General features: G+C 47.5%; 1 long non-coding RNA gene across 1 annotated transcript; it reads left to right on the top strand.

Annotated features, from left to right (window-relative positions):
• Positions 1-36405: 36405 nt before the first annotated feature.
• On the top strand, positions 36406-53411 carry LOC135902786 (uncharacterized). The gene is made up of 4 exons (XR_010564596.2): positions 36406-36711; positions 42521-42582; positions 48391-48494; positions 52639-53411. It is a non-coding gene; the product is annotated as an uncharacterized lncRNA (long non-coding RNA).
• The last annotated feature ends 18678 nt before the right edge of the window (positions 53412-72089 follow it).

The following is a 72089-nucleotide window of genomic DNA, read 5'->3' as shown; positions in this document are numbered from 1 at the left end:
GTATGCGCGACAGAAGATGGGTCCATGTGCTCAGAAAGGAAGTGGAACCTCCTCATGCACCTGCTGGTTGACACGTAGACCACGTGGAATCAAAGGCAAATACTTGTAATGTCTTACACAGACACAAACAGGAGGGAGCTACTGAACAGTTGCTTTTGAATGCGGTCGCGAATACATACCTCCACATAGAGCCGACGCAGGACGAGCATTATCCGCAGATCGAGTGCGCGACGGTGAAGGATATGTTCCTATGGCTGGGCAGCGCAACCCGGACGAAGGACGAGAGGAAGTACACCAATCGCCAACTCACCCAGCTTGCCGTCTTAAAACGGTGAAGGAGCTGGACGCGCTTTTCACAGAATCGGATATCAGGGGGTGCTCTACAATTTAAACAACAGATCGGCTTCGGGTGCGGATACGGTTTCAAACAGGCTATTACGAAACCTGGACTATAAGGCAGTGGAACTATTTACCAAGGAGGTCAACAGGGTATGGGAGACAGGATAGGCGCCCTACGGGTGGAGGGTGGCTACGGTGATAATCATCCCTAAACCTGGAAAACCCCTTATTTGGAGAACGTGAGAACAACATAACTAACCTAGTGTATAGGCAAGGCAGCGTAGCACGTGATTTGGAACAGGGTTTCCGGGTACACCGAGCGCTGGGATCTCTTCTCACATAATATGGCTGGTATTCGGCCCGGCCTATCGACGCAGGAGGTTATGCTAATGCTGAAGAAGCAAATCCTTGATAGCGGGGCCCTGGACCTGAAAGGGATTCTCGCCCTTGATCTCACTAAGGCGTTAGACACAGTGTTCAAGCTATACGACCCGCAGGCCAACTCTCGGGATAGGCCTCGGACTCGAATACAAGGCCTTTGTCACTCTTTTCTCATGAATAGGACCACTACTCTTCATGTGGGGCAGATTCGGTAGAGCGTGTACGGATTGGGGGCTCGGCCTTCCCCCCAAGGATCAGTCATCTTACCACTGCTCTTCAATATAGTCATAAAGGGTCCTTCAGACAGGCTGGGCGGCCTCCGGAGTATAGTTCACACACTCCACGCAGATAACATCACGATCTGGTGCCGAGGGGGCTCCCTAGGCGACATGGAGTGAGCACTGCAGGCGGCCTTGGACGAGACTGAGGCTTACCTCGATAACACGGGTCTCAAGCTGCCTACGAGTAAGCCGGAGCTGTTCTTGTACAGATCCGCAAGGCAGGGTTTTAGGGGTCTGACACCCCTCAACCAGCTACCCATGGTAATGTACGCGAATAATGGGTAGAAAATTCCTAGAGTCGACTCAGTTAAGATCTGTAATGCTGTAATGCCAGAACAATTACCCACGTTACAGCCAAGGCGGAGAATATGTTGTGGTTAATCGCTAGGGTGTCCAACTCAAAGAAGTGGTTAGGTAAATACAACCAGCTTCGGATGTACCACGCGTTTCTCATGAGCCATATTAACTATGTGTCTTCAGCTCTAGTATGGACCAAAACGGAAAACACCAAGTGTAATTCCGTCATTCACAAGAGCATCAAGAGAGTGCTAGGCTTGTTCATCGCCACGAGATCCTACAGGCTAGATCAACTCGGGATGCACGATAACACAGGCGAGATCATAGCTGGCTATGTCATCATAGCTGGCTGACCAAGGCTGGCAGGCGAATTCTTGACGAGGTTCGCATGGCTCGTAGGATAATGGAGGACCGGCGCATAACACTGACGCCGAAAACGAAGGCGACCTACCTCGTCAGTTCCTTTCCACGAAACGTACATCCACAGCATAACGAGGGTAGACGTAAAGTCTGTGCACGAGCCATCTTGAAGAAAGTTGGCGGTGACAGTGACTCCGCAGTCTTGTCAATGTGGCGCAGTACGGAAACAGGACAATGTTGGCAGGTGCTTCGTTCCTCTGCGTGGGTAAGAGCGGCCACCTCGAGTATAGCAAAGTAAATTGAGATTGCGCGGGCCTTGCGTGACCCAGAGCGTTCCTACATTTACACCGACTCGAGAGATGCAATCCGAGCTTTGGAATTGGGTAGCCTCGCTCGAGAAGCGACCTCTATTCTAGGGAAAAGGGCTTGCCCCGGTTCTCGTTGTATCACGTGGTTACCCGCACACATGGGGACGACCGTTCTAGAGGGCTTCCCAAACCTCAACGAGCTGGCCCACAACCATGCGCGAGAATTCACGCGCCGCGACGGTGTGGAGGCTCCAGAGGCGCAGCAAGGAACTCAGCAGAAGGATTCACTTCTCACATTTAATGAAATGACTAAACATTACAAACATCACAGCAGAGTTTATCCTTATCCTCACCCGAAGCAGAGTATAGGTGAGTCAGCTACTCTAAGAATGTTGCAGACAGGATCTTTCCTGTCGCGGGGTTCCTCAGTAGGATACAGTCGCATGTGGACCCTAGTTGTCCCGACTGCAGTCAAACCGTTTGGTCTATGGCTCACATACTCTGGTGATGTAACGCGTTGCCCAATGACCTGCACTCCAGCGAAGCCGAACGGAAGGAGGCCATCAGAAGCACGGTACTCCGAAAACAAGCCCAGGCTATCCAGAGCGCCCAGGAAAGGGCGGAGCGTCACGGCATTCTGTCCTCTACGTGGGCGTGGCCAGCGGCTACAAGGGCCTCCCGGTAGGGGTTCCTTACAGTAGCTCCTCAGGATCAAATAAAGTTCGTTGTATGTCTGTCTGGCTTTCCGCTTGACGTTCTTTGTTCCTGTGTCGCTCACCTTACAGGCCGGATACTTGCTGGTAAGCTTCCTAGTTCTTTTGCTCCACTGCGAATCAATGTTTTTCCTGTACAAATACATCACCACTCTCCCGGCCCATTTACTTTCTTCCATATTCCTCAGCCGTTCTTCACAATAAATTTTACTTTGAGCTTCCCTGACTTCAAAACTTGTCCAGCCCATATCAATCCCTGCACAGATTCATTTGCAGTCATCCCGTGAGCGCCCGATGCGAGGCGTCCCACTGTGCCTTCGTTGCCATCGAGTCCTCATCGTACCCCTGATTTCAAGCAAACAGCTGCATTTCCAAAATTAAGTCCTCGAACCATTACACCTTCCCACATACTCCGGAACACCCTCGTACATGTTGTATCCCCATAGCGCTCTCTTTTTCATTATGGCTGCATTTCTCTGCCCCTTTACTGGTATTGTTTCTTCCTCTGTTTCCATATAACTATTGCCTTCGTTTATCCATATACCGAGGTATTTATAGTCTTTTACTTGAGGTATTTCCTGGCCCCTGTAGTGGCACTGTCCGCTCATACTTTTCATTGAATACCATAGCACCTGATTTTCTAACGCCAAATTTCAAACCTATATTCTCGCCTTCTGTCCCCATACATTAGCCAGACATTGTAAATCACTTTGGTTTTTAGCTAACAGCACAATGTCGTCCGGATAAAATAAGCTTGTAAGCTGCTGCTCTACTACTGCACCCGGATGTTTGTATGAGAGATTAAACCCGATATTACTTCCTTCTAGTGCCCTCTCCATCCTCAATATGGACATCATAAACAACAGTGGGGACAAAGGGCACCCTTGCCTTAGTCCCTTGTTGATATCAAGGAACACCGACGTTCGACGCGCCCCCTACAATCGTCCGCTGTGCTATCATTGCGGAGAAGTGGGCCACATCTACCGCCGGTGCCCATACCGCGAAATGGAACTACAAGGGTTGGCTGTGACGGCTCCGCGCCCGCAGCACGGTGAACGCCCTCGCAATATCGCCGACTACCTCGCCGCCACTCAGTGGAGCTCTCGACGAACACCAGGCCACTACCCCTCGCCACAGCAGTGACCACACCCCGGCCCAGACCGGGGCCAGTCCGTCAGCCCTGATCCCCAAAATTAAGGCAGCCACCGATGGAGGAGCGGTTTCTAGACATCAAAATGTCAAAATGCTGAAAACCCTCCGCCGAGGACACTTCAAACTCTAGCTCAACAACGTAGCAACTACACGGCGCCATCCCGACGAAGACTGGAAGAACAGAATGCGCCGACAAAAGTAGACCTAACGACGCAACGTACCAGCCACAAGTCAACGCGACCCAGCCGTAATCCGCCACCAAGATCGAAATCTAATTGCAAAGGATGACGAAGAACCACCGATCTCTAGTTACTTCTCGATGGCCACGAAGTCACCGCACTTGGAGACATTTGAGGCGACACCTCCGTCATCAGTGGATTATTCGCCGCCAAGTTGAAGACAGCGAAAACTGCATGAGACGGCCCTGAAATGCAGACAGGCGGAGGACATCGAATAACGCCGGCTGAAATCAGCACGGCAAATATTAGCGTTCATGAAGAGGCTTACCACGGACCATCCTACATTGTTATCCGACAACAGTGTTCACAGGACGTCTTCTCGGCAAGGACTTCCTGAACCAACATGGCACAATTATCGACGTGAAGTCAAAGTTGATAACGCTATTCGAAGATTAAACGATACCGCCGCAGAGCGCTCGTAGTCATCATAGCCTGAGTGTGCCCGAAGGTCAAGTCAACCTTCGGCCTCGCTCGAGCATTGCCATTTCCGTTATCACCGAGGCACCCGAAGACGTAGAAGCTGTCACAGAGAGTGACCACCGTCTACTGCTCGACGGCGAAAGTTTTTTAGCAAGGGGGATTGCTCGACAGCACGGAGGGACAGCGGAAGTGATGCTGACAAACTACTGCCTGGGGTACAAGCACATCGACAAGGCCACAACGATCGCATACATCGAGGAAATTGTGGAAACCAGCAGTGCGGTTGTCCTCTGGGAATCTGCCGCATCTAGCCGGACGACCATAGTTCTCGAACCAGATTTCGACATAAATCCAAGTCTCCAAGAGTAAGGATGAAAAAGCTCAGAAGGTTTTTCCAACGATACAAAGACTGCTTTTCGACGTCATGAAGGATTCGACAAACACCAGTAGTGCGCTCGACTACTCCGCCAGAGCCCTTACCAAGTTTGGACGCGAGAACGTGAAGATATAACGCAACAAGTGGAGGAAATGCTGCGCGACGACATAATCCTGCCATCAAAAAGTCGGTGCGCGTCTCCTGCAGTCTTGTTGAAGAAAGAGGACGTAACTATATGTTTCTGCGTCGATTATCGTCGACTGAAAAGATCACGAAGAAGGTCGTACACCTCGATCCACGGATAGATGAAGCATTGGGTCTTTTTTGCAACGCCACATACTTCTTGTCGGTGGGTCTGAAGACTGACTACTGGCAAATAGAATTTGACGAAAGGGGACCGGAAAAGACCACCTTCATAACGCCAGACAGCCTCTACGACTTAAATGCAATGCCGCTAGGACTGTGCTCGGGGCCTGCAACGTACCAGCATGTGTTGGAGACGGTGTTAGTAGGAACGAATTGGCATACCTGTTTACTTGGATGACATCGTCGTCTTCACGGCAAATTTGGACAATCACCTTAGGGGGCTTGCGACATTACTAGAGTCCATAAAGTCCTCAGACCTCACAATGAAGCCCGAAAATGCCGATTCCCTTATGACAAGCATCTGCTCCTGAGCCACATCATCAGGAAATATATAGTCTGCCCTGACCCGCAGAAGACAGCTGCCATCAAGAAGTTCAAGCGGTTTTTCATCCACAAGAAGGCCGTGTGTAGATTCCTACTGCACTGTAGATTACTGTAGATTCCTACTGTAGATTCCTAGGCATGTGTGCCTACTACAGCGCTTTGTCAAGGACTTTTCACGCATCGCGGAGCCACTGAGACATCTAAATGTGATGTCCAGTTCAAGTGTGAAACGCCGCAGGCCGACGCCATTCAAGAACTCAAACGACGCCTCCAGTCGCCACCGCTACTTGCGCTCTTAGATGAGGACGCCGACACAGAAATCCACACCGCCACCAGTAACCTAGGGTTCGGTGACGCCCTAGTCCAGAAGAAAGACGGTCTTGAACGGTTATAGATTATGCTAGCCTGTGGCTGTCAAAAGCGGAAGGCAATTATTCAACGACCGAAAAGGAATGCCTCTCCATCAATTGGGCTACAGTGAAATTCCGCCCTTACATATATGGCAGACCGTTTAAAGTTGTCAGTGACCATCACGCGCTGCGTTGGCTTGCGAAATTAAAGGGCCCTTGGACACCTGGCGCGGCGGAGCGTCAGAGGGCAAGAATATGACATCACTGCAATCTGCAAGTTCGGACGAGAAAACTCCGATGCCAACTGCCTGTTTTACGTTCCCGTTGACCACCGCCCCAAAAAGACAAGGACGCTTTTTTAGGTACACTAAGTGCAGACGACTTTGCCGAGTAGCAGCAAGCGGATCCAGAGCTCAGAAGCCTTGCTGAGTACTTGCAAGGCAAGAGTGACTTTGTGCCGAGAGTATTTTTGAGCGAATTGTCTTCGTTTTTCTTACGAAACGACGTCCTGGAGAAGTTTTCGCCAGCCCCCACAAACTACCTTCTCGTTCTGCCCGCAGCAATCCTTCAAAAGTTCCGCACGCCCTGCACGATAAGATAGTCAGGCTACTCGGGCTTTCCTGTATACTCGCAAGAATACAAATACTATTGCCTGCACCTTTCCGCTGACGTCGCCCATTAAGTGCACACACGTCGAGACTGTCAGCAGCGCAAGACACCGCCACAAAGCCGCTGGAACTACTACAGCCGATCGAGTTTCCTTGTGCACCGTTTCAGAAGATAGGGATAGATTTATTGGCACCCTTTCAGACGTCCACATCTGGAAGCAAGCATATGAAAGCAACAAGCACAATTCTAACTGAAATGCCGACGATCTGTCTTGCACATTCCGTGTACGCACGTAAGGACTTGGAAGGTTTCGTCAGTGGCTGGCGTATTTGTGTTCGCTCCTCTTAGCAAAATGGCGCCCGCCGTGGAACCTCGTTTCCAGGGGCAAGTGGTGGAGCACTCTCTTTTTCATGGGCGCTGGCGCAGAAACGTTGGATGGCCGGTCTCATCACTTCCAATTCTGTGCTACCTCACCGCAAAGTATGAGCACCTTGGCAACGCGACTTCGGAACTCAAGTTGGTCCGTATAATGATCCAGACCCTTGTCCCAACTCCGGACAATCCAGGGGTTCACAACTGCTGCATTTAGTAGGCGGAAGAACATTCCCAAATAGCACATCTTGTTCCGAATGTCCTTTTTCTAAATTGCTATCAAGTAATTCATGAGGTGACACCTCCAATGTGTTTGTTGAAAACTTCCACGCAGTATGGCCGGGTGACATCATATACTTTGCCCTCTTTTCTCTTGTATCTTTTGGTTATGCCTTCAGGCTGCCGTCCTGCATAGCTAGAAAAACGTGAACAAGAGAGTTGTCCAGGCACCTTGCCACTGTGATGTTGTCTGATGAGATGCAAGTTGATGTGTGTCCCCTTCCATCCGCTTTGAGCTCCTTCAAGGGTTTTAGCTTTTTATCCACTCGTTGCAGACTGCTTGCACGACATGTCCCGACAAACAATATCCCATCCTGTCTGTTTCCTGACAAGTGCCATGCATTTTAAGAGGTTATTAGCATAAAGTTAATGATTTTTTCCCTTCAATTCCCTCGGACAGCCCGATGACAACGTCACCGGCCATAGCAAATTCGCTTGAAGCATTGGATCGCCTACCAGTTGTCCCTTACTACACCTCAAAGCGATAAATGTAGCCAGACCCTCCTGCTCTCACCCATACTCTGAACCTCCGGCGTTTCGGCTTGCTTGGGAGGGGTGCCCCTTGACTGGAATCATCATCTCGTCCAGGGATTAGTATTCCTCAAAATCAACTGCCCAGCAATATGCTTCGTTGAGTGCATCAATGGCTGGCCTCATTCCATCTACGTGGTCATTCTGGAAGCTCGAAGTGGCGCTGTTATCTTTGAAATTAAGAAATCTTTGAAGCTTCTCAAAATGATTTACAGGCATTGAATCAGCGACAATGTCCATTCTAAGTCCGGACTCTGTCGACCAGTAATTCCTGATTCTTGGATAGTTGATGTGTGTCATCACCAAGCACATGCCAAGAAGGACTTCTACCTCTGGCAGTGTCAACCGTAGGTTCTCTTTGTTTTTTTTTGCACTGCATACAAGTCTGTTTGAAAAACAATGCGCTCCAGTAATGAGTATGAATATATGGCCAGGAAATAGTCAATCGGTAATGTGCCCTGCGCAATGACCCTATGCTCACCATGAAAATCGGCAGACTTTCCTGCATAGTCGTTGCCTCTGTCAGTTATCCATGCTGTGCTGTCCATTCTCGCGGTAGATTTCCTTGAGGGGGCCTTTGCACCAGAGCTTGTTGAAGCGCCGTTGGCAGGCACAGGCTCGCTCTCATAACTCTCTTCTGAGCTGCTCGAAGTGCCAAGGTCGGTGAGTAGCTGCTCCCAATCATCCGCCTCGGAATCATCATCACAGTTAGCAGACAAGTCCAGGAGAGCATCGATCTCTTCCCTGGATGGTCCTCGTTTAGAATACATCTTAGAAAAGTGTCGTTTTTTTCCCCGTTTTGCGGAAGTGAGGGACTTATACACGTCCAAAATGTCCCGCAGAAACCAATTCAACCGACCACGTAAAGCGTGGAAAAATACAAGCGCTTTCAGCCAGGCCTAGTTTTCTGTCGGTAGATTTTTGTTTGGTGGCGCGTCAGGTGAGGCTACACCTTCCATGCATAATGTCCCCACTTAAGGACACCTGCTCTTTTCCTTTTATAGAACCTACTACCGAAAAAAATACGACAACAAAAGAAGCTGATACTATTCACGAGTTGTTCTTTGCGCACGTCTTTTTTGTAGTTGGAAAGCACCATAGCCTGTCGAGCAATTATTTGTTTTTTGGCGAACATTGAGTGACCTCGTCCTTTAGAACCTGGCGCTTCAAGAAAGATGCCCAGCAAGCGTCATCTGTGAAACAAGTTGGGAACATTAGCGTGTCCTCAGTTGAGGACACCATGCGAAAAATCACTCACTGGAAGTAACTGCACCACTTTTCTAGTAGAATAAATATGTGTCCTCATGCTAGGCCCGTATGCATGAGAGGGTTAAGGGTTAATAAATTGTGATGATGATGATGATGGATTGTGTTCTTTCACATTTACTATAACCGACCTCTCAAGAGAAGAGTCGTAAAATATATATCAGTAAGAGCTGAGCACCAGGCCGAATTTCTGTCTTATAACTTGAAATAATTGTTTTTGTTTTCTATTGGCACAACAACAAAACATTAATGAAAAGTAAATATGTACCCAGAAATTATTTTTTCTCTGGCCTTAGGTGGGCTCATTTAATGCGTCTCAAGTTAGCCGGTGCTATAAGACGTTTAAGGTAGAGTTTTGCGGCTGTTAACCAACTGCTTAAAGAATCGAATATACTTTTTCCTTTCTTGCACAGCTGCAGATCGCTTCTTGGTTAATGAATCAGGTAGGAGCCACCTAAAATAAAACGACACTGACATGTCAAACCCCCGTACACGAAAACCTCAGCCACTTTATTTTTATGCAATGCAGCTTCATTTCCTTGTAATTTATTGGCATACATGATTACATGTTATGTTACATGGTTACACGTTACATGATTTTATTTCGTCAATAGATTCATATGATTTATGTAGTATATATAGTTGATTGCGTGTTTGATCGAACGTTTTGCTCACCTCAAAGCAACAGGAGAGCTACGAGAAGCAGCGCACTGGAAGGACTGCACATTACAGTATAGCTGCCCTAATTTACGTTTATATAAGCCTAAGTATGCGAATGCCTTTGCATTTGGGTCTATTGGAGTACGTTTACTTCGGTAGAGAGTTGTTGCGGAAGTTCGGTAGGGACTCGTGCTCAGCACAATGCGGTCTGCACTAAGGTGCGGTAATTAAAGGTATTCAGACTTTTATATTCTTACAAGCACATGCCTTCCTTAAAAAAACTGATTATGAGGTTTTACGTGCCAAAATTACGATCTGATTATGAGGAACGCCGTAGTGCGAGACTCTTAATTAATTTTCACCGCCTGGATTTCTTCAACGTGCACCTAAATCTAAGTGCTTAGGTTTCTTTTTTTTGCATTTCGCCCACATCGTGGCTGGGATGTGACCCGGCGACCTTTTGCTTGGCATCACCTGTCTTCCATCTGCAGAACTTTAGATTGCTTATTACATCACGGCACAACCGGACACCGTTATTAAATCTCACGCTTTCGGGATACCACATTCTAAAAGATTGGCCACGCGTCACCAGACATAGTGGGCTACACATTACTATTCATCGCTTCCTTTTGAACTCAGGACGGAATATCAAATACCGAAATAGTATAAAACTGATGATAGGAAATACTGCTTAGGAAATTTGACCGAAATTCTAGATGTGTATATTTTTAAGTTAACGTGGAAAAACTGTCAACATTGGAACGTATGTTATGTCTCCAAAATTTGGTGCAAAATAAAGTAGTGGTACGTAAGGCGCACTAAATCCATATTGCTTCCCATTTAGCGCTGTAGCCATGTACGCACAAAGAAATTGGAAGGAGACCACCAGTAAGCAGACACACCAAATAATTGACAAGAAAGGCCATTTTGGACCTATAGTTCAAAAGCCATGTTTGGCATTTTTATTTCTTGTGGTATTGCGCGCACAACAAATTTATTTTAATTTCATTACCAAAGTCAGGCCGAGGTGGTGCAAAATATATAAAAGCATAGACGTTTCTTACGTTTGTATGCTCTCTGAAAGTGCGGAACATGTTGCGATTGCGTAAGCCGTAATATGTACATTGTCCCAGACTTGTGCGTAACCAGATACATATATGCGATTAGTGGTAATTATTTGCATTATTTGGAAGTTTTCGTTCATTTTAATTTTACTCGGCAACGCTCACTTTAATTGCATTAATGCTTTCAGTAACTAATTACATGCAACTTGTTGCTTTATTGACGAAGGAAACTCAAGATGCCACGCAGCTTCCACAACTTTAATTTCACGGAAACTACAGTAGAACGCCTGCAGTCATGCGAGGCAGCATCTGCATGGATGCGCATGTCCTTACTGACAAATCCGAGTGCTCTCTTTGCCTCAATACGCTCCAGAGATTGACCGACGAATTAAGCCTGCACTAGTATCTCTTGATAGCGACGCGCCACTTTGAGCGTTAATGCCTCATAATCAGATACGGATATTTTTTTCAGCGTTTCACAAGCCATACGTGGAGTGCCTTCTCCGAGTCCCAGCAGCAAAACCAAGCGCTGCGCTTCGTAGATGATTCAAACGCGTGCAGAACGCCAATGAGTAATCACAATATCGTGCGCATTGTGTTCGTAGACAATAACACGACCATTCCCTTCAGCGCACAGTTGGAGCGCGTATTGAATGTCTCTGCTGAACTCTTAAAAAAGAACAAGGAGAGGTTACTGATGAATTCTTTTGAACGTTTGTTGCTCAAGATAAACAATGGGTCAAGAGAATGCAGAGGAAGCGTTCTTTTCTTTTAGTGAATGCGAATCTACTCGGGTTTCGATCACGACTTTTGGGTAGCGTTCAGTACATTAACGCACAAGCACCTCCACCAGATCGCACGTAGTACCCATGGTGAATAACACAGCGGCAGACCTGTGAATGACGAAACTACCTTTTTATTGGACGAACTTGTGCCCACAATGGCAAGTTACACTTAAAACAGAGCGATAGCGGCGAACACGATAGGCGATCTTCGAAATCTTATCAGCGGGTTAAGCAAGTCGGCATTTACACGAGTTTGAAGTTTGAAGTTTTCTCGTGCCTGAGTACAGGAACGGAAACAGAGGCTAAAGGCTACGTAGCCTGACAAAAGGCATCTGCTCCTATAGCAGTTTGGCACCCAGGTCGATATACACGACAAAATATTATACCTGTAATCATTTTGAATAAATGTATATTTCACAGCAGACAAAACGAGCGGAAAAAAAGAAAAAAAAGAACGAAAACAAATATCGGCCAAGTCTTACAAGTAAGTTAACACAAACGTCTACATCAGGTATGGTATGGTATGAAAAACTTTATTCATGCCCTTCAGGTCACGATGGATTCCTAACCCGAAGCGGGCCGCTCCCACGTCAGGACCCAAAGAGTTTGTCCTCAGTGTTGGTGTTCCTTTGCGTTGCTGACATGTGTTGTACATTCTACTAGCTGATGTACTCTGAAAACATCTAAGCTTCTTTTGCATAACCGATTGTAAAGGCTTGAAATAGTATATTTGCATTACTTTTAGCATTGAATATTTTTCAATAAGGGGTTTAATTTTCAAGTCCCTGATAAGGCAATGATATTGGTCGAATGCTTGCAGAACTCTTTGCCTGTAGAAGTATAAGCTTTTGATAATTAGTTTGTGTAGTTGTACCCCATACCAAAATACAGTATGAGTCATCGAAAGTTCAGGATAGATCGCTGTTGCCCGCGTCTGTTCCAGAAAGTAGTGCACAACTTGCGTCGCGCATACGTGCAAATCAGACTACCTCATGGTTCGGTGACAACAGACAGCGGATAGAACCGTCGATAACATTCAAGAACTTCCCATACATGCTGGCGCGTCCTGCGCTGAGCGATAGCATTTGTTAGACGGTGAAACGCGGTCACCCGGTGAAAGATAACGAAGTATGCGTGTCAATATTAAACGGTGAGACTGGGGCAATAAAGCTTGGTCGATGTTCGCGGTGGGATACATGATCAAACGCTTTGTAGAAGTCGAGGTAGATAACGCCTCTTTGGAAGCCGGAATCAAAATTTAGGTGAATGTCAGTGCTTAATTCGAAAACCTGTGTTTCACATAAAAGACCTCGCTGGCAACGATGCCGTTTAGAAAGAAAGAACGAGTGACTATCTAGATGGGAAGCTACGTGGGAGTATATAACATGTTTCAAGAGTTTACAAGCTATTCATATCGGAGAAATGGGGCGATAATTCCATGGATCGGAAGGGCTGCCATTTTATATCTGAGAACTACATGACTGATCCTCCAGCTTTTGGGAATCGCGCTGGTGATAATAGATTGATCAAAAATAATTTTCAATAAGGTGCTGGAAATTGCTTGGATTTCGTCTAGGAGTTTAACGTGTATTTTATAGGGGCCAACAGTACTTGAATTACTCAGCGCGTCAATACGTTTTGCTCTACATTCTGCTGTAAATTTTACGCATGGCGTCTGGGTGAGGTTGGGGAGATGTAAGCGAGGTACTACTTGCCTAAGTACCCGAGAGAAAACAGAACAATAGTAAGAATTCATGTGATGCCAGTATTGGTTAACAAGAACTTCGCCCCGTGCGGCGCTACGTTGCTAGTTGTGCACTCCATCAGCGCCGCTCTATTACCCTCTGGACGTCTCCGCACCATCGATGTCCCTGCCGAACCATTCTTTCGCGTCGGCGTCGATCTTCTAGGCCCTTTTCCAACGTCTAAAGCAGGCAACCAGTGGGCCACTGTTGCGACAGACTGTACGACCCGTTAGGACATCACTCGAGCATTGCCGACATGCTGTCCTACGGACATTGCGGATTTCCTTCTGTATGACGTCATTCTATGTTAAGGCGCGCAGAGGAAGCTGCTCACTGATCTCGGCCGCGCCTTCTTTTCCCGCGTTTTCGAAGATCTTCTCCGTTCCTGTTCTACCGTCTACGTTATCCATCTACGTTCTGTCATCCATCTACGTTTCTCCGGTTCACAGCGACTCGGATGACACATTACTGTACATAGCATTTGCTTATCACTCGTCCCGTTACGACAGCGCTGGTATTTCTTCATTTTGTCTGCTGTTCAGCCGCCACCCAACTTTGCCTTCGACACACTCCTTCTACCTGCGACCACCATTCCAACCGAGTATGCCGGCGACAACTTCGCCCGGAATCACAAAGCTTGCAAGATTGCCCGCTCACAGCTAACTGCCTCACAGGTTGCGCAGAAGACAAGGTACGACAGCCGCCACCAGGACGTCCATTTCTCCTGTGGATCTTTAGTTCTTCAATTGACACCATGCCGCCGCATCGGATTGTTCGAAAACCTTCTCCTGCGCTACACAGGGCCTTACAAGATCCTGGACCAGCTCGGCGATGTGAACTACGATGTATCGCCACTGGACTATACATCCTCAGCCCTTGATATAGTCCATGCACCTAGGCTGAAGCCTTACATCCCCGCGATTTCGCCCTTTGCATAAACACTAACGACGAGATGGCAGATTTCCGACCAGGGCGTCATGTTACGGAGCAGTGGGGCACAGTATGACAATGAACAAAGACGACGATTTGGCGAAGCGAGAGTGCGGCGGTTTTAGGGAGCCATGTTGTGCATCCAGCTTCGCTGCAATTCGTAAATATCTGTAAATACACCTTTGCTTGACTATTTCTGCCCCGTGGCAATATGTGTGTTCAGTTGTTATAGCAGATATTACCGAATAATTGGTCGCAGCATAGGCCTCAGACGAATAATTGTTTGGCTCTGTGTTGCTCCGTGGTTGGCTCAACACCGAAATATACGAACCGAAGGGACGTGATCTCGATAGCCTTCAACATTCACAACTCTCTAGTCCCACCTTCACGGACATGTAGCGCAAACACTTCGTGACGTGTCGAAATATGTTTTGCCAAGGCAGAAAAAAAAAACTTTGTACTTCTCTACTTGGTACATCAGTTTTGTGTCGCTGGCAATTGTGCGAACTAAGCAGCTTGGGGATTTGCATTGTTAGCGGAAAGAACAACGCGAGTTTTGTAAAAATGTAGCGGAAGCAGCAGAACAACAATCTCTTCTTCGGCCTGGGGCACCCTTTATAGAAAAGATTCAGCCATATAATTGTATGCGCTTTCTTGAGACTACTTTCGGAGAGAACAACTCAGCTGGCGCCGCTATTGCGGCTGATGTCAGAGGATGAGCACCGACGAAAGCGCGCGTGTGCGGCCTCTTGCTGTGCAACACAATGTATGCGCCTCATGCGTCAGAAAAGACGCTCTCGGCTTTTTTCTTCTGTTGTTGGATGTTAACTTCGAACATTCGGAGCTGTTCTCTGCCACGTGTATTGTCATATAAAACTCCTCTCGATAAGATTGCGCTCAAGGCAGTGCGACGCGCAGGTGTTCAGAAACTGCAGAATTGGACAGTGCTCCTTGCTCCAAAAGCGTAGCACCTGCAGAAGGTAGATTCCACAGCAGCAATTTCAGAGGCGAGGCGGCCAAGAGAGAAAAAAAATTAAATTATGGGGTTTCACGTGCCAAAACCACTTTCTGATTATGAAGCACGCCGTAGTGGCGGCCAAGAGAGAGACAGCACAGAAGTCGCGGATAGAATACCTCCTGCATAGAAACTTTGAAGAAGCGGACACTATGCGATCTTTCGTGTGTTCAAGTGGGGGAAAGGAATGTGGAAGGGTGCAGCAGCGCTCTGGAATCAAGCAATTTAGTGTTTCCGAGGGGCTGCATATACTGGCGTTTTGTTTTGTTTTTTTTACTTCTTTTTGTTTGGGGCCGGGGGGTTACTGTAAACTAACTTAAGGGGAATTGAATTACCTTCTCCAAGCAGGGCGTGGCAGGCGAAGTTCAGCCTATAAAGCGAACTAGCTTTAACGCACCTTTAAAGTACAAAATCTGTGCAACTAGAGCTGCTGCTCAGATGTGCTTTTAAGGATATGTGACAATAGACACATATTTGGGCAGTAAGGCTTTGGGCTTACTGCTGCTGAATGTAGCAACTTCATGAACAGAACGAACCAGAATTCAGGAGCTCCATCTTTGGCAAACTTCCACACAAATTCAGGGCGCCGTGAATTCCTGGAAATGAAAAACAAAGAGAAAAAGAGTTTGTGTAGGTAATTACTTCATGCATTGGCAACGGTTAGGTTCTTGTTTGCTGTCCCGATCCCAACAAAGTAAAATAAAATAAAATGTGGTAAGGACTAACTGGCGCAATTGATAACCTCGAATTTCGCAACTGCCAGAGAAAACGGCAGTTGCGTTTACCTTTTCCTTTATTATTTCCTCGCGTGACGGGTCGCCGCGACTCTGGTAGATCCTCGGAACCCTATACCGTACATGATAAAAGAACGGTTGCCTTCACTGTGGCTTCCCGTTCTTGCGCAAATCATAACACAGCGGTCATCACAGACACTGTGCCCACAAAATTGATGTTTTAATTTTTTACGGCACCACTGAATGGGTGTAAACGCTGCAGGCTTTTCGGCATTACTAAATGCAGCCGGTTGGCAGACGTTCGCAAGTGTAGGTCTAAATTAATTAAGCAAAGCCAATCGCCACAAATTTGACGTTCATATTTAGGGCAAGGCTGGTGAATAACATCGATCGGCTGCATAAGAAGACGTAGATATCGGTGCGGCTGAGCCCATTTACGTAAATCATGAACGAACCGCTTCCGTTTCTCACGTCTTTCGGATTAGTCAAAACTTCACAGCGGCTTTCTGGTAGGATCAAAAGCGGAAGCGTAGCATTTAACCTGTCATCGGGTAAGCTCGGGTAATTTTCATCGCCATGTTAACAAGCGGGCAAGCGCGTTCCGAAGAATTTAGTTCGGCCACGAACGCTCGTTAACCAGAGAAATTGCGGCATAAAGTACACTGTCTTTCTTTCGCGCAGAAAAATCTAGGTTATTTGTGTCCTCTTGAATCGTGTGGTATTTATAACCTTATAATCTGAATGCAAACGCATATATTAAGCTGTCACATCCGTTATCAAATTATCTGATCAAGGTAACAGCCCTCTACAACCTGCTGTTACATTAACGGTTTTATCGTCACCTACACAGACAGTATAAAAACTAAATCTACTAGGTAAATGATTCAGGTCATGGTAGCCTCTAATATAGTGTTCCAAAACGTCTAAGCCTTTTAATATCAACGTGACGCTCTTAGGGACAATTCTAGAAACATTTTCGTCTCCCTTCTTTTTTGGAATTTAGCATTGTTTATTTTTGCACAAAATCAGAACATACAAGTGTCTACCCATATCCATAAGGCCAGTAGTGGATCCATAGCAAAATAAACAAAGAAAACAGCGAAAGGGCTGGAGTAGATAGGACGTGCAGATTAAATATTTGGACATCATGTGAAGAAAACACCAACTCAGGCTTTTCACCGGAACTGAAATATTCAAGATGCACACGATTTAACCGAAAACTCTAACTTTTATTTCTCTAAATATTTTTTTAGTTCTTTTACAGGTCGAATAAATAACGCTTATATGAGCGCTTTAAATCCTTACGTAACTTTTGATATTGTTACGCATGAAGAAAACGAAGACCAGTGAACGTGCTTGCGGTCCCGAGTGGAGCAAGGAAGAAGAGGACGACGCTCAGTGGATAAACCAGCTGACCGCTCTTGCGCTCACCTTCGCGACTTAAAGTAAACGGTCCCCTTCATCCGTAAGGGTTACAAACGGTCTCCTTCGCGCGCAACAAAGTGGTGGAGGTGCGGGGTACCGCTCACAACAACGGAACCACCACTGCCGCAGCTTCGTCGAAGCCGTCGACTTGCCGGCCTCCCGCCATCAGCCGTGACCATCTTCGACATGCCAGAAGAAGGAGCCACTCCGAGGGCAGCGCCTAGCAGTCCACTGCCATACTACCGAGTTCCACCCACCTTCGGAGGCAAAGCGGGGGAAGATGCCGACGAGTGGCTCGTCCACTACAAACGAGTGAGCAAATCCAACGGGTGGGATCCAACCGCTCAGCTCACCAATGTGGTGTTCTCCCTGACCGATGCTGCCCTCGCGTGGTATGAGAACCACGAGGACGCGCTTACGACGTGGGAACATTTTGTTGACGAGTTAAAGGTGTGTTTTGGGGACTCAGTCGCCAGAAAGAAGCGTGCGGAGCAGGCACTGTCGCAACGGGTGCAGCTACCAGGTGAGACATGCACAACATACATCGAAGAAGTGTTAAAGCTGTGCAAGGTGGTCAATGCTCGCATGTCGGAAGAAGATAAAGTTGGACATTTGCTGAAAGGAGTGGCTGAGGATGTCTACAATTTTCTAATTGGAAAGGAGAGCCTCAGTTCTGTGTCCGACGTCATTCGGCACTGCAGAACTTTTGAAACGCTCAAGATGCGTCGGATTGCGCCAAAGTTTGGTCGGTTGGCAAACGTTCCGACGGTTGCCAGTGTGGACACGAGTCCTTGCCTCGACCTTCCTTCGACCATCCGACAGATTGTCCGCGAGGAACTTTCCCGCCGCGAAGGGTTGTTGCATTCGACAGTCCGGCAGCAGTGCACCCAGCGAGCAGGTCGACTAAGTGATCCTGTATATCGTTACAGCCACACGTTTCCTGGGGCCTTGGATCAACGCTTCGGCTTGCCATCAACGACGCAGGCTGCCTGAGCCCTTTGGTTACCGTGACGCCCGTGCAACCTACTGCGCATCCTCGTCTCTGCCTACGCTGACGGAGCAGAGTGCCCGGCTGCCTACATAAGCCTGGAATCCCTGCTTCGCTCTTCAGTCCGGCAGCAGTGCACCCAGCGAGCAGGTCGACTAAGTGATCCTGTATATCGTTACAGCCACACGTTTCCTGGGGCCTTGGATCAACGCTTCGGCTTGCCATCAACGACGCAGGCTGCCTGAGCCCTTTGGTTACCGTGACGCCCGTGCAACCTACTGCGCATCCTCGTCTCTGCCTACGCTGACGGAGCAGAGTGCCCGGCTGCCTACATAAGCCTGGAATCCCTGCTTCGCTCTTCAGTCCGGCAGCAGTGCACCCAGCGAGCAGGTCGACTAAGTGATCCTGTGTATCGTTACAGGTAAGAACAAACGACCTTCACACGTTATAGTAATTACCTTGCTTGCTGCACTGCTGCCGGACAACCAAAAATAGATATATATTTTGTATTTTGACTGCTTTTTGACGTGGGCACACGATGTCAAAGAAAGAAGAAAAGGAACTTGCAAGTGCGTTATCAGACTTCCGCAGGGAAATGCGGACTGAAATGAGGCAAATTAAAGATAGTCTGCGCTTCTGTAGCGACACCTGTGATGAAGTTAAGGCAATTACTGGTGACATCAAGGCGTTACATCAAGAAATAAAAGCGTTAACAGCTCAGAATCAACATCTCAAAGCGGAAAACGAGAGACTTGAAAAGAAAGTGGACGAGCTCGAACAATATCAGCGAAGTAATAATCTGGAAATCAGGGGTGTGCCAGAGGAGCTCGACTCGACCTCAGTGATAAAAAAGATCGGTGAACTTGTTGGTGAAGCGGTAACTGATACTGATATCGACATTTGCCACCGGGTGCCCACGGCCCGCAGTGAGGATAAGAACATCGTTGTACGGTTCATATCGCGAACCAAGCGCAACACGTTCCTTGCTAAGTCAAAAAAAAAAGAAGTTGTCATCTGAAGATGTGGGATATAAGGGCACAGGCATCACTACCATTTACGTGAATGAGCACTTAACACGACAGAACAAGCAACTTCTTGGGGCTGCCCTTGCAGAAAAGAAAAAAGCCGGATGGAAATACGTCTGGGTCAGCTCGGGTAAAATTTTGGCACGGAAAGATGAACAGACCGATGCCATTCGAATTGCAAACAAACAAGATATCGCCCGCATCAAATAATCTTAGACGTCATTGTGTTGGCCCGGGTTTCTAATTTAATCAGTATGGTGCTCAACTCATCCTCTTTCATTACTGAATCGTCCACGCTAAAATCAAATCTTCAATACTTACACCCATGTTTTTCCTTATTACACCTAAATGTCCGTAGCATGAGGAACAAACAAGATGAGCTGGACATTTGGCTAAAATCCCTGCAAGTTGTGGGGATGCGCGACCCTCGCGCCTCCCCTGATGTTTTTCCCGCATAGCGCGTCTCCTGTAGTGCGGCTTCGCCGCACATGCGGCGGTCGGAATGGTACAGGCGCAGTACGAGAGATGGCGCGAGTGTTGCGCGGCTAACGCCGCGAGGTTACTTGGGCGCCGAAAGGAAGGCGCTTGCTCTCTTGGGTTCGAGACAGCGAGCAGGCCGCACGGACCTGCCGCGCGTGCAGCGCCCCTCTTTCCCGGCGGGGGACGTCTCCCGCGAGCACGCGGCGACCGATGCATCTGCGAGACCGCCTCGCGTGGCCGCCTTCGAACGCGCCACGATTCGCGTGACTATACACGCGAACGACCAGGCGTTGGGATCCAGCATGGAGCGAACATATTCGCTCACGAGGACGCGGTGAGTCGGACTTCTAGATTTGTCGCGCGCCCATCGGCATGTTTTGTGGATAGCAGCTCGGCTAGCAGGCATTGATGTATGAAAGGTGCAATAAATGCCCTTGTGATTGTTTGCACTACTGTGTTGTCGTTCCTTTGTCCCAGGAGTACGGTGTGAGATCCCCCACATCAGACCCCACATCTGGCGCCCAACGTGGGGCTCTTGGGGCATCGGACGATAATTTTAAGTGTTGCTTCGTTCGAGACCTTTGTTTGAACCGAAGCGTAGGCCTAGCGTGGATTTTGATCGCTAGCGTCAGCGGCGTGCTTTCTTGAGCGAGGTGACGGTGGCTGTAGTGTGTTTGAACATGTGAACATGCTAAGCCTTTTCGCAAGTGTTTTTTTTAATGGCATTCGTTGGTACGAGAGCCACGTGGTCTGCATCCTGGGAGAGCGAGGCTGAGCGCCCGCGGAGCAGTGGCAAGCGTGAAGCGAGTGAGTACGGAAGCCTCGTGGGTGGTCCGAATTTCTTATGTAAATAGCTTCTTCTATCTCTTTGACTCGGATGAAGTCGCGGCTCTGGGAGCCGGGTGGCCGCGGGCCACGGGTGCCACTACGGGCTGACTGGTATTGCGGCCTGGCACCGGGCGCTCCGACACCGTCTGGGACGGTGGGCGCCGTCAACTCGGATGCTGTGTGCACCGAGCGGAGTAGGACCACCTCACAGAGCTGACGTCTCCTCGCGGCTGCCTGTTTTGCGCCCATTTTGGGTGTCGTTTGTTGGATGCCGGTTGTTGTCAGAGTAGCGACGCTTTAGGCCTAAGGCTTTACGAAGCTGCCTGTCGCACGTAGAGGGACACAACCTGGTGGACCGTGGCGTTGAGGTGTTGCAATTTGCTTCCCTCATTCTATTTCGCCTCGCACGAATTGAAATTACTCGTTCGACTCAACAAAGCGAGCTTCGTTCACGTGAACTTAGCATCTGAGTAGCTGCCCGATCTTTGCTAGCCGAGTTGAACATCGTACCACGTGGGCGATGCGCATGCAGAATTCCTCTCCCTTGCACTACTTTAGTGTTCGCCGAGTGTGTTGAGTTTACGCAGTGTGATTGGAGTCACCCCTGGTTTGCCGTCACCTGCACATCGTCTGCGCTGCTGCCCCGGACTACGATCGAGCCACCCCGGGCGATGGTGATGCTGTGGCCAGTTCGGCGCGGCTACTTCGGCGGCCTCCTGCATCCAGCTCACAACCCTCGGCGGCGGACAAAGGAGCCGGCGGTCACCGACAGCTACTGCGGCTCTTGCCGGCAGGGAGCGTCGGCGCGAGCGACGCTTGCTCGTGCCGACTAGTGCGTCGTCGTTTCCGGAGTCCTGGCCTGGCATCGTGCCGTCGAGTCTACAAAGCTGCTGCTGTGACCGGCGGACGCCAGCGGTGCACCCAAGGACAGTCGGCTCGCATGTTATGGACAGCGTGTAGACATTTCTTCGGCGCGGCCACTGTTACATGTACTACCTTGTCGCGAAGCGCGCGTTGATGTGAGAGCGAGTGACATGTTTCGCCGGAATATGTAGTGATTTAAGGTTGGGGGGATGTGGGGATGCGCGACCCTCGCGCCTCCCCTGATGTTTTTCCCGCATAGCGCGTCTCCTGTAGTGCGGCTTCGCCGCACATGCGGCGGTCGGAATGGTACAGGCGCAGTACGAGAGATGGCGCGAGTGTTGCGCGGCTAACGCCGCGAGGTTACTTGGGCGCCGAAAGGAAGGCGCTTGCTCTCTTGGGTTCGAGACAGCGAGCAGGCCGCACGGACCTGCCGCGCGTGCAGCGCCCCTCTTTCCCGGCGGGGGACGTCTCCCGCGAGCACGCGGCGACCGATGCATCTGCGAGACCGCCTCGCGTGGCCGCCTTCGAACGCGCCACGATTCGCGTGACTATACACGCGAACGACCAGGCGTTGGGATCCAGCATGGAGCGAACATATTCGCTCACGAGGACGCGGTGAGTCGGACTTCTAGATTTGTCGCGCGCCCATCGGCATGTTTTGTGGATAGCAGCTCGGCTAGCAGGCATTGATGTATGAAAGGTGCAATAAATGCCCTTGTGATTGTTTGCACTACTGTGTTGTCGTTCCTTTGTCCCAGGAGTACGGTGTGAGATCCCCCACATCAGACCCCACAAAGTTAATTTTGACGCATTCATGTTCACAGAAACATGGTTAAGCAAAGATGAGCCTTCTCCTTGTTTTACTGATTACATTCCAATACGATTAGACAGAACAGGTAGAGGTGGTGGCCTGATTATTTATCTACAGCGAAAGTATGCATATCATATTGTTGATGAGTGCACAGTTATGAATAAGGATATAGAGTGCTTAACGGTGGAAACCAGCATGTTTTTAATTGCTGATCTGTACAGGCCACCGACTGGATACAAGCGGCATTTCCTACAGCATTTAGAAAATGTAATAATCTATTGTATTAATACTCATAAGCAGTTCTTTCTCTTGGGAGATGTAAACATTGATACGTTGGCCGACGACTCTTCTGCGCGCGACTTGATGAATCTCTTATCCTCTTATGGGTGCGAAAATGCTATTTCTATGCCAACCCGAATTACTTCACAAAGTTCTACTTCCATAGATATATGTGTTTCAAACCTGAATGCATCAGATTTCAAAGCAGGGGCATTATCATGTGACATCAGTGACCATCTGCCTATATTCTTTGCCACACAACACATCCTAACCACGAACTATAAACGCAGCAGGCTTGAACATAGGGTGGTGAATGACTCATCGTTAAGCTACTTTCATTCTTTAATTGAGCGGGCTGACTGGTCAAATGTGTACTTACAGCAGGATGCAAATTCTGCGTATGAGGTTTTTCTTCGGGTCTTTCTTAGTTGCTACAATGATGCATTTCCACTGAGAGAGTATAAGAAATGCAATGGGAAGATTAAGAAGCCCTGGATTGACACCGCCCTGCTAAAACGCATCAAGAAGAAAAATAATATGTTCCACAAATTCATAAAATGCAAAGACGGTGACTTGTTCAAAGAATTTAAAAAATATCGCAATCAATTAAACGCTGATTTAAAGAAAGCCAAACTTGCATATTATGAAGCAATGTTTGCTAGGATAAGAACGGATCCGGCAAAGATCTGGAGACAGGTAAATTACCTTACTGGAAGGAACCCATCACCGGTTAAGGCTGACCAAATAGTAATCAATGACTCTGTAGGAGGCAAGACGCTAGCAGATGAAATTAACGAGTATTTCATTAATGCAGCCGTACCCCAGCCGTCTATTCAACAAAGTGGGCTCTACTGGCCTTCTCGTCGAGTAAATTCATTTGTTTTGGATGCCGTTACCGAAAGAGAAATCAATGGTCTTATAATATGCTTAAAAAATAATGTCGCAAGTGGGTATGATGAAATTAAAGTTGAACCTGTAAAGCGAGTGTCATTAATTATCAGCCCTGTCCTAGCCTATCTCATTAGTCTCGCATTTTCTACTGGAGTCTTCCCAGATAAATTAAAGCTGGCCAAAGTAATTCCAATACACAAAGGAGGTAGAATTGACGATATTACTAATTACCGGCCAATCTCAGTGCTACCGGTGTTTTCAAAGATTTACGAATTGTCAATCAATAACAGACTGTCAAAATATCTAACTAAGTATCATATAATATCACCCTCACAGTATGGTTTTCAGAAAAACAAGACAACTCAGGACGCTCTTCTTGCCGTCAAGCAGCAAATAATCAGAAATATTGAAGATCAGCTCTTCACCTTAGGTGTATTTCTCGATCTGCGCAAAGCTTTTGATTCTGTTGACCACGAAATCTTAGCTATAAAATTAGATTGCTATGGAATTCGAGGTATCACATTGGACCTTATCAAGAGCTACTTATCGTTTCGGCGTCAGTTTGTTAAAATAGAATGTAGTTCTTCAAAACAGCTTGACATTAAACTAGGTGTCCCGCAAGGTTCGATATTAGGCCCGTTACTTTTCCTCTTATATATTAATGACATTACGGATCTACAAAGAACACCCACAATAACCATGTTTGCAGATGACACTAGTTTATTTTTTACAGGTAGAACATTGCATGACATTGAGCAATCGGCCAATCTGTATTTAAATGATTTATCCGCATGGTTGCAACAAAACAAACTTCAGTTGAATGCAGTAAAAACAAAGTACATGATATTTAAGCCAATCAATAAGCATAAAAAAATGATTAACTTACAGTACAGAGGACATAACTTAGAACAAGTAAGTGTACAAAAGTTCCTTGGGGTATGGTTTAGTGAAGAGTTGTCTTGGACCCCCCATGTCAATCATCTGCTCTCCGAACTCGCGAAGTCTGTTGGTTGTATTAGAAAAATAGCTCCTCTTCTACCCCTTTGGCTAAAGCAATCACTATATTACTCCCTGTTCTATTCTAAACTTTTGTATGGCATTCTGGTCTGGGGGACAACGACAAAAGGGAACTACGATAGGCTACAGCTGCTGCAAAAACGTGTCCTCCGGATTTTTGTGAACCACACCGGCCCTATTAGTTTGTTGCCGACACAACCACTTTTTCCTAGATTTGATGTTTTACCTGCAAATAAAGTCTATTTATGGATACTGGCACAGCGAATTTATAAACAGAAACTCCACAGTATTTACACACCTGTCTTGGCGCAATATGATATCCGTAACCCCCAACGCAGAAATAAAAAAGTCAGAACAAATTATGGAAAACAAGATCTGGAATATCAGGTAATAGACATGTTAAATAACTGTGCTTCTATTTTGGATTTCTGCCTACCCAGAAAAACGTTCAAACGTGAACTGCGGTTCATTTTGTTTTCCGTCGATTCTGTTTTTGGTTGAAAGTGTTAAGTTACAATGACAAATGTAAATTTCCGTTTCAATTGTTGACTTCCTTTTAAGTATTTTTGTGATATGAGCGAATCTTCAATGTGATTAAAAAATAAATAAAAATAAACTGTCCATAGTGTTTAAGTACACCCATATTGTATAGAATGTATGATGTAGGCTGTATGCGTGTACTCTTTGTAACACCGTTTCTCTTTTGTTACCAGCTCTCTGCTGTACTGCTGTAGACTGCTCCTTTTGTTACGGGGGCAGAGACCTCGTCAGGCAATCATGCCTTTAGTCTCTGCCACCCGCAGGATGATGTGATTTTCCTGCAAATAAAAACTGACTGACTGACTGACTGACTGACTGACTGACTGACTGACTGACTGACTGACTGACTGACTGACTGACTGACTGACTGACTGACTGACTGACTGACTGACTGTTGACCACCATGGCGTGTACACGTCGCGAGAGGCTATGACGGCGCAACATTCGGCCCCTTGGCAACCGATGGTTACCGCAGCGGCCGTGGAGTACAGCGCAGCCCCACAGTCGAGGATGACAACACGCCCGCCGACTCCGCGCTATGACCAACGCACTCAGCGCACGCCTTCTCGACGCCCGATGTATCCTCGTGACACACGCCACGAACCAACCCACTACACGCGGGAAAATGGTAATATCCGCTTCATCGACGAACGACCAAGGTTTCGACCTCTCCCGGTGTGTTATTCCTGTGGCGTCCCGGGTCATATATCGCGGTTTTGCAACCAGCGTATGACCACGTGGTATGGCCAGCCGTCAGAGTTTTCTCGGCCCTCCGAACGGCCACACGGTGCCCCGTGGCCAGCACACGTATCGTCTGGCGATGAGTATTGGCCGAGCAGCTCCCGGAATCGCTCCCCAGCATCTGACAGAAGTTTGACACCCCCACCGCAACGTCGTGCTCCCCGTTCTCCCTCACCGCTGCGTCGCACCGCGTCCCCTTCGTCACCGGAAAACTAGCTAGCGCGGCCGATGGAGGTGAGGTCGCTGGAGACGTGCTACTGACAGAAATACCTCCTGTGTTGATGCTGAAAAACAAAGTGCGCGTGCTTGTAGATAATGTCCCTGTGATGGCTCTGGTGGACACAGGCGCAGCAATTTCGGTCATGAGTGTCTCTTTTAAACACGTGTTAGGGCGAAAGGTTTTGTTTAAATGGGACGAAGATTCAAAGTTCTGTGGAGTGAGTGGTGAGCCGTTGCGACCTATTGGTGTGTGTAGTGCTGACGTATTTTTGGGAGGCCATGTTATTACGACAGAGTTTGTAATTATTCCTCGGTCGACTCATGATGTTATTCTCGGCATGGACTTCTTGCGGGAGTGTGGTGCTACTGTCGACTGCCGCACAGGAAAAGTATTCTTAAGTGGTAGGATTCCATCAGGACTCCTGGAGAACCCTGTAGATCGCGAAACTGCACTGTGTGTTTGTGGTGATACGGTCATACCTGCATCATCTACCGTTTGCGTTCGCGTTGTCTGTTGCGGCGCCGATTCCGACTGCTTCGAAGCTACCGTAGAACCGATGCACTTTAACTGTATGAAGAATAATGTGTTGGTGCCACATTGTGTGGTGTCGATCAAAGGCGGACGCACTGGCTTATGGACCGTAAACTGTTCTAAGGAGCCCGTTATACTATCAGATGGCATGAAATTAGCCTTCGCCAGGGAACACGCGTCCTTATCAGTGGCTGGACTTACAGATGTGCCGGAAGAACCCGATGGCCACAGTTCGGAAACGGCCCTTTTGTCGATGGTAAATAAATCGCTCAGCACGACTGAACGCCGAACGTTAGTGGGTGTGCTTTCGAAGCACGTTTCGGTATTCGACTTTGCGCAGAAGGACAATATACCTGCAATCCCTGCGTCTCGAACGCGCCATACCATCAACACGGGTTCGGCAAATCCGATTAGACAAAAGCCATATCGTGTTTCACCATCAGAGCGCCAGATTATCAACGAACAAGTGCACGAAATGATGAAAAAGGGAGTCGTACAAGAGTCAGCAAGTCCGTGGGCAGCTCCAGTGATTCTTGTTAAAAAAAAGATGGATGTTGGAGATTTTGCGTCGACTATCGCCGTTTAAATGCTGTAACAAAAAAGGACGTGTACCCACTCCCACGTATTGATGACGCAATAGACTGCCTTCATTCCGCCTCTTACTTTTCCTCAGTAGATTTACGATACGGCTATTGGCAAATTCCGATGCATCCTGACAACAAGGAGAAGACTGCCTTTGTAACCCCTGACGGGCTCTTCGAATTTAATGTGATGCCATTTGGATTGTGCAACGCTCCGGCAACTTTCGAGAGATTTATGGACACTGTATTGCGTGGCTTGAAATGGAACATCTGCATGTGCTACCTCGACGACGTCGTCATCTTTGGCCGCACCTTCAGCGAACACAACTCGCGTCTAGATATTGTCCTGAACTGCATCAGAAACGCTGGTCTAGTTTTAAACTCTAAGAAATGCCACTTCGGAGACCGCCAAACCCTTGTGCTTGGGCACCTCGTCGACAAGGATGGCATCCGCCCTGATCCCCAGAAAACAGCAGCCGTTGAAGCGTTCAGTGCACCGCGCTGTGTCAAGGAGCTCCGTAGTTTTCTGGGGCTTTGTTCCTATTTCCGCCGATTTATTCCTAAATTCGCCGACGTTGCGTATCCGCTGACATGCCTGCTACGAAAGGACACCCCCTTTGAGTGGACTCCGGAGTGCGACTCTTCTTTTCGTCAGTTGAAGTTCCTGCTGACGTCACGACCGGTTCTTCAACACTTCAGTCCTTCAGCTCCGACAGAACTCCATACGGATGCCAGTGGCATAGGTAATGGTGCCGTCCTAGTTCAACGCTACAGTGATCGCGAACACGTGATCGCATATGCAAGCCGCTCATTAAGTCGGCCCGAGCAGAATTACACTGTGACGGAACAAGAATGCCTCGCGGTAATATTTGCGGTTCAGCGGTTTCGTTCTTACCTGTATGGACGCCCCTTTACAGTGGTCACCGACCACCACTCATTGTGTTGGCTCGTGAATCTTCGTGACCCTTGTGGCCGCCTTGCGCGCTGGGCGCTCCGACTGCAAGAATACAGCTTCACCGTCTCTTATAAGAGTGGTCGACGACACGCTGATGCGGACTGTCTCTCGCGTATGCCACTTAGTACTACGGACTGTGACACCGACGACTTCGATCACCTCGTGGCTTCTGTGTCGCCGCGTTTTCCAGACGTCGACTGCTTCAAAACCGAACAGCGAAAAGACGATAAATTAACACCGCTCTTCACCTCTACGACCGCCTCGACGACAGCAAACCAGTTCTGTGTACGTGATGGACTCCTCTATAAGAAGAACTTTTCCAGCACTGGCGCACGTTTTCTCCTAGTGGTGCCGGAGAGCCTTCGCACAGCGATTCTGAGTGCTATGCACGACGACCCTACGTCTGGCCATCTAGGTTCGGCGAGGACGCTCTACCGGATTCAGGAACGCTTTTATTGGCCTGGAATGCGACAATCTGTTGAGACGTATGTGGCCAGCTGCATGCAGTGTCAGCGCCACAAACGGCCATCTACTGCTCCAGCAGGTCTTCTGCAGCCGATCCCGCCTCCAAGCACGCCTTTCCAACAAGTGGGCATTGACTTCGTAGGCCCATTTCCAAAATCAGCCAAGGGAAACCGTTGGATAGTCGTTTGCGTCGACTACCTCACACGTTATTGCGAGACGGCGGCCGTGCCCTCCGCAACTGCCACTGACGTTTCAACATTCCTGCTGCAATATGTGATCCTGCGACATGGTCCGCCTCGCGTGATCATCAGCGACCGCGGACGACAATTCACAGCAGACGTCGTAGAGGAGCTGCTTCGTTTGTGTGATTCCCACTTGCGTCACTCGACACCATACCATCCACAAACGAATGGGCTGACGGAGCGCACCAACCGAACAATTGTAAACATGCTATCTATGTACGTTTCATCCGACCACAAGAACTGGGATGACGTACTGCCTTTTATCACGTACGCGTTCAACACCGCCAAGCTCGAGACCACCGGCTATAGCCCTTTCTTCCTGCTGTACGCATGGCCACCCCGGTACACAATCGACACTGTTTTCCCCTTCTGCAGTCACGAAAATCCCACTGTCGCCGAGACTCTCTGCCTCGCCGAAGAAGCTCGTCGTATTGCTCGTTTGCGCACTTTGGCATCGCAGGACAGATCAAAAGCACGCTACGACATTCGCCACCGCCCGGTAACCTATCGCCCTGGTGATTTAGTCTGGCTGTGGACTCCAGTACGGAAACGCGGGTTATGCCAAAAGCTTTTGGCCACCTACGATGGACCGTTTGTGATTATTAACAGACTCACGGAAGTCACGTATAACATAGCTCGCCTCACGGCGAGTGGTAGAAGAGCTGCCAAGACAGAGGTGGTCCATGTCGCCCGCTTGAAATTGTTCACGTCAAGACACATGGATTGACTCGCCCGGCGGGCTTCGTCTGGGACGAGAGGAATGTTACGCATGAAGAAAACGAAGACCAGTGAACGTGCTTGCGGTCCCGAGTGGAGGAAGGAAGAAGAGGACGACGCTCAGTGGATAAACCAGCTGACCGCTCTTGCGCTCACCTTCGCGACTTAAAGTAAACGGTCCCCTTCATCCGTAAGGGTTACAAACGGTCTCCTTCGCGCGCAACAATATTATTGGGAATTTCATTCCATACGAGAGTGCCACGAAATTAAAGCGGTCTTTCATTTTAACTATTTTGGCATATAAGTAAGTTAACCCTCAGTTGTTGCAGCCATTCTGTTCATTTTCAGCCTCATGAATACACTATTTGATACAGGGTAAATAAACTCCTGTTCATGTTGAAGTATACGAACTACTGTAACTATAATGTGCAAAGGCGACGGGGACACGAGAACTTGTAGTAATTCTACTTGTAGTGTGTAGACAGGTTTCATAGAATGCGGGAAGACTAAAATACAAGTCTGCTCTCGTCTGTGTATTTCGAATGTGTCATAATTCTGAGAGCTCGTTTCTGTACTACGAGGGACATTCCGGAAGTAAGTTTCGTCATTTTTTTTAAAGAGAAGACGGTCCGTGCACCAGGTGAAACAAGCAATCGCCATAAGAATACGCACCCTTTGCTGTTTCAACGAGGGAAAGAGCGTCAGCGGGGAAGGAATGACGCATGCGCAGCGCGCTGAAGAAGAGAAAGTAGTAGCAGACCGACGTGCCCGAGGTTAGTCGAGTACAAGTCACGATGGCAGCCAGACGTGTGCTGACAACGTGGTCGCCAATGGAAGTGCATGCTGTTATCTGCTATGAATGGGCACATGGGACTAGTGTGTCCGTCATTCATGAACGCCTGCAGATCGTGTATGGTGAAGATGTCATGTCTCAGGCCTTGCATCGCTGTGCACCGAGTTTTTTACCAGAGTGGTTTCTTCAAACTGATGGCACGATACGACGAATGTCTCAATGTCGATGGCAACTATGTAAAAACACAGTGCAAGGTGTGTTTTTCCTGATGCCATGGTGTATTTTTTTATGCTCTAAAGTTTCTGTGTGAACATAACTGAAGAAACTTACTATCGGAGCGTCCCTAGTAGTACGAATAACTGCAAATAAGGGGTAAACGTTTTATTCCAGGAACCGCAATTGCGATCACCAACATGGTTCGAAAACGTTCGGCAACGCTGTCTGTAAACATTCCTCTACGTGATTGATAATCACATCTCTCAATAACCAAGATGAATCTTACTGACACACTCCAAGTCTTCTTTAATACAACAGTAATGCGCAAGTCTCCTATATACAGAGTGTCCCAAATAACTTGGACCAAGATTTTTTTGAAAAACCCAGGAGCTCTAGAGAAATCCTACTGATTGCATAGTAGCCCTAGCCGTGTGTACTTACGGCCAGTAATTTTTCCATCACGAAGTATCAATTAACTAATTTTAATTAGTGAACTTCTCAATTATTCCTTGAATCGCAAATATATCAATTACAAAGCTGTAGAGGGCCTTAAATAACCTCCTAATCAAGCATTTCTTTCGTGCTCAGCTTTGCCTCATTGATTTTTCTGAGCAAAAACTAAAGTGCACGAAACATCCAAAATACGAAATAGATACGCGCTTGCGCGCCGCTACTCAAGCGCTCTCAAGCGAGTAGCCACGGATACAGGGCTTTACTAGCGGCGGCAGCTCAATAAAGGGCTTCACGCTATGTGGTGGTCGCGGCATCATGAAAACACGCCGCTGACGCATTGGTAAGTGTAGCGGAGCCGTGGGGGGGGGGGGGGGGGGTGCAGGAAGGAGAGGGTAGTATTTCGAAGCCGGGAAACCGTGACGGCGCTCTTAGGACTAATTTTGAGCACTCATCTTGTTCTACAGATAGGCGCACCCGGAAATACATACGTTCCGTTTGTTCCCTTTAGCAATAGAAATATACCTTGCGCAGGCTATGTCCATCTACTGCGTTTTGGCGCGTCTGTACGGCCAGCATATGCTGTTGTCGATTACGTAAATCATGTTTGCTTGATGTGTCGGTGCGTAGATAACAACGAGAGATATCAATGGTACCACGCCAGTGACCTGGTCTTCAAGAAGGCAGTCATGCCTTTCACGAATGATCAGGAGGCTAAAATGATCCAGGCTCTGGGGGCGACGCACAGCGACAAGAGGAAAGCAGCCAAGCTCTTCCGGATGTGGCCCTGTGGAGGACGCCCCAGCCCGTCAAGAATACTTAGAACGCACAAGTCTCCTTTGCGAGACGGTTAGCTTCACAAGAAAGCGACACAGGACTGAGACGGTAGTTCAAGAAGCGGAAACTGATGTTTTGGCGCACTTTGCTGCTAGCCCTCATGGTAGAGTGCGCGACGCCAGTACAGAGGCCGGAACCTCAAGGTCATCAGTGGGGAGGATATTAAAGAAGGGTCATATGCACCCGTAATGAAACTTTCAAAACCGAGATTTTGACAACACACTTTGCCAATTGGATTTTCACAAAATTTGAAAAGAACCGGACTTTGTCACTTGCGTGCTTTGGACGGATGAGGCTAATTTCTCCAGAAACACACATGTTAAATATTCGTAACGCACTCTACAGGAGTGATAGGCACCCCCACTGGCTGGCACAAACACGACACCAATACCAGTGGTCGCTTAATGTGTGGCGCGGTATTTTTGATGGCAACATCATTGGACCATCTGTCTTCCTAACACACTAACGACGCAACGCTACGTCAACATCCTCGAGGGCCCCGTGAACGACGTCTGTTGCAACGTTCCACTTGCGCACCTTCGGATCATCCGGTTTCAACACGATGGTGCTGCGCATAGTAGTAGTCAGTCTCGAGCGTGGCTCGACAAGCTTTTTTTTCTGGACAGTGGATTGGCTGGCCCGGACCTGCAGCCTGGCCTGCAAGGTCGCGGGACATGACAGCACTGGACTTCTTGCGGGGTTAGGTGAAATATCGGGCGTATAGCAGCGAAACTACTACACCGGAAGCCCTAAAGACAAAAATAAGCAGAGCCTGCCCCGAGATTGCAACGTTGTTGGCGAAATCTGCAACAGCACAAGTGTTAGAAAGAAGCAAGTACTGTATTGCTTCAGACGGGAACCTGTTTGAGCATGTGCTATCAGTACGATTTCTCTAGAACGCTTTGGTTTTTTTTAAATCTGTGTCCAAGTTAGTCCAAGTTAACTGGGACACCCGGTTTATATATAAATCGTAGAACAAAGTCAAACAAGGAACTCGATTCTTGTTAATCATGACGATATGAAGAGAACACAGAGGATGGAGGGAAATCAAGCTGTGGTTGAAAATGAAATGTAGAAAACAATGTGAAAAAGGGAAATGAAAGTGGACGAAAAGCTAACGCCACCAGTGGGAGCCAAACCCACAACCTCCGCCGTACGCGTGCGTCGCTCTACCAATTGTACTACGGCGACTGCTATCAATCCGTCCCCTAAATTGGGTATTTAGGTTTAATTGATCTAGGCGTGGGACTGTTAGCTAGCGCCACTCAGAGCCATGGTAGTAGTGGTGGGACACCCAAGTTACTGGGCGGATTCATGACCTCAAAGATTGCGCACGCTGGCAGATATGCATACGAGGGCGAATCAGAAAGTCTTTGCCGCTATTTTTTATTAGCCAAAATAAAGTGCACACAGATCATCGCAAACATACGTACTATTCCACGTATCTTACACTATTTCTCCACATACCCTCCCCCCCCACACGGGTTAAGACATTTGTCTCATCGCAGCACTAAATTTGAGGTGCTCTTGTCGTCAGTCAGCGATGCACGCGGCCTCCCCGAACGCTCATTGTCATGCAAGTCTGCATGGCCTTTTGCGAACTCACGACAACACCACCTCACACTTCTCAAAGCGAGACACCTTGCCCCATACGTGAGCTGCATTTCCCGGTGGATATCGATGGGCGTTAGTCCTTTGCTCCACAGAAAACGAATCACACTTCGTCGCTCGTACACCGTGGACCTGTGAAACGTAACCGCCATCTTCAACAACTGACAGCAGCGCCGTGGCGCGGAGCTACTGGCTGATAAAGCTGAGCCAATCCAAGAAAGGTCTACCACTGGGAATGGATATGTTGACTTCGCATTTAGAGTCGTATATTGGTTAAAAATATATGGAGAGGTAAGGACTTCCTGATTGGCCCTCGTATATATGTATATACACATATATGAACGAGCGAAGAAGGTGAACCGAGAGGTTCGATTTGGTTAATCAGCACCATATAAGGCCAACAGACAATTAAGCCAAGGGAAGCATCAGGCAAATTAGCTGTAGTTGAAATATAGAAAGTAATAAAGAAAGGGAAATGAAAGTGGACGAAAAGATAACGTGTCGCTGGTGGGATATACATATATATGTAATTCAGAGCCTTTCCATACGTGAAAATGAAAGACCAGCGAATCTGTTGGTTTTGTTTAATTATGTTTTAAATTATTTTATCTGATGGTTGTGTTGAATTGATTGAAAAGAAAACACATACATTCATTCTTTACAGTGTGTTGTTTCTTTTAATTCTATTCACTTGGTCAGCATATTGATCATTGCCTTATGGTCACTATGGTAAACTGCAATTGGTTGCACATCGATTCTAGACACATTCTTGCTAAATTTGAGATTAATGCATGGTCTGTTGCGTGTTGTTTTTGGCGCTCTAGACAGGCACGTTCTTCATCGGCAAAGGGACGGTCACTCGAAGTCGATGAGCGTGCACCATCGCGGGAGCACGTTGGACCGCCGCGCGTTCGGCTTCTTGTCGCTTTCGCATTCCTTCGCGCTGTTGAGCGCGCCGGCGCTCCTTGAACGTGCGCTCTTCCTCTTCGGAGCGAGCGACTCGAGGAGCTATTGGTTGGTAGACTATTACGTTTTATCACTGACGTTTCGACACGCATCGTCATAGACTAGAGTTTGGGTAACAGCGTTTATCGCTCCACCACATTGTTTTTGCCAACATCTCGGACACTCCTTCCCTATCCTAGCCAAGGATAGCGTCGCCGTAAAGTAAAAGATCTGTTCTTACCCTTGTGCCAAGGACCTTTTCCGGTCCCACGTGCGACACCGGTAGTTCGAGGGCACGTTACAGGTCCCCGAACCCAAAGGGTTCGAGCCACTGAGCTTGAATCCTTTCTGCACTATTACCAGTATCGGCCCACATTATTTGTTTTTGTCAACACCTAGGACACCTTTCGTTCCAGATCCTACCCATAGACAGCTTCGCTGTGATGTGTATATACGAAGAGAGAGAGAAAGGGGGTTCGACCTCCTCCCCCCAATCGAAATATGATTGATATACCACTGCTTTGGATTCACCACTGCGTACATCTAAGGATGCTGCAAACGTTGTTAGACAGCGAGGTAGCGTGTGGCCCTCTTGCCGTTTCTGATGAAGGCTTTGTCTACCCCTTGCCTTTGTGCATTCCGTAACAAAATCCAAGACTGGATCGTACCTGCGGGTGGACTGTGGACTATATAATAAGTGGTCTCTGCTACGGGGCCACCATGTAGCTGTCGCGAAGCTGGGCTGAGCTTAAGTCCTCTTTTAGACTAACTTTAAAGTCATCTGCAGGGCCGAATTGAAAACACCTCTGCAGGGCTCGATGTAAAGTAAAACGGAGTACATTTGTTGGACAGTGGTGCTTAGTGGTCAATTCTACTGCCCGTTTCACCACAGTCAAAATAAGGCGAATTTCGCCAATCCATGTGGGAGTCTGCTGCACATATACCGCTCTGCCGCGACTTCCTAGTTTTGACCGCATGGTTTGGCAGCTGGGGCCGATGGCTATAGAGGTCTTGTTACTAGCGCTGGCCGTGTATTGGCGAACGGCTTGCTTCAGACAGTCACTGTGGTAATGCTCTGGGCAACAATACTGGAAGCAGACCTGGCGCAGAAACCTGGACCTGAAATGCTGGCGTGGTTCCTGAGCCCATCGGTCCGCTGCCTACCTGTGCTCTTGTGATGTGTCTCGGGCAAGCATAGGGCAGCTTCGATATGCGCTCCAGGTGGAACGACATCACATGGCCCCGCCATTGTATCACATTTCGCCAGTTTGGCTTGAAGGCTAGATGTCCTGCAAGTCGCCTGCGAACGGCTCCAGTGTACTGAGACAGGAACCTGGGACTGGAGGTAGTGTCGGGGGCAACGTCGGGGTCGCTTCCACGCACAAGAGGGCTCTGAGAACATTTCCCGGGCTGGTGGCAGCATGTAGCTGAGTTCGGGCCAGCATAGTTGCCATTCACGCAACTTGCACTAGGAATCAGCCATTTTTCACGAATGTTCGGCGCCTAACTCAACATTGTCCCCTGTCCAGTCACTGAAGGAACCCGAAGACAACTTCACCTATGAATTCTACCGCCCATTCGAATTTGACCGATTCCCGCTGCAGGTCTACGAACTTTGAGCCAGTGATGAAAGTTTATTACAGCTTTCAAAGGGAGCGGAGCATCAGATCACTGGCGCGGCGTGGTACCGGCACGATCATGACTGTGGTTCACGAAACATGGGCCCCTCACGCAGGTTAGCAAACGCAGTGTTTATAGCATTTGCTCAGATTTTGTTCGGCCGGCTCCAGCCCCGGCGCTTTTTCGCAGTGTTCATTCGTGCACTAACGTTCACAGACCTACACGGCGAAGGCGACGCCATTTAAACTTGCTGCGTTATTGTGCACTTTACTTTTGCTCCTACTATCCCTTGGTGACGTAAAGCTGTATCCCAGCTGCACAAAAGGATATAATGGCTGAACTAGCAACAATAGAACAATACCAGGCCGAAAATAAAGAAGCGGTATCAAACATAAATAGACGGCCTCCTACTCTACATTCGTGTGCTCGCACCCTGCTTCACCGTCACAATACGGTGTAAGAAAAGACAGGTGTGGAGGTATTCCGTTCTGCACACAGTTGTTTCTGTAAACTGCGATAAAACATCGACATTGAAACTACAGAACGAGGGTATGTTGAGAAGCGACATCTACAGCAGTACTGAAAAAAAGAAGCCTTATTTTAGGCAAAATTCCGCTTTATTCGTAGACTATCGCTTTTGAATGTTTTAACATTCGGCTAGGGAGCACGGCTACGCCTTAAAAGCATTTATTTGCAGTTATATCGCAATACGTGACTCGTAGGCACCGTTTTTCATAAAGCAGGTAAGTCATTCTCCATTATCGCAGTTAGAACTGAATTTTGGAGAAGGCCAAGGCGTATCGTTTTTTTTTTTTCAGAAATGGTTGTGATATGTCAGTGAAGCTCCTTTTAAATAGAAAAATTAGTGTTTTTGTGTTGATCCATCTGAATTGCATGCATTTTGTATTAGTTTAATGTATATATACCCACTCCTGCTATGGCCTCCTGATGGCCTGCCAGTATTCTCTAAATAAAATAAAAGTTCATTCGCGTCAATTTCTACGAAACTGCATGGGCACTGACAAAATGGTATTTTCATTCCATTTTCGAGCATATACTTGTTATCATCCCCAATGGAGAGACGCTGGCCGCATGCACCTTGCCTCATTCTAGACTCCTAGTAACAACCCTACCGTTGTACGGTACAATGCTTACAACGGTGGTACGTTAAGTGCTAAACTCATTTGACAAAATGTACGAGCCAATATATACCCACACAGATCTACTTAGTTTTTGCCGCACTGGAATGATACTCCCGAGTTTGACTGCAAGTAACTTTACTGGATTCCTGCAATAAATGTTTTTCTTCATCGACTGTTTCATACATTTATTAGCATATTTCGCAATACCTTGTACCTGAAAACTTTGACGGTAGCTTCTAGATTATTTTCGACTTGTAGCGAAGTACTTTATTATGGAGAATGTGTAGACTTGAATAAAATCTTTATGTTCCATTTCTCATAATGACTTGCTATTGCCTTTCAAAAAGCACTTTGATCGGCCTTCCAACGTGGGGCACAGATTTGTGTATTAATCCAAGTGGCAAGAATATTCATCTGGCGACTGATTTTGGTTATTAATGGTACTGTGCTGGTAATAATAATCAAAAATCGCTCTCTTGCTGCATATTTCTGAAGCTGTTCCCATTTCAAAAACTAGACTTCATCTGAGACGGAGGTTTCTCGTCATGAACATGCTCTACAAGGTACCTGCTCAAACTGCACTATGGTGTAATTGTGCTGTGCTATAAGATGCCACAATTCCTTGTACTTCGGGCTATCTCATGTTGACTAGGCATTATTGCGCTTCCGGTAGGCAGCTCACCAGCACTTTCATTTTTAACGGGCGGCTACATTTTGCAACTCTACAACCACAATCCTGAACGACTTCAAAGTTCGATAGCATACCTTCTGACTACTTATTAGTGAGGCTGCGTTTTCTCCTTGTTTGACCTGCTCGTGAAACCTATGTTCTTCACTATTATTGCTAAATGTTCATGCATGCAGTGTATTATCTTTAATATATCGCTTTAATTTGGAATTATGAGAATACCAGCTTGGTTTTATTAAAACGACAGGATTCAGTGGTGTTTCGCGTTGTTCAGAAAAAAATATCATTGTTATAAATATATTAATAATAAACAGGCACGTGCAGTTTCATTTTAAAGACTTTAGAAGCTCATGACGTGACCACTACTGCGTGAGTATGGCGTATCACGCGACCTAAATTTAATCAGAAGTTTGATATTCGTAGAGCAGACGAATGCCGTCGAGGATACGGAGAATTTGAGGCTGTGATCCGAATAGGTAACCTTTAGACATAGTGGATTCCGCAGTACAAGCATGATTGGAGACTGCGGAAAGTGCATTCGGCCTACAGTGGATACGAAATTGGCTAATGACGGAGACACCAGGCGTATGAGCACTTGTAGATTCCCGACATCTGCCACAATGCAGCAGGTGTGCTCGGTGTCTTGATCTGGCGCCCTGCAGTCACTGGAAACTCAGGACCAAAGCCCGTGCAATTTCACTATTCGTTATGGCGGTAGCGCCCCATCACTAGTTTAACAAGGCCTGTTGCAGAACAGTGTGCTTACAAAACATGGCTCCTCGTACGCTAGCAAAGCACCCTTGTTATTATTTGCTTCATATGACAAAACATAGTGGCATTTAAAATCTGAAAGTAGTCTTGTTGTAGATGAGGATTCGAATATAGGACCCTGAGTATGCAAAAATAACGCTTCCAGTACTCGAAGTCACAATTGACATTTCATTATTTGTATCTGAAGCACCCCTGACATGCCTACATCACATGTCGCAATGGTGCAAGCACTTGCTTTGAATGCGCGTAGAAGAAATCTAAATGTTCAAAAACGAACATCTGGAATGCTCCACTACACTGTCTCTAATAACTGATTCTGCGGGTTCGGGATAATATGCCCCACAATTCAAAGTAAATCGGAATAAAACGACATTTTCCAAACAGGACTCGTTTCGGGCTTCGTTAGTGGTTCGAGCATCACAGTTCCTACGCTGTAACTAGAATAATCTAGGAGTTAGTAGCGGGTGATAACGATAAACAGGTCGACTACAATTCTCCTGTCTGAACTAGTAAGGATAGGATTTGTGAGGCGTTTCCGCGCAGCAATTTTGTATTTCCGGTTTACTTATTTATTCGTGTTCGTGCTACGCAATTTTGAAGAATGCACCTCCGCAAACAGCCTGCTTCTTTTCCACCTCTTGCCTTTGCGATGGTCCAGGTTCTCCATCCTTCCGCCCCGGCGACGGGATGTCTAATAGTGACAGCCTTTTTCTATTCATTTGTGGCGTCACACCCACCATGCTGAGACCCTATGCTTCTAACCTAGCAAACCTATGCCCAGCCGGGTGAAAGCGCTCAGCCACGCTCGTAGACTTTTAGCTCATTTTATATTATGTAACCAGGGTCCTTCAATACTTTTCTAAGGACCTTGATAGAACACTTGATCGTTGTAGAAGCCGGACAGGGAATAGTGCTTAGAGTGCTCAACTTGAAGTCGCGTTACCGTCGGTTCAATTTCCTACAGTGGCACTCATTTATTCACTTTTTATGAGATAGCCGGCCGACGAACACGTTCAGCGACACAAGCTCAGTACAGCTGTTGGCGTTAAAATGTAGAAGATCGAGCAATACGAATCATTTCTATAAACATTCCCTTGGCTGTGCCTAATGGAAGTACTGTTCATCAGGGGCCCTGACTCACATTAATATACACCGAATTTAAGTATACCGTCTCTAAATAATACTAGCTCATATATAGCTGAAGATATGCTTTCTAGACGAAGCAGTAACTATGCTAGACACCTTAAGAAGGTTACCATTTTGATAATTTACCGCTACCGCAAATCATGTCTTGACAATGCGCTTAGCTGAAACGTAGACTCGTGGTGGAAGAGTGGTCTTGTTAGCACTTTCCGGCACTTTTTTTCGGCAACGCAGAAAGCAGACTTAAACAGTGTCTATTAAAGAAACCCAGGTGGTTAAAATTGTTCCGGAATCCCCCACTACGACGTGCCTCATAATCATAGCGTGGTCTTGGCACGTAGAACAGCACAATTCTACTTTAATAGCAGTGTCTTATCTATGTATCAATGTGAGCGGGCGAGAGGTGAAGCGGTCGCAACACATGGCTATGTACGGGGAACACAGTAAGATTGACGTTGGGATGAAGTTACCGCAACGCTACATATACCTTTCGAACATGGAGCATCTGCGCGTAAAGCTGCCGACGCAAGCTTTTAGCCGAGTCATGGACACAGCCATCATAATGTATCGTGACAAAAATTAATAGGTTCACTTTAAGCTGCCAGAATAATAGCGCTCCCGTAACAAATCAACGATGTATTTGATACAGTGAACCGATGTCATACAGGAGAATCGAGGAGTGGCAGCCCTGACAACTCTGATTAGAGACTGAATTCAGTGGTTTTAGAAGTGGGAATATGAGCTCCTACAGAAGAATCATTAGGAAATCATTGAAGACACGTTTCTAACACAAACTGCTTAAGGCCTTCAGGACAAAATTCTTCCTACATTGGCACTCACGGGCTATCGGCTAAGCCACTGCAAACTCAAATACGTATTCATGGCTAAGTTCAATCACGATCTCATTAAACGGTTGTTTTAGAAAACGAAGCGAGCACCTTACGATAATGATCACACGGACAAGCCAAGATTTCCACAACTCTACCGAATGCTTGCAGTGTACAGCCTACTCAAACGAATCTAAGCTCGCGGATTTGTGTGAAGTGCAAGAAAAGACAGCTGTTGATTTTCCACGGTTTCGGCCAGGCCTTCTAGAAAGCTCAGAGTGACCACTTGTATCTAAAATAGCTGGATGTCAAGCTCTGCGAAATATTAAAAGGCGAAGATTACAATTGGGAGACACTATACAGGACAACCAACGTAACTCAATGTTGTCCATGTGTACTTTATCCGAAGCACACCTAACACTCCCCAAATCGAACAAAAGTGGTTTAACGGATGTGGACGCGCGGCTGCAGAAAATTTGTTCTTGCACGAAAGAATGCTTTTCCAATGACATGAATCATCATTGCATGTTTAGAAAAGCCGCAACATCAACGAATTTCTGGAAATTTTCAAACTCACATATCCACATGCTGATACACAAATGAGGCTGCAGCCAAAATTCTCCAGTAGTACATCGAAATGCATAAGATGAATCCCTGTTCACACCATGCCCAACATAAACAAAAACACCTCCCAAGAGAAGAGAAAAAATTTGGAATCTCGAAAAAAACATCTGTTAGAGCTGTGCCCATGCACGGAGGGATAATTTGTACGCGCAGAAAAGAATGCCAAATCGCCTTATTAATGAGTTCTCCATAATACATTGTTAGGCAGGAATGCTGTAGGCGTAAGATCAGCGGGGCAGTTTGCAAGGACTCAGGAGCACGGCAAAAAACGTCTGACCTCTTCAGCCCATGTATTTATTCTTAACAATCGAAAAAAAATTATTTGTCCGGAAACTTGCATGTGAGACGCGAAACTCGGCACAGCATAGTCGACGTATCTGTGAATTTTATTAAGCAAAATCTTATTGTGCGCTTGACAGAAACAGTTGAAATTTTAATTGTGGGGTTTAATACGTGCCAAAACCGCTTTCTGATTATGTTGCACGCCGTAGTGACAGACTCCGGAAAATTGAACCTCCTGGGGTTCTTTCACATGCACCTAAATCTAAGTATACGGGTGTTTTCGCATTTCGCCCCCATCGAAATGCGGCCGCCGTAGCCGGGATTCAATCTCCCGTCCTCGTGCTAAGCAGCCTAACACCGTAGCCACTGAGCAACCACGGCGGGCACAGAAGCAGTTCCTTCGCGCAGCTAGGACATAGACAAATATGCGAAGGAACATCGCCAAAGTACAAATTATTCGCAGGAAGTGTAAATTCCACCATTCCTCAACGCGAAGGATATTCATCATTCCGCATGGTAGTTGGATACTTCGAACATGAAAGTTACAGCCAGGCGTTTGATATCAGAGATTCCACGGTAGTTTCAGTGAGCTCACTGAAACGGTCTAACAACCACGCGTGCAACAGCGATAGTGAGGCTAATGATAGCTGTAGTGCGATCACTCGAATATACATTCTCGCAGAAATATGAAGAGGAACGTTAAGCGCGCTCTGACCAATAGTAGACCAAGGTAAAATTTTAAAAAGAAATAATGCCTGTTGTATTGCACTCCATCACCTCAAGAAAACAGTGCATTCTTCGAATCTACAAACATCCCTGCGCCTACCCTGGTACTACCCTTTCGACACATGCCAACTGACTGTGATAACGCCTCGGCACCGTACCCTACGGCGCGACTATTAAGAGTTGTGCGGGAAAGCCCTTTTTTGTGCTCTCGAGTATGCCTACTACATGTACCCAAGTATGCCATAAATATTATGCTACATGCACTAGTGTAATCAAATGTTGCCACACTTATTTATTTCTAGTATTATTGCTAACAAAAAGAACACTTCTAAAATAAGACATTCAATAGGTGCGGCCCAGCTGTCCACATGAGGACTTCATTTGTAACCCTGTTGTTCCCTGCACTCATCGGTGAGTATGCTGCACAAGGTAGTGCGATTTGCTGCAAGGTATTATTTCATTTGTATAACTTGCACTGTGATCTTATTTACTGAATAGACTGTAAGCTCGTTTGACCATTAGCAGTCGTAATTTGTTTCATTATCGATTGATTTCTAATAATGTACTTAACTGTCCTGCAGCCAAATGACCTCTCACTGGTGAAAGAGGCCCGCGCTCACGCTCATCCACAACTTTGACTGCCTTTTAAGCCACCTGCTGCGAAGCTGCGTTGAGAAGTGACAGCAGGCCAGCACCATCGTTTTAATTGGTGCAGGTGCTGGGTTTCTCTTGAACATCCTGCAACTTCGCAGCCTAGTGCTACTGTAAGAGGCGGCGTGAAGAGGCAGCCGCCACGGCCGCGGTTTATTTCGACCAGCCATCCATGGAGTGGTTGGTTTTCGGGAGCAACCGACAAATGCGACCGCTCATCTTGAGCGCACTAGCGTGTTGTTGTTGCCTCAAAACATGGCTCATCCCTACGAAGGGTACTGGCCACACTGGGCAAGCGTATTCTTTTCTCGCGATAAGTGCACGTGAGCCGTGTTCTTCACCGGCTCTGGAGGTGACAGTCGTGTAGCTACAGGGCTCCCATACTAACGCGTCGCATGATTGAAATTTGTACAAGATGCGCGTAGAGAAGGAACAGAGACTGCAAGTCTATATACATGAGGGGGCAAGTACAGATAATTCCAAGTCCAGATAGAGTCCATGTTAAGGCGAGTGCGAGAAATAGCTCTCTGCGCGTCGTGGCTATGAGCGTCGAAGGGGACAAACGTCGCATGAAAAAGTGTCTATAGGAGCAGCAAGGCGACAGCCTACTGTCAGACTGGATGTATAGCATTGCACAACATGGGGCTGCGTCGGGATGTCTGCGGCGGGAGCACAAAAATTTGTCGGTGAGCTGCGGGCCTGCGTGCTGATGGGGCCGCAGGCAGACCAAGTCTGAAGACGAGGCGCATTGTCTTCTGCGCTGAGAACATCGTGTTGCGTCATTTATTGGAACCATAGCCCTTCGGTTACAGGGAAAATGGAGAACAATAAGTACTGGAGATAAACTTTTAACTGATTTTTATTTCCAGAAGTGACATACATATTGACAAAATATAACCAAACGCATGCAGGGATTACTAATCTCAGCACGTGCATCCTTGCAATGTCGAGATAGGCCATTTCCCTACCACTCAACACTACATACTGCGCGATGATGCAGCTCACAGCTGATTTTGCTATCAACTTTCCTTCTACAACTTCTCACGTCTTTATCGGCACGCAAAACCCCAGAATTAATTGATACTGTAGAGAAATACCAAGACCCCGATCTGGTTTTGAGGCACGCCGTAGTGGCGGACTCCGGATTAATTCTGACCACCTTAACGTGCGCCTAATGCAAGGCACACGGGCGCTATCGTTTTTTTTTTTTTTTTGCAGCTGGCGCGCAGCGGCGCGTAAGGCCGACGGCTGACGCAGCCCTGTGGCTCGCTGAACTCGAACCAGCGGCGGTCGGTACTCTCGTACTCTCGTACTGCAGACCCGCAGACCCCACAGATGGCAACGCTTTCTCTCGCTGCCCCCTGCCGCTATCATCTACGAACATATCTATGCATTACACTTCGTGGGGCCACGAGACTACGGCTTCACTGATGTTGTCATCACTAACGCCTATAACCACGCTACCCTCGAACCGCTCCACTGCATTCACCTTTTATCAATGTGCTGAGCCATACTGCCGCCAAATTATACAACGTCGTTGCGGAACTTCCCGTCCACCTAATGCCAGGCTTCATCGCCCATTAAACAGCTTAAGCTCGAGAACCATGCACTGCACCGTTACATTTATCATTCTGCCGGAGACCGTTGGTTGCCCGTTCTCCTTTCGCTGCGCACAGAGGTACTTGAAGTCTTCCACGACGACCCCTCTGCTGGCCACTTAGGTTTCCACAATACCTACAACCGGATCAAGAGCCTTTCTACCTCCTTGGCTTTAGACGTCGCTTCTTGCACGCTTTCCCAACGTTTCGTCCCCAAGATAAGGTGCTGCTCTGGACACCATTTCATACTCCTGGATTATGTGTGGCTCACGTTTTCTAGGTCCGTACATCATTAAAAAACTCCCCTGTGAACTATCGTGTCACTACCGTTGAAGTTCCTTCTGACCGTCGTTGCCGTGGTTCTGAGATTGTTCAACTTTCGCGTATCCAACCATTTGTTCGGCGTTTCTTGCCACTTTAAGTTGCGGCCGGGCTGCCCGCTTCAGCGCGTGGGAGAAGTTAGTGTGAGCGCTGCGTGTGCATCGTATTTTTCTCATCTGTGGATACTCGCCATCGCCACTCGGGGTCGTAGTAGTGGGTGGCTGACATGCGGCCTAACCAACCGACCTATCTATCCATCGAAATATCTGTCCATCTATCTATCCATCTATCGATGGATATGCGCAACTCTCGTAAAATTTGAAGGGAAGCTTACACCCAGAAAAGCGGCATCTGCATAGGTTTCGTGTGTAGCGCCTATCCTGTGCGAAATCTGCCTGGCTAGGTTTGACCACCAGCTTCAAGTTCAACTTGACGCTACTAACCTTTTTGTTCAAATAGTGTTTAGATATCTAGACGATTTCTTAGTCCTGATAGACGTTGACCGCAAAGCGAGTCATAGCAGTATCGTTGAGAAGTTTTATACGACGTTTTAGTTGACGGAGTAGTAGATATGTGTTTGCATTATGCCTAAAAAAAAAAAAAGATGGAAGCTTGAAGTGATGAAGTGCTGAAGAAGAAGGAGTTACACTAAAGCCAACGTTTCAACAAGGAGTCTACTCGTGGTCAGAGCAGAAAGTGACGTCATTTGTAGCCCTGACTAAAACCAAGTCCACGTTATTTTTTTTATTTCGTTAACATACTTTCAATGTGAAAATACACTGTAGAGAGGAGTAATTGCAAAAATAGAGGGATTCAGAACGACATGAATTATAAATGGGACACAAAGTGTTGCAACACGTCAATGATATTTAAGCTAGAAAGCACCACAAGAAAGCACATGCAGTTCTAATAACTATACCATATTTGGCTATGTATAATACACACACAAGCGCGCGCGCGCTTGTGAGTGTATTCAGGAACACGCCCGTTATTTACTGGTGACTAGTGATGCGGGAAGCCACTCGGTGGGTGTACCTGGCAGATACGAACTTGAAAATGATGTCGTCCTCGAATGTGGAACACGAACTTTACGAAGGTGATCAGGCCCTTATGATAAGTATTCTGCAGGAATAATTAGTTGCGGGAATGGTCAGGCTAAACTAACATTTCTGGAACCGTTCTTATGGCACATAGGACTGCCCTGGATGGCAAACCTAAGGATCGAAAACGAGATGAAAGCTTTTAAACAACATGTCTGTGAACGTTATATCTGTAACTGTGCAACGCGCATACGTAAAGCAATAAAATTTGAAAGCAAATCTTACTTTTAGATGATAATAACAGCACTCCGTACACGACAAAACACTTCCTTACAACAGGTAGCCTCGCTGCGACAATTGCCATTCGCGCGACTTTAGAGCTGTGGAAATTGTTAGTTTATCTGCCAAAAAATTATACGTTAGATCCAGTAAATGCGCTATGATACCTTCTATGGGATGAAAGCGCGCACGTTAATACCGATCATGAATTTTCTCTCAGATGCCACTTTGATGCACCACCATCCCGCTAGCGAGCTTCATTTTGCTAGTCACCACTATCCCCATAATCACCATGATCTCAATAATCACCACGAAGAGGGTAAGCATTACTGCGAAATTTCCGTACAAGATAGCGCTATTTGTGGCATCTGGTGGACTGCTCAATGCGCACAGGAAACAGCAGAGAGAGTGACAAACACAGAATTATTCAATATGTAATGATAATAATTCACGGTTCTAAAAGAAGTGTTCCAGTTCCTCCTGGTAGCAAGAAAGTAGCATGAGATTTACCAGCCTTTTAAAACTGCAGAAGAGAACGTAACAAAGAGGCTTTGCGAAAGTCGCAACAGTACGGTCATCTGCCATGCATTTTGCCAACTCTCATCATGTGATTGTATCCGCTAGAGAAGCGGCTGTGAGCATGACTAACCTTTATGTGTGCCACTAGCTTGCATAATTCGGCACCTAGCAGATACTACATGCGAAAGAAGCGTGTAAGCTTCATTCATCGCACATGCGCACAGTTAGCCGGCACTATAACAACGCCATTGTAGCGGAGTATTTCAGCACCGAAAGCAGCCAATGCTGTGTTGCTTGAGAGAGCCTTAAATCAATCATTCAAGTTGGTTGGCACTGTCGGTTATCACACACAAAAAAAACTGGTGGAGGGGGCGGTGGTAGAGCGAGGTACGTGGACACTAACAGGTAGAAAACAGAATTCAGGGACACAGTGATGACTCGCACAGCGAAACTAACTGCTTACGAGGGCGGGTTTGTTCTGCCAGATGTTCGTTCTACGGCAGATCTTTAGAAAACCTATTATATCTTTTCGTATCTTTTCTAATCTTGCGTCAACGCCAAAAAAATAACGGTATGTTACTACATATTAGGAAAGAAAATGAAATGCCAATAATACCAAATTTACCAAGCGAAGAGAATGATGGAGGTCCGGAATGAGGCTGAGGAGATGTGCTGGAATTCTCATTTCGTCCTGAACAATCCTATTTCAGCTAGTTGTGGTGGAACACACTGCTGTGAAAAAAAAAACGCCTTTCTTTCGGTCTCTGTCGTGACCTATTAGTACAAACCCAGAAAAGAAGAATTGGTCTAAAATGTGTTGAGAGAGATTAGCACTAAAGACGACGCACACAAAGGAGGAGAGGACGAAACGCACGCGTTGTGTTTTCCTTGTTGCGCGGGCTTTTTTTTTTTTAGTGCTAAGCCGACTCAACAGTATTTCCTAAACCAACTAGCCAAACAGTTGGTACTTCCGGACGTGAAAATCCAGCTGCCCTGCCCTCTTACTGCACTTTTCTTAGAGCACATTTCTAAAGGCGATACAATACCGACGCGAGAGCAAGGCTATAAGCGAAAAAAACGGCAATCCGCGAAGCGCACAACCTGAACACGCGCCCTTGATTGTGTAGAGGAGCCGATTCGCTGTGTGAATTAAAAAAGAAATCGCGAGCGAGCTAAGTTCGCTGAACGAGGCACCGCTGTATTTTTATGTCTTGCCCAAACTGCGTGTCTATACATTTTGACACCCTTGAGGTGCACGGGAACAATGAAGGTTGTCCCGCTGTAGCGTACAACAGAACTTGGGATTGCAATAGTAAAATAATTTTTTTTCCTTACAGGCTCAGCGCCTCCCCGCCCCTTCGAGCTATTTTTCATGTTGGCGTTAACGTGAAAATAGGGTACAGTTGATCCGGACTCTATTGCAGGGGTGCATGACTGACTCGACTGTTAAAGTCGTCACTTTCAGACAACACAATTACGATATTTGCGCTTCTTTGGTTCCTGGAAAGAAACGACGAATTTGTCCTTTTTGTTTAGTACCTTTTTTCACCACTTTCTGTCCAGCAAGAAAGTGTTGTGCTCTATTTAGAAGCGCTTTCTTCCTGTTTATTTGCCGCTTTGTTTCTATAAAATTTGTTTTATTTATTTAATCCCCATAATAACAATTCTTCAAATCATGACAAGGATCTTCTTTGTTTATTTTTTTACAGTACTTCTTGCGTATCACTGTATGAACATTAATTTACGGGGTTGCGTCTTTAATACGGCTCGAACCTAGCGCATGAATAAAGATACGGATATTTATCTCGCAGAGTGACAGTGACTTTCCACCATGTTTGCGCAGCCGCTATCATTGCGGCCGCTGAACTTCATGCACACGATCATCCTGCGCACCATCCTGAGCAACGCTACGAAGGTAAGCACGTGTGTACACTAACAGCACATTGTCACGGTGTGTTCAGTCCACGCGGTAGTTAAATGCGCAACTGTACGCCCTTGGAGCGGAGATTACGGTGATCTCAGACGTGACGGTAAACACTCAGGCTCGTAAACGCGTATCTTTTCTATTCGGAACCGAGCATATGTGGCGGCAATATAACTTTGGCGACGAGACAGGGCTATCGCTCCCGACGTGGGAGCGGCCCACTTCAGGCTAGAAAACTAGCGTGACCTGAAGAACCTGAATAAAGTATTTTGTTACACCATACAGGGCTACGTGTGCTACTTTTACTCACGGGCGTGATTAGCAATTATGTTGAAACTTGAAAGGTTATCCTTTTTGCGCATTTTTTTACTTGGCTCCGCAAGCGACATTTTAGGGTTCCGCGCGCGCGCAGAACTAAGCCGACCCCATCCCCCCTTTGGTTGATTATTTCCCTTCTTAAACGATTTAATAATATGAGTACTTCGTTGTTGTTATATTTAAGCCGTTACATCTATTCAACGCATCAATCATCGCGAAGGCGTAGGTAAGGTAAGGGGGTCGGAGGGTACCACGGCATTCTGTCGAGGCAGGTGTAACCAAGGCTAGAAAACTTGAGAACCCCTGGTCAGACATTTAGGAATTGTCTTTCCAGAGGCCAAACAAAGTTCAGTCTGCAGAGGTCAGTGCAGAAGCGACTGCCAACAGCATGTTGGGATAAGAAAAAAAAAATGTGTACTAGTGCAATGCCTCAATCAGGGTTGAACCAATAAAGCCGATAATTAACACGCTTTAGTGATAAAGTTGAGGAATGAAATCAAATCCAAAAGTGTCTTCTTTTGCATGACAATGCCTGGTCAAACACTGCAGATGAAACAATGGCAAAATTGACCTCCTCAAGCTTTCATGTGATAACCCATTCATTCCACGCACCCTATTCGCCAGATCTGGCTCCTTCTATATTTTCTTTGCACAACCTTAGTGGGGGAAAAATGCTAAACGGAAAGCTGTTTCGGAGTGCTCTGGAGGGGAAAATTACGTTTTATCCATTTTTGTATGTATTTAGAATGATGTAGTAGTTACACCTTCCTAGCGAATTTTTTTTTTAATTTTACCTGTGTAGCGCTGAATACTAGCCACCACGCCTCGTAGTTAAAGTATTTTATTGCGATACCCATTGTATGGACATTCCCGGTGAATTTGCGCCGTCGCAGTTATGCCTCGTATAGAGTCCAAGAGCGATAACACCATGGCCGCGCTCCGTATGCTGTTGGTGGAGTGAAAGCTTGCAAGGGTGAGCCGAGGATGGTGAATTGACCTCGCGCACGCAAAGCAGAAAGAGGGGGGGGGGGGGATCCTCTACTTCCGCGGTGACTGCGTATGGCACGTGGCTGAGCGCGACCTCGCGGCTCCTATCTTGAAAGCGATCTGCGATTAGTGCAGAGTCTAGGTGCGCCAAGGCCTGATATATTTGTGTGCACTGATCTCGCCACTTAGGTCGCGTTGAAGCGAAAGGGAGCACGAAGGTCACTTCGCTCGCTGCTGCTGCCGCTCTTGCTCACGCCAGCGCGCTCACGGCGTGTGTTCGCGCTTATCGACTGAGATGTGGTGATGTTTGCCTGTACGCACGTGGCACCATGTTTGTTGATTTAGTAAATAAGCGAATGTTTACGAGTCTATACGGCCGATAAAACTACTATCCTGACTTCGTATAGCTGTCTCTTCGCTATCGCATTATATGCTTCGCCTTCAGGGGCAAACTGCGACTTCATGTGCTCCGAAAACGCATGGTATGGGTATAGTTTGGACTGCCTCCATCGTTCCAATTTTCGGTCGCCCCGTTGGAACAGCTATCAGGGCACCACATTAATTTTACTGCGAACTACCTTTAAGAATCCAAAGGCGGGCTGTCTGATAAATATTAAATTAAATGAGATACGAGCTCCAGGGATAGGACAAACAGTAAGAAGCGGGCCAAGTACGGAAACGCACGCGCGAAATATAGGTTTCCTTCTGTTCGCCCGTTCATTTGCGCTGCTACTCTATTTAAATACAGCATTTAAGAAACAGGTAATGTGTCGCTCATATGCTTTCTTTCATGCGTGTTTTAGTTCATTCGTCAAGCTTTCGCTTAGGCTCGGCATGACGTGACACAAACAACCAAAAAAGCAACAATGCCTCACGAACGAGTACTCTTCCCAATACGCCACACCCACTTAGCGCAAACGAGGAAATAATATTGCATTTGACGCTCATAGCAGTGTCATGTGTGTCATGTCAAGCCATAATTGTTGCTAAGGGAAGAAGCGAAACGCAGTCGAGGACAGTAGAAAATTAGATGCGGTGATAGAACTAGCAAATTCGCAGGTGCAAGTTGGAATCAGCTAGCTCGCAAGACAGGGGTAATTTGAGATAGCTGGGAAAAGCCTTCGTCCTGCAGTGGACATGGAAATAAGCTGATGGCGATCACGATGGTGATGGCCAGTGTCAGAAATTAAGGGTACCTGTGAACTCCGTTAAGATAACGCAGCGCGGGAATTCCTGAAAGATTTCAATCTCTAGGGCATTGTAACCGTGGCATACAGCCACTAACGAACTTTTAACAAGAGTCGCCAGGGGCGCATTTGTCACCGTTTGGTTTATGTACGTGCAGAAGGAAGTTTTCTACCCAAACTTATTAACGTATGCTGCAGTATACAAGACGGCGCTGTGCCTGCTTCATCCAATACGGTAAAAATATTATGAACAATACTCTGATGCTCTAAAATTTAAAGTTCACTCCAAAATCATGACGATGCAGTGGGCGAAACTGACAAGCTTGTGCTTACCATCTTTTCTTGGGTGTGGCATATCTACTGATATTTGCGGTTTCAGCCGTAATCGTGCGCTCTAACCACAATTTAAGTACCCGTCAACGTCGCAGCTTCCCTTCCTCCGTATCCTTCACAGCTTCTAAACCGGCCATTTTTGGGCGCAGTTGCGAACCATGGTGGGGCACGACCACGACACGACACACGTGCAGCAAACTTCGCAGTGAACAAGAGAAAGACGGCCTAGTATGTGGAATACTTCTATGGGCTTATCTTGTGCAGACGCTACTGGGCCGAGCTATGCAAAGCATCGATCAAGACGTGGTGCTTGCCACCTCGGTGCTCGTGCACTGCGCTCTAACGGGAGCGGTTCTTTACGTTACGACGAGGTCGGGGGTTCGAATCCCGGCCGCGGCGGCCGCACTTCGATGGCGGCGCGGTGCAAAAACGCCCGTGTCCTATGCTTTGGGTGCACGTTAAAGATCTCCTGGTGGTCAAAATTAATCTGGAACGCCCCACTACGGCGTGTCTCATAATCAAATCGTGGTTTCGGCACGTAAAACCCCTGAATTCAATTCAATTAATTGAACTGCGGTCCACACGGCCCACCTCTTCCTTCTTTCGCATTTGTTACAGCGCGCGTCAGGCAGAGAGTGCTTGTCATGATTCATTACGCTTTGGCAGCACTCCGGCGCGGCTATCGCAAAAAATGCAAAAAAAAAGAAACGCTGAAGTCTGTGAACAACTTAGGTTGATGTTTTTACGAGAAACATTAACAAAAGACACACCAGTCGCAGACAAAAAGTGATATGACTGCAATCTATTACAGGAATAACCACATCAAAGTATACCTTTTACTATCGAAGAGCGATAACATTGATGTTATAATGAGCCGATTGCTTGCAGTAATGTCAAGCTACAATCTCCTACAGCAACCATTTTAATCTGCCTGACAAAGAGAGCGAGAGTTTTAAAAAAGCTTGCGCCTTATAAAACAAAAGACAAAATTAAAGACCCTGGCAATTTTAAGGTCTACAGATCATTGATAAGAAAAGGGGAAAATCACTAAATGCTAGGCGTTTACATTGGTTCTAGGCTATATACGTCATAAAAAAATGTCATGATCTAACTTAAATAATAATTCTAGCTTTGTAAGGATGTTGTAATCATGAGCAATATAGGCAACCTTTTGATGTGTAATTTGTAAGTAGGACACGTATCACAATGTATTGGTCTGCAGTTACCCCTTATTGTGTTACATTTACAATTGGCTTGTGCTTGTGTTCAGCGCAGAGCAAATGTGGCAATATATGTTATAATACTTGCAGGAGGTGCCTATGGGTGCCCATTTTTCGGATTTGCGTGCAACATTCACTGCCGGAGACATGGACACGGGAGCAGCTACTGCGGTGGCCCTCGTCTAGGAAGGTGTATCTGCACCCACTAGTGATGCTGAAGTAGTGTACAACGCCAGAATATCATACATGCACGTACAACTTCTCTACAGACTCTCCCGCCAAGAAAAGATTCTTTACTACGTTTTTAACAGAGTATAAACTGTTAAACTGTTATGTGAACGAGAAATCAGATACACGATTCGACAGTTCATGCATACGCGACTGCCGCGATTGGCCTACCCCTCTAGGAATCGTCTGGCTATTGACGTGCGAGTATATTTTTTGAAGCTATTGCCGGCATGATAGATTTACGTGAACCTTTAAAGCTGCATTTGAGCAGCAATTGCTTTATTATTGTACTCTTTCATATGCCTTTGTGTCCACCGGTATCCACTTTTCAGTTACGAGTAAAGGTGTTGCATGCTGTGCTACCTACAAATGACGTGAGGTTTGCTTCTCAATAGGGCGCAGTTCTCAGGATTCACACAGACTGAAACCACCTGAGGAGCGGACTGTCGACTGTTACACCATCTGCGCTCAGGCATTCTAGCATGAAAATATCCAATTCATGCATAAGAACCTCGCACGGCGACCTAAGTACTTTCTGCAGCAATGAGCATTGACCTGAATTATGACGGTACCCCAGTTTTGTCCCCGTCAGATACGAGTAAGCGTTGGCAACCAAAACAACGATTATTAAGAAGATGCGCATATATATATATATATATATATATATATATATATATATATATATATATATATATATATATATATATATATATATATATATATATACATATATATATATATATATATATATATATATATATATATATATATATATATATATATATATATATATATATATATATATATATATATATATATAGCCCAATGAATGGTTCCCACAATAAGCACGTGCGGTCGTTATCTGTGCTCAGTTGTACTGGTGGTGGTGCATGCTCACACTTCGTAAGCAAGCCTTGCACGATACATCGCACTTGATTGATGCTGCGTCGTAGGCGCTATGCCTAATTCAAGGTGTTAAAGAGACAGCCCGCCCAATTTTTATCATAATAATCTGTATGGCGTAAGATAATCATTGTGAGTTCAAGAACACGTTGGCAAAATTTTAGCCCATTTGAGCCAGCACGTAGCCTGTAAGTGAATTTTTGTATTACACTCGAAGGGCATGACAGTCGAGCAACACTGGCACGCTCGCGAGCTGTGACGTCATAAGTTGAATGTTTTCCGAGCGAGCATGTATATTCCGCCGGGGAATTCGTGTTTCAGCAGTGCGCGCATGCGGGTAACTTCTGCTTTGTTCAGCTTGTCATTAGTATTGCTCAACGCGCAGCGGCTGAAACTTAAACGCAGCGGCTGAAACCGCGGCGCACATGTAGCACTGTAGGATGCCAGAGCGAACGGAGCGAGGAGTGCTCCGTATTGTTATTCCGGTTCCCCATGGAGCCCGTCAAGCCTAAAGCTCGAGAGATGAGTGCGGGAAGGAAGAACTGGCGCAGATCTGACGCCTTTGTTATGCTTTCGGAACGCTTCGCGCCAGACAGCTGCAAGGACGATTTGAACCGGCTCCCCTAGTTCGGGATATCGGTGAAAAAGCAGAGGCTGCGGCCAGACGCGATGTCGACCGTGTTCGCGCACCGACCCATCCGGCAGGCAGTGCCCCGGCCAAACGTGTAATAAAACGATATCGGATGCAATAAATCAAGCGAAGGTTCAGCCAAAGCGTACATTGAGCAAAATCCTTGCGCCGCGGACACATATATATGCAACTACAGAGGGGAAAAATAAGCTGGTGGAAACACACGGCAGCTCAAGAAAGTCGCAATTTTGTTGAGTACGGATCCGAGAGGCACGCATGCATAGAAGTATGCCAGCTAATTCTAGTGCTTCGAGCACTAGAATTTGCAGTGCGCGAAGCAGCGCCAGACTTAGTCTCCGGTGAACGCCTGGCTAAGCAGCGCTGCGCAATTGAAACAAGAAATAAAGGGGCTGTTGGCACTCAACAGTGCGGAAAAGTATCAGCAGCGTTTCGCGCAACATCAATGTCCCGATTTATGATGACCATGTTTACTACATTGTCTTCGCCCATCGCCTCCAAGATTTGCGCGCGCCAGGCAGCGCGTTCATGTCTTGGAGGCCGTGTTTCATCACTTGAGCTGTTGTCGATTGGGTCGCCAACAGCTCAAGTGATGAAACACGGGAGGCGGGAAGGGAGCGCGCCTTCTTCCATCGCGCGCAAGGCACCCGAAGTGGGAGAGAAGGGGGGCGGCTGCGTATTGGTGGCGGCTGCGTATTGCGTAGCTGATCATGGTGGCGCGCGTCCCATCTTAAAAGCCACCTGTGATGGGTACGAAGTCTAGGTGTGTCAAGCGCTGACAGCTTTGGGTGCGCTATGTTCTCGCCACTTCACGGTGAAGCGAGTGACAGCGCGAAGGTTAATTCAATCGCTCTCGCTCTTCGTCATGCTTGTCGATTTAGTTGGAAAGCGAATGTTTACAAGTTTATAACAGCCAATAAATATACCGTCCTTACTCCGTATAGGTGTTTATAGTTTGCTACCGCAATCAATGCTTCAACTTTAGGGCGATATTGCGACTTTTCTTCTGAGACCACGTTCTCTAGACTCAAACGAAATGCAGCAGTCGAGCAGCCTAAGAATACGCCAATGCAAGCCACTGACAAGCGCATTCTCATCTCCTGCCGTGTGAATATTCATCATCGTCTATGGCTGAAGCTGCCCTTACCGATAATATTTTATGGAGTCTGTGTCATTAAGGAGGTCGGACCGCTTTCTTGCCGTGCTATAGAGGCGCATGTCCTACTGTGCCACACTGCGTGCTTATCACCGAGGCAACGGGCGCTCCTCACTACCTCCTTCGCTCTTCTGAAGTGGTTGCCCTTGTGACTGACAACCTGCAAAGTTCCACGAAATTGCCGACCTCTTCCCGTGGGTCGAACTGAAGAATCCGGTGGCGGCCTCACCAAGAGTGCTGCTGCGACGAAAGGGAAATGCGACGTTGGCGACGCCAGCACCCGCCTGCCTCGTCCCTGCCGACGAAAGATCGCCAAAAGAATTTGAGGCGGAACCAGCCCATTTTAAGAGAGCTGCCACCAGCCACCCCGTAGCTCTTATCGCTACTTGTATGATATTACCTTCTATATCTGTACATAGTGTATAGAGCTTTTCGTCTCTTCTTCGTCTGCTAGAAGAGTCCGTCTCTTATCCTCGACCCCAAGTCGCAGTAGTACTGCTTTTTGAAATTTCTTTTCAGGCAAGGCTTCTTTTCCCCCACCCTGGCATTTCTGTGACTATGGCCGACGCTGATGTATTGCTGTATAGCCGACACGCAGGAGGGTACTTAGATGACAAACCGGCCTAATTTCATACATATGAAGTACCTCTTAAAGATTTTGCGGTGAACACCTCTATTCTCTACAGAATTACACAAAGAAACAAGGGGTCATAATATCCCACTACAGCTAACATCCGCCTTCAAACGCATAATGCCTTTAATAAAGCAAATCTTTCTATGCCTTCTTCGCTGAGATGTGGCGTGTCTGGTTGGTTTATTTCTCACATAGTACAATAGACCAAGTCCGGAGGCAGTCTAATCTGCGGGTACATGGGTCGCGTGGTGGTGACCTCAGTATCTTGCAAAGCAGGCAAGTAATCGCTGTGTTGTGCTGGAAAACACAGTGAAAAGCTTGAATGGTTTTATTTTATTTTATGAACTTTTTATTTTGTTGTACTCTCAAGACCGTATTATTGCAGAGGGGACTGGGTAAGAAACCTATACGTAAGTCAATAATAAAGCAGCAAAATGTGGTTAGATATTACAGCAAAATTTATTAGTTAATTGTATCTGTGAGTGATGACGTCTGATACAGCCGAAAGAAACCTTGAGTTGTCCTTGATTGCAACAACTGCGACGGGAAGGTGGTTCCATTCCTGAGAGGTCCTTGGAATAAATGATTCGTGACAGGTTGAGGTGTGGCATTGAAATATTCCAACTTTATGGCTATAATCAATGCGAGAGGAAACGTAGGTAGAATATAATGTAAGATTATCGCGCAGGTAGGAATTGTGAAAATATATTTTATGAGATAAAGCAAGGCGAAAACGTCGGACTGAGTGAGGAGCAAGTAGCAGATAGTTATTTATGACAGTCACGCTTGATGTGCGGCTATAATTGTTATAAATGAAACGCGCGGCATTGTTTCGGATTAGTTCAAGTGATTGAATAAGGCTTTCCAGGCGCGACTCCCAGATGGATGAGGTGTACTCCATTTTACTCCTAGTAAGCGTTTTGTATAAGATTAATTTTAATGATGTAGGAGCAGAAGAAAAATTTCGGCGAAGATAACCTAGCATGCGGTTAGTATTGTTAATTAAGTTATCGATGTGCAACGACCAGGAAAGTGACGAGATTATGTGGACACCTAGGTATTCGTAGGAGGTTACGAGTTCTAGGGGAGTATCATTAAGGTAATAGTTCGGCGGAGGAATATTGCTCCGAGTTACACGCACACATTTACACTTAGTTACATTAAGGTACATTAGGCTGCAATAATCGTACGTCACACCAGTTAGAGACTGCGTTTATATCGTCTTGTAAGAATTTGTTATCAGATTTGTCAGATATCAGATTTTTCAGCAGTTAGTTTAACCACTTCACCAAAGCTAAATTTCCTTTAAATAGGCCCCAGCTTGTGCATTGAATGTACATAACTCTTTGTAACCTGTCAAGTATTTGTTATGACCTCGCGACAAAAACAGAACAGCGTGCTTACAGGTACCGAAACAGGCCAGGGGCTGCGATTAGTAAAAACTAAACCATGTGACAAACCGTGTGACAAACCATGTTGAATAGTCGAGATCTCCGATGCCACGCATTATTTATTTATTTGTTTATTTATGTATTTCAAGACACTTGACCTGAACATCGTTAAAGGGTGGTTTCAATATTAAGAGACTAAGAATTTAAGTATGAGTATCAGGCACGGAATTTAACCTTAGGTTGACAAACGAACTGTATATACAAAATCATAAAAAGTGATATCTTGTATGCACAGAGTAAGACAAGGCAAGTTACAAAGCACACGAATAAATAAAACCAGCCAACTACACAGTGTTATGAAGCAGAGAACCATACGAAAAGAAAGTGGGCCACAACCTGTGGCAGAAATAACACTCAGATATGTGGGGAAGGAGACGACGTTTTCGAAAGCACATGTGCGAGCACTCGGCTCCCGTTTCTACAAACCTTTTGGACCTGATTTTTTGCCTCAACCCACAGGAACTGTGCATCAGTCGATGCAGTTTGCTCCAAGGAACAAGCGGCTACCGAAATCTTACTGGTGGGTGGATTTTTCGGACTTTTCCCAGACTTTTCCACCGCACGCCACGTTGGCGCGCAGCTACGCCTAACGAGCCAAACCATACGGGGCGGTCGGGCAGGCGTCGAGCCTAGGCCCAACGCGTCGTCGAGCTAGAAAATGGCCTCCAACCCCAATACCTCGGTTGTCGAAGGCATGGAAGTCAATGCGAAGGAAGCAGAGTGCTCAGGCTGGATCGAAGTCGTGAGCGCGAAGAAACTTGCCGAGCGGTGTGATCCTAACGCGCCCAAGTCAGCGAAAGGAAGCGGTAACGCGTCGCCTGCACTGCCACACCACAGAATGTATTGAAACGAGTCGTGGAAGCTTCCAAATTCGCGAACCTTCCTAGGAATCACTATACGACCATTATAAGGCCTCGTGGAAGGCTGGACATTAAGAAGACGGACCTTATTACTTTCAAGCGTGCGCTCGCCAAGGCGGCTTCCTTAACAGCGGAGCAGGTGTTCGACGACACGTTGTGCACGAACCCCTTCCAAAAAATTCTCGTGGTTGCCACGCCGTTCGAGGCGAACGCGCGCGCCTACGCCAAGGTTCAGCAGATTTGTATGGCAAGTGCCGTCATAGAAGTGGCGGCCTACGTGGCTGCGTCGGACGACACTTGTAAAGGAGTGATCCGTGGAATCAACGTGGACATCAGTGACGCAGAACTGACGGAGATGATCGTCAACCGGAGAAACCCCGGCGCTCTGGGGGTTCGAAGAATCAAGAAGACACCAACAGTCATCGTGTTGTTCGACGGACACAAGGTCCCCCTAAACGTGGTGTGTGATGGTGTTCGCTACCCTTGTTCCTTGTATCGCAGGCAAGTAGACGTTTGTTATGCGTGTGGAGAACTGGGCCGCAGGGCCGACGTTTACCCGAAGGGCGAAGATCAGAAAGAAATGCCGCGGATGTGGCATGCTCACACCATCAGAGTATCATCAATGTGATCCAAAGTGCGCCATCTGTGGTGGGGCACACCAAACAGCAGATCGCAAGTGCAAACAGCGCTTCCAGGTGCCATAAATCGTGCGCCAAAGTTCAATGCAGCATCAATGGTAAGCCAACAACCATTCAACAAAACGAACACAACGAGCTGTCTAAGCACTATGGAGTTTCAATGGTAACTTAACAGTTATAAAACACTGGGACACCCAATGGCGTTTTAATTAAACTTCAGTGGCCAATATTCAAAAGCCCTCAACGCTCAACCCAATAATTCTCCAACAAACTATCTATGATTCCTCAATACAAAACTCAACATTGACCAGCGATATTTCAATGCCTTCTCAATAAAACTTTTTGTAAGGGTATATGGCCTAATTGTGGGAATATAGAAGGCGTAAGAGCCCCGGAGGGTCCGAAATACGAGACCAAACAATACGGCGGTAAGTACAAGACGAAACAAGGACCCGTGGTGGCAACTATCACACGCGCCCAGGCGCAGGAGCAGCAGAAAAGGCTTCCCAAACTCCAGGCGAGGACGGGTACGCGAGCGAGCAGAGAAGTGATGATAGGCGTAAGCAATGTTTCGCTAGGATCAACCTGCAGCAGACATGCTGAAATCAGAAGGGAAATGTCAAGTTCAAATAGGAAAAGAGGTTACTTTATTGGTGCTACACGGAGAAGAACGGGCGGTCAGTGGGTCAGCTTGTCGTGCCGAGGTGCCACCGAGACGCTTTGTTAAAAACAGCACATTACGGTATAATGGCTGGTCACTTAGGCGCTCAGAAGACTAAGGATAGGACTTCTGACGAATTCTATCGCCCGGGCATCACGGCCGATGTGAAAAGGTTTGTCGCTTCTGGCGATATTTGCCAGCGCACCGTTCCAAAGATTTCAGAACTTCACTTTGGCCTAGTTGGTGTTTACTGCATATCATATTGATCGCAAATAAAGACGGGGACAGATGGAGAGAATACATAAACAGCACGGGCGGTAACAACGCGGGCGATAACTTCCACAGGGCAGCGTGCAACGCATTCCACTTGGAAGCATGCCCGTAATTGAAACCCCATTCAAACGGGTGGCTGTCGACATAGTGGGCCCTATACAACCACCCTCGAAACACGGGAACCGGTGCATTCTGACCCTTATGGATTATGCGACCCACTATCCGGACGCCGTGGCGCTGCCCAGCATAGAGACAGAACGAGTGGCCGAAGCCATGGTCGAGATGTTCTCCCGATTTGGCGTCTCCAACGAGGTGCTGAGTGACCGGGGCACAAATTTCAGCTCAGACGTGAAGAAAGAAGTGGCTGGGCTTCTTTCCGTGCTCCAGCTCCACACCTCCCCATACTATCCCATGACCATGACGTTCTACTATGGTAGAACGGTTCAACGGAACCTTGAGATTGATGTTGAAGCGCATCTGCGCCCAAAAACTGAGAGATTGGGACCTCTATCTGACGCCTCTCCTATTGGCATACAGGGAAGTTCCCCGGGTAAGTATGGGCTTTCTGCCTTTTGAACTCTTATACGGCCGACATGTGAGGGAGCCCTTGGCCACCCTGAAAGAACTGTGGACGAATGCCAACCTCCGCGATGAAGCAAAGACGACCTATCAGCACGTTTTCGATCTTCGGAACCGACTGGAGGAAACTTGCCGTATGGCACATGAGGAGTTGGAGAAGGCAGAGGCACGTTACACGAAACTTTACAACCGCAAGGTAAAAGAGCGGCAGTTTCACCCTGGTGACAGGGTACATATCTTGCTTCTTACCGACAACAACGAGCTGCTCCTGCAGTGGAAGGTCCCTTTCGAGGTCAGGGAGAAGAGAGGAGAGACCGACTATATTGTTGCAGGAAGAAAGCAGGCCCACGAATGTAAAAGAATGTACATTTACAACTCAAGTTAATGGCGTTCAGGCAACCGCCAGACTTCGTCTTTTTCCAGTCCAATTCAACGTCTTCCTTCACTTCACCGTAACATCACCCTCCCGGCGGGGTAGCTCCGTCCCGGTGCAAGTTATACAGCCTCACTTAATGGGGGGACATAGGGCTTGAGCCTGGTGACGTGAACAACATCGCTGGTTAAGTTGGGAGGCACTGAAGGCTGACCGACTGGGGCGATCTCGTAGGTCACGTCGGACAGTTGGCGTAAGATCTGGTACGGACCAGAAAAACGGGACAGTAATTTTTCCGACAAGCCGACGCGACGTGAAGGCGTCCAGAGAAGGACAAGGGAACCAGGTGAAAAATGGGAGTCTCGGTGCCGAAGGTCGTAGCGTCGCTTTTGAGAAGCTTGCGAGACTGTGAGGCGATGACGGGCGACATCTCGGGCCTGGGCGGCTAAGTCAATCGCATCGCGAGCGTAACCAGTGCTGGGTGACTGTACTGTGGAAGGTAGCAAAGTGTCAAAAGGCAAGGTGGGGTCACGGCCATACAAAAGGAAAAATGGTGAAAATCCGGCAGTGTCGTGACGGGACGAGTTGTATGCAAAAGTGACGTATGGTAAAGCGACGTCCCAGTCGCGGTGATCATTGGAAACGTACATGGCGAGCATTTCAGTGAGTGTACGGTTGAGTCGCTCGGTGAGGCCGTTCGTTTAAGGGTGGTACGCGGTAGCAATCTGATGTTCTGTAGAACAGGAGCGGAGCAGATCATCAACGACCTTCGATAGAAAGTAGCGGCCGCGATCCGTCAGCAACTGGCGAGGGGCACCGTGGTGCAGGATGACGTCTTTTAGTAAGAAGCCGGCGACATCTGTAGCGCAGCTGGTTGGCAGGGCTCGTGCGATGGCATATCTAGTGGCATAATCGGTTGCTACAGCAATCCATTTGTTTCCTTTGATGGAAATAGGAAACGGACCAAGGAGGTCGAGGCCCACACGGAAGAAGGGCTCTGTAGGTATATCAATGGGTTGAAGCAAACCAGCGGGAGGCATAGCAGGCGTCTTCCGGCGCTGACACAGGTCGCAAGAAGCGACATTACGGCGCACAGAGCGATAAATGCCAGGCCAGAAGAAGCGGCGCCGCAGGTGGTCGTAAGTACGTGTGACGCCCAGATGTCCAGCAGTAAGAGCGTCATGAAGTTGCTGGAGCACGGTGAGTCGAAGGTGCTTGGGGACGACTAGGAGGATCTCCGGGTCGTCAGGACGAACGCTACGACGGTATAAAGTTCCATCGCGCAAGGTGAATATCCGAAGGGATGGGTCATTGGGCGAGGAGCGTAGGCGTTCCATAAGTGTTCGAAGAACAGGATCCTTCCGCTGCTCGTCGCCAATATGGAGGAAGCCGGAGAGGGACAGAATACTGATGTCCGAGTCTGCATCGGTATCGTCCGGTTGATCCACGGGATTGCGGGACAGGCAGTCAGCGTCTTTATCCAGGCGTCCTGACTTATATATAATAGAAAATGTATATTCTTGTAGGCGCAATGCCCAACGTGCAAGTCGTCCAGTTGGGTCCTTCAAAGAGGAGAGCCAGCAGAGGGCGTGATGGTCGGTGACAACGCAGAAGCTCCGACCGAAAAGGTACGGTCGAAATTTCGCGACCGCCCATACGAGCGCGAGACATTCTCTCTCAGTAATGGAGTAATTTCGCTCGGGGGCGGAAAGGCGGCGGCTAGCGTAAGCGATGACACGGTCTTGGCCCTGTTGACGCTGAGCGAGGACAGCGCCGATGCCATGACCACTCGCGTCAGTTCGTACTTCAGTGGGCGCAGAAGGGTCAAAGTGGGAGAGAATCGGGGAAGTTGTGAGCCGCTCAATCAGGGTAGAGAAGGCTTTCTCCTGTAGCGGTCCCCAAGAGAAAGAGGCGTCTTTCTTAAGAAGGTCAGGGAGAGGGTGAGCGATGTCGGCAAAATTTTTCACAAATCGCCGGAAATAAGAGCATAAGCCCAGAAAACTACGGACATCGTTCGTTGAACAAGGTACAGGAAAATTTCGCACGGCGTGAACTTTCAGTGGATCAGGTTGGATTCCGGCGGCGTTTACGAGATGACCAAGCATGTTAATTTCACGGCGACCGAAATGGCACTTGGAGGAGTTTAGCTGAAGGCCAGCCCTGCGAAACACGGAGAGTATGGTTGTGAGGCGCCGCAGGTGGCTCTCAAAGTTCGGCGAAAACACAATCACATCGTCGAGGTAACACAGGCATGTAGACCACTTCAAGCCGCGCAAGAGAGAGTCCATCATGCGCTCGAATGTAGCTGGCGCATTGCATAATCCAAAGGGCATGACTTTAAATTGGTACAGACCATCCGGAGTGACAAAGGCGGTTTTCTCGCGGTCCATCTCATCGACGCTAATCTGCCAATAGCCGGAGCGGAGGTCAATTGATGAAAAGTATTGGGATCCGTGAAGGCAGTCAAGAGCGTCATCAATGCGAGGCAGGGCATAAACATCCTTCTTTGTTATCCGGTTGAGGTGACGGTAGTCAACGCAGAAGCGCCACGAGTTGTCTTTTTTCTTTACTAAGACAACCGGCGATGCCCACGGGCTGCTGAAGGGTTCAATGATGTCCTTGTCCATCATCCTGTCTACTTCTTTCTGTATGATGGCCCTTTCTGTTGCCGAGACACGATATGGCCGCCTATGAATGGGGCTGGCGTCACCGGTGTTGATGCGATGCGTGACAACAGATGTCTGGCCAAGTGGACGGTCGTCCAAATCAAAGATGTCCCGTCGGGGCGATCATCTTAGAAACATCGTCCGCAGGCGTCGAGTACGAAGGAGTGGATGACAAAGGTCCGTTTGTACTGAGGAAGGATTCAGAGGTCAAAAAAGAAATCTGAAATTCTTCCAAAGGAGTGATATGCACTATGACGATACCGTGTGGCAACACATGTGACGAGAACCCAAAATTGAGGATGGGCACGCGAGCGCAGTTTTCGCGGATCCGAATTAAGGTGCTCGGTAGGGCAATATTACGCTACAAAACCACGTCAGTAAGCGGCGACACGACGTACTCGCCATCAGGTACGGGAGGACAGGGCGTCAGGAGGACATTTGTAGCCGCCTGTGGAGACAGCCTTGCAAATTCAGCAGCACATAAGCGGTATGGAGCACAAGTAGTTGCGTCGGCAGGAAGCGGCAGATCCAACTGTACAACACCTGCGGAGCAGTCAATTTGGGCAGAGTGTTTCGAAAGGAAGTCTAGGCCGAGAATTAGGTCGTGCGGACAGTGTTAAAGGACGATAAATAGAACAACGGTATAATGGCCCTAAATGGTCACACGTGCTGTGCACATTCCAAGGACAGCTGAAGTACTCCCATCGGCGACTCGCACAGTGCCCGGTATTGCGGATGTCAGAACCTTTTTGAGCCTTCGGCGGAGAGCAGCGCTCATAACTGAAAGCTGCGCTCCTGTACCAACGAGAGATCTAACAGGGACGCCATCAACTTCAATTTCCAGTAGGTTTCCACATGTAGGCAGGGTCAATAGAGGATTTGTGGGCCGGGTCGGAGTTGCAGCTTCACCTCCGGGAGCTGCACCGCCTAGTTTCCCGAAGCGAAGCGACCGGTTGCAGAAGGGGACGAAGAGCTGTGAACGAGAGGCGAATGGGACCTACGACCTTGCGGAGACGGGGAGCGGCTAGATCTTGGTGGAGCACTGTCGGCGTTGATGTTCCTAGTCGGCGTATAGGGCGAGAAAGTACGATTGTCTGGTACTTGGCTGTAGTGACTCAGAGACGACCACCGAGGAGGCGACGACCAGTGGTTGCGGCAATGACGGGCGATGTGTCCAATACCGGAACAATTAAAACAGATGGGTTTATCATCCGCTGTGCGCCATTCAGCTGGGTTGCGATGGAGTGGTGGAAAGCTTTGCGTCCGGGAGCGAGCGGTCGGAGAAATTCGGTAGGTGTTTGTATGGCGGACCGAGCAGAGAGATGGAATGCCCAAACTTGCTATTTCCTCCCGAACGACCGCTTGTATAAGGGAGATAGCGGGTACGCTTTCCCGACAGTCTGAACGAACTGGAGCTGGGGCCATGGCCTCAAGCTCCCGGCGAACGATGCGCGTTATTTCTTCCGGTCCTGCGGGCTGAACGAACCGCGGCGGGTCTTCGTAAGAAGATGTCGCGGCGGTATTGGGCAACCGGTGGAAAGTTTGAGTGACGCGGCGGCCCTTCGCTTGTTCGAAGCGCCGGCACTCCTTAATAATTGCATCCACAGTGGCACAATCCTTACACATCAAGAGATTGAAGGCATCGTCTGCAATACCTTGCAATATATGGCCAATCTTGTCTCCCTCGGTCATGTTGTCATCAGCCTTGCGACAGAGGGCCAGCACAGCCTGTATGTACACGACATAGGATTCTGTGGACGTCTGAGCGCGGCACGCAAGTTCTTTTTTAGCTGCCAGCTGACGACCGACAGATCTGCCAAACAGGTTTCGCATTTTTTCTTTGCAGACATCCCAGCTCGTTAGGTCAGCTTCATGTGTGTTGAAGTTGAAGTTGAAGTTGAAGTTTATTTACATCGCCAAAAAATCGACGATGCGGGTAGGCCCGGGCAAAAAGTGAACTCAATCACTTGAGGGACGCCCGAGCCCCCCTGTACAAGGCACACAGCGAAAACGTAAAGTGTAAAAGTCATAGTAACACTCTGGCTATTTAACAAGGGCAAAAATATTTCGTATATGCGTGAGTTTGTGAACAAAGCATAAACAGAAAAAACACAGCATAATAGTAAAAAAAAACACAGAGAAATGCATAGCAGCAAGATAAAATTACACAGTATACATCGCAGCAAGATACGAAAAAAAGAAAAATACATGAACGCGGCTTTCAAAAAGAAGATATTAGTGAATTAATGCATTTCTCATGTCAACAAGTGAACATGTTTCAGGAATTATACCCCTTGACAATAATTTATTCAAAACAGTGGGCAGGCTATGTCGGAGCATCTGTTGCCCGTACATTGTACGGGAGAAGGGAATGTGCCAAATTTCTTTTTTGCGAAAAGAGTATTCTGAAAGATTTTGACTGAGACAGGGTAATTCAAGAAAACTAAGCTGATTATTTTGGATACAACGCTTATATTTTATTGCTAAGTAATATTCGTACACGGTATTAATCGGCAAAATTTGGTAACGAGCAAACAGTTCCCGAGTGTGAGCAAGGTAGTCTACGTTTGCAATGTAGCGTACAGCTTTCTTTTGAAGCATACATATTTTATTAATATTTGTTTTAGTGGTAGTACCCCAAACCAAGAAACAATAATTTAGGTGGGATGCAAACAGCGCATTGTAAATAATTAATTTTATGCGTTCGGGCAGAAAATGCCGAAATTTTGCGAGAATTCCGGTGCACGTTGCCAGTTTACTCATAATGAACTGAACTTCAGTGTCCCAGCTCATGGTCTTGCTAAAAATTACCCCTAAAATCTTGACAGTGTCTACAAATTGGACACGTGAATCGCCTATGTATATATGTATATCAGGTTGAGTGGGAAACTGTCTTGTACTGAATAGAACCGCTTTAGTTTTTTTCGTGTTTATGAGTAAAGAGTTTGCTTCAGACCATTCCTTAAGTTTATCAAGAGCATTGTTAGTAACAGAAATCAGAGATTGTATGGAACTACCTGTGAAAAATAAACTTGCATCGTCAGCATAAATTACAAATTTCGGCTGGCTAATAGTCAAAACAAGGTCATTTATATATAACATAAAAAGTAGAGGTCCTAAAATACTACCCTGTGGGACACCAGCAGTAATAGTTTGAAATGAAGATATATGTGGCCCTATTTTAACGCATTGTACACGATGACACAAGTACGATTTCAGTAGTTCAAGTGGAGTGCCACGTATGCCATAAAGGTCTAATTATAAAGGTTAAATAAAGGTCATACCATTGCTTCGCAGTTCCCTTCAGATAAAATATTACGTTTGCAAGCATCATTGTAGGATACCACCTGTTGTTGTCGCACACTCGCTCGTACATCGTAAGCCAGTCCTCGACGTCGACGTTGTCCGTGCCACAAAATGTTCCCGGGTCCCGTGGGTGAGTGAGGATGACCGTTGGCACGGGCTGCCGAGGCGTTGTCGCTTGTGTCGGTTGATTTGCCATTGTGGCAGCAGGTAGATGACGTCCGCTGCGAAGTTCCGTGGTTGTACCCCGCACCTTCCACCAAAATGTTGCAGGAAGAAAGCAGGCCCACGAATGTAAAAGAATGTATATTTACAACTCAAGTTAATGGCGCTCAGGCAACCGCCAGACTTCGTCTTTTTCTAGTCCAATTCAACGTCTTCCTTCACTTCACCGTAACAATATTATTGACACGGCAGGCAGGAGCAACATATTCCACGCCAACTTGCTCAAAAGATACGAGGAGAGAGACTGCCGTGCAGCCAACGTGTGCAACGCGACGTTCGGAGTCATGGAGTCGGGCGACGATGGGAGCATCCCTATTCCTGAACTACAGAAATCAGAAGGGGAGAAGGACGTGAAACTCTCCGAGAAGCTAAATGCAGAACAGATCAGACAGGTCCAGTGTGTTATCACAAAACACGCACCCATCTCTTCTGACGCCCCGGCCATAACCGACTAGGTTTACTGTAATCTAGAGCTCACCGCGAACAACCCCGTCCACGTGCAGCAGTACCCACTTCCCTTCGCGACACGCGAGGGCGTAGAAAGGGAGGTGCGGGAGATGGAGAGGCTCGGCATTGTCGAGAGATCAGAGTCCCCCCAGGATTCGTTGGTACTTTTGACGAAGAAACCAGTTGGGACAAACCGGCTGCGCATTGATTTTAGGCGCCTGAACAACGTCCTGGTGGCCGACTCCAAACTCATGGCTAGGGCCGACGCGGTCTTCGCAACGGTCGGGGAGAAGAGGTATTTCTCCAAGCTCGACTTTGCCAAAGGCTACTGGTAAATCCCGTTGTCGGAAGAATCCACGTCAAAGACGGGCTTCTCAACAACATCCATACTGTATCAATTCCGCTTTATGCCTTTTGGTATAAAGATAGCCCTTCCAGTGTTTGCAACATTAATGCGCAAAGTTGCGGGAGGTGTACCCAGTGTGTAACACTACTACGGCGATGTCCTGGTGGCCATCGAAACGTGGGGAGAACATTTGAGGTCCCTGGAGCTGTTTTTACAAGAGCATCGAGGCGGCCGGGCTAACAGTGCGCCCCAGTAAGTGCGAGTTTGGAATAGAGGAGATCGACTTCCTGGGTCATCGAGTTGGACGAGGCGAACTGCAATCATTTGAGAAGACGCTGGACAAGATTGAAGCTGCATCACGCCCATCAACAAAGTGGCAGGCACGCGCTTTCTTCGGATTGACCGGGTACCATCGGGAATTCATCCTGAACGACGCCGAAATCAGCGATCCGCCCTATGGAATTAACCCGGAAGGGAGAAAGCAACTCTAACAAATATACGCCAGCATGCGAAGAAGCCTTTCGGGAACTCAAACGCCAGATCGCCAAAGATGCGATACTGTGACTCCCGAATTTAAACCAGCCTTTCCTCCTCCGTCAAGACGCATAGGACACGGGTCTGGGAGCGGTGCTCATGCAAACCCGCGAGAACAAACTCCACCCCATAGCTTATGCCAGCCGAAAGCTACTTCCTCGGGAGGCCGCCTACAGCACAGTGAAGCGTGAGTGTCTGGCGTAGGTATGGGGGGTCCAGAAATTCTCCATGTACTTGTATGGCGTTCATTTTCTCGTCCAAATAGACCACCAACCGCTCAGCTACATCCGACAGGCGAAATAACTGAATGGTCGGGTACTTCGATGGAGTTCACTACTTCAGGAGTATCGGTTCACTGTCACCCACATTAAGGGAAGCGAGAATGTGGGAGCCGATTATTTGAGCCGAATATAGGGTTATTCCACAGTTGGAGATCTTTTAGTTCTTTACATAGGCGTGTATAGTGATCTGTTCGATTAACATTTTTTTTTTGGTTGGTTGGTATATAGTACACATTGTACATTGTGTGTATAGGATACTGCATACATGGAATGGCGTTTCTTCTTTTTTTTTCGAAAATACCACTCGTGAAAGCGAATACAGTTTTACAATATTCTGAAAGTGGGGGCAGTTGTCATGATGCGGCATTATTCGATTCGGTGAAGGACCCATCAGCGGGCGCCAAAAGGTCGTAGGAATAGGAACCGGCGAGCAAGACTATTATTGCCGGCCACTCGGGCAAGCGGCCGAAAGAAGTCGAAGGCAGGTTTAGAGATAATTGTCTTTTTGTCATCGGCGCGACCGTGACGCCCTGACGGCTTTTTGTAGGAATCCCTGTGTATTCTCTGCCCTGCGCATGCACTGAGAAGCTTACTAAGAAGGCAGGGGTGCGAATACTCCGAAATATGTGGTGTCTCTGCAATCCTGTGTCCACGAATTTCTGACAGTGTATATGTGCCGACAGCGCCGTATGGCCTGCTTCCGTCGTTTATCCTGTGTTTGTGAACAAACAATAGAGGCCCGCCACGGACTCAAGGATGTGCGTGTGTGGTGCAATACGAGTGCGCGATCTCTAACAGCAGGGGGTATCACCCGTTCCCTCGCCCCTAATTAAAAGGGGTGCGGCTAAGACCTTGAGAGGAGCCGGGATACAATTGGGTGAACTTGATTGGATCGTCACCGATATCTGCCATTCCCCGACACATGGAACTAGGGGAAGAAGTTATTTGAACAAATGTTTTACCCACAGCTAAGCAGTCTAGAAGCTGAGCTTACAAACTGCTGAGACGCGTCAAGAAGCTATTGCCGTCCAGTATCGCCTGGGTCGCCTAGCCGCGTCAGAACTTCGAGTTACTAGTTGACGTAAGAGGCGACATACCAACGTGTGCAACGAAGCTCACTGTAGCACTGTAGTTCCCCTCAAGTTAGCTCAACCTGCTCAAGGGAAGACGTCAGACCTAGACTCCCGGGTAACCCAGCCCAGCAATTGCATCCACCGCAACGGGATCGGCTTGCCAGCGTTCTTCGGGAAAGCTCTGCCGTCGACTCCACGCTTTATGGACTTGCTGCTGCTGCCCGGCCATGCATATCCCATCATTTGTTTTCTTTTGAACTCTGTTTAGTTGACCACCGTTAAGTGTGTTTTGTGTAGTGTTAATTTCTATGTTCACTGTTTACTGTTCGTTGTATTCCTTTCGTCTTCACCATTGATCTGGAGTAAGTGCATGGGTGTTGTTAGCTAGTGTTCTTGTGTTTTTTGTTTCGTTTAAATTGTGTGTCGTTGTCAGTTTATAAAAATATATTTTTCTCTCTATCGTCCGACTCTGACTCCTTCGCTGTGTTCGCTTGGGTACGGAACGACCAACCGGCTTGTATATACCCCGTCGACGACTTCGCGCCGACGGCGAACGGGTGACAAGCCTTGACAGAAGCCTTCCTCTGAAGACAGCTCTAAGTTTTGCTTTCGCAAGTACAGTGATGGTAACGTAGTTGCCTTTTGTAGCCTTGTTCGTATCTGTAGTCATGTTACAGCAGTCACCCATCTGCAGTTGTCAGCACAGATTGATACTTGAACTGTGTTGGACAAGCATCTGACTAGGCCAACGAGCACTATGTTGAATATTGTTGGGCTCAACACCCCGCCTTGCTGTACTCCACGGAATGTTTGGCGATGAATCGCGGCGTCATCCTAGGCCAGCGCGAAGAAATGACTGTCGGTCAAATAACTGCATAGCCACTGAAAAATGCGGCCACCGATTCCGGCTTCAATAAGAGCCTAGGTATAATGGCATAAAATGTGCTACTTTATCATAGCCACCTTTTATGTCAAGGAACAATGCCGCAGTGAGTCGTTTCAGATGTTTTTGATGTTGAACAAACGTGACCAAATTGATGACATCATCCATGGATGAGCGCCCACGCCGGAAGCCAGTCACAACATCTGGATACACGTTGTTATTTTCCAAGCACCATTCCAGGAGCGTCAAAACCATTATTTCCATTATTTTTCCGATGCAACAGGCCACAGCGATGGGGCGGTACGGTAACAAACCTAACGGTGATTTAACAGGTTGAAGAAGTGGAACCGAGCGGCTGCATTTTCATTCACGTGGAACCAAACCGTCGCGCCAATAGTCATTGTAATGGTTTAGCACAATGAGTCGTGCTTTCTGTCCAGTACTGCCGAGCGCCGCATAGGTAACGCCCTCCGGCCCAGGTGACGAAGAGCGCCTGCAAGTCGCCAGTGCCGCTTCAAGCTCCTCCACCGAGAACATTACATCCATGCGGGAGTTCCGAGGCACAGGAGTTACACATGGTGTAAGTGCGCGTTGGGCCTGCAAGCTGGCAAGACTTGAGCAAAATTCTTCAGCAATCTCAATCTCTCTTCAACCTTGGTGCAAAGCAACATATTTGAAAGCAACACGCAGTTGCGGTGATACGTGAAGTCCACGCGCGTTTCCATATCTGAGATAAGCGCTGACGTGGATCCAACGACTCACAGAATCATTTCCATCTTTGAGGTTGTGGCACTGAATATTTTTTTTGCATCCGCCTTGCGTCTCCGAGATCGTGGATAGATTTAGTTCTCCTGGATCTTCTTTCAGTCCGCCAGCGAATCGCTCGTAGTCACTGAAGTTTTGCTTCAAGTTCTCCATGTTTCAGGAAAGACTGAAAACCGCGCGTAGCCGCACGCTTAGCTTATCGAATTTCGTGTTCCAGACTAGAATGGTTCCCTTTCTTACGTACTTCGTCCATGTGTGACCAAAACGCCGACCATTCAATTCGTGGCGAGTAGTGGAGTATTTAGTCCTTTGATCTTCAGATAAGTGGGAATATGATCGCTTTTATGTGATTGGATGCATGGGAACCATTGTACCTTTCTTTCAAGACGCCGAGAGACCATGGTCACAATTTAGGCAGGTGCTGTAAACCTTCGTAAATATGTCGGACTGCCATCGTTGAGGCATAAACGCGCTGTGTGACAAAGGATGCTAGTCTCCTTCCTGGAGCCCATCTTCAAGCTCCCTCAAAGCGGATGGTGAGCATTAAAATCTCCGGTAAGAATCGTAGGGCCAGTTGTCGCTGATTACACGCCGTGCAGTCGTTTAGTTGAAG

Source organism: Dermacentor albipictus, chromosome 1 (genome assembly GCF_038994185.2).
Source record: "Dermacentor albipictus isolate Rhodes 1998 colony chromosome 1, USDA_Dalb.pri_finalv2, whole genome shotgun sequence".
NCBI classification, from domain to species: domain Eukaryota; kingdom Metazoa; phylum Arthropoda; class Arachnida; order Ixodida; family Ixodidae; genus Dermacentor; species Dermacentor albipictus.
This window is presented reverse-complemented; position numbering and strand designations above follow the sequence as displayed.